The sequence below is a fragment of the Gymnoscopelus microlampas genome (assembly GCF_963454915.1).
Source record: "Gymnoscopelus microlampas genome assembly, chromosome: 4".
Lineage (NCBI taxonomy): Eukaryota > Metazoa > Chordata > Actinopteri > Myctophiformes > Myctophidae > Gymnoscopelus > Gymnoscopelus microlampas.
Window position 1 is genome coordinate 49,951,127 of NC_139941.1, and position 72,089 is coordinate 50,023,215.

The 72,089-nt window shown below is 41.1% G+C and overlaps 1 protein-coding gene and 1 long non-coding RNA gene across 2 annotated transcripts; both read right to left on the reverse strand.

Annotated features, from left to right (window-relative positions):
- Window positions 1-3,913: 3,913 nt before the first annotated feature.
- ela3l (elastase 3 like) lies at window positions 3,914-50,840 on the reverse strand (the record flags this gene model as incomplete). Its single annotated transcript, XM_084055544.1, has 8 exons — window positions 3,914-3,931; window positions 4,527-4,679; window positions 6,029-6,174; window positions 41,266-41,402; window positions 44,796-44,924; window positions 46,977-47,074; window positions 48,733-48,821; window positions 50,801-50,840. 8 exons carry the CDS (start codon window positions 50,838-50,840, stop codon window positions 3,914-3,916), a joined length of 810 nt encoding a protein of 269 aa, XP_083911670.1.
- LOC311042961 lies at window positions 10,330-28,147 on the reverse strand. Its single transcript, XR_014600565.1, has 6 exons — window positions 28,012-28,147; window positions 26,870-26,934; window positions 24,935-24,999; window positions 22,624-22,709; window positions 19,667-19,708; window positions 10,330-10,562 (listed from the first exon to the last, which is right to left on the reverse strand). It is a non-coding gene; the product is annotated as an uncharacterized lncRNA (long non-coding RNA).
- Window positions 50,841-72,089: the final 21,249 nt, after the last annotated feature.

Below are 72,089 nucleotides of genomic sequence, written 5' to 3' on the forward strand. Positions count from 1 at the left end.
AATAAAGCCCAGGCATTATTTAACTGAAATATGCAAGTTGTCCAGAGCTATAAAAAAAGGTTGAGAACCTGATCTATTCCTATCCCACGGTCACCCTTATTCTCCCTCTTACTTTATCCAACCGTCCATTAAACTCATGTTAACTCATATACTGATTTGTATGAGTGAGTGAGCGGACAAGATTAAATGAGCACATTTCCTATATGATGACTCAACATATATTTCCCCTTCTGGAGATTCTTAAGTCCCTTTTCTGTGGAATTTCTAGACCTCAGACTTCCCAGTATTCTGTCAACATTGACGCATCATCATAGGTCACCAGCTGGTCATTTAGTGCACCGTTCTGTTCCGGAAAAACAGTGCATGGACAGGGACCACAAGCAATACCTTCACGGACCACCTGTCGAAAACCCTATAGCAATGATTTCTATCCGAATATATAGTTATTTAAACGCTGTTACTGAACAAACACTCTATCTATAGCAATGATTATATTTCCAATTTTCAAATTTGATGAATGTCTGACTTTTACTTGTAACAGAGTATTTCTACATTGCAGTATTGATACTTTTACTTAAGTCAAATATTTAGAGTACTTTTTCCACCACTGAGGCCATTAGGTTCATATACTGCACTTCATATGAAGAGCTTCTCTCTTCAACAGACAGTTCTCCTCTCATAGCTTCAGGACCCTTTGACCCACACTTTACTAAAATTGCCTAATTGCAATCAATTTGACTGCCATTTTTGCAATGGTAATTGCTACTTATACATTATGCTGCACGTGTGTGTGTGTGTGTGTGTGTGTGTGTGCGTGTGCGTGTGTGCATGTGTGCGTGCGTGCGTGCGTGCGTGCGTGTGTGCGCGCGCGTGTGTGTGTGTGCATGTGTGTGTGCGTGCGTGTGCATGTGCGCGTGTGTGTGTGTGTGTGTGTGTGTGTGTGTGTTAATAATGTACCATGTGAATATGGATGAGTGTTTTTTAACCCACTAAGACCAGAGGCTGATTCTACAAATGCCTTCTAAATCATTTTCTGAAAAACGTATGTTTCTATACTGTATATCAGTGGCGCACAAAACCTTTTCATGTAAAGGACCCCCAAATATTATATGTATTTGGCCACGAACCCCCATCTCAAAATATGTTGTTCCAGGAACCCCCTAGTAGCAAAGATCTGAGTAAAAAAATTTCCTTTAAAAAAAAAAAGATTTGCACACATTTTCACAATTTTACAAAAATAGAAGATCTACAAGCTCATAGCGCGGCACTCTGTGCCGCGCTATGAGCTTGTAGATCTGCTATTTTTGAATGGCTAAAATCTAAAATGACTAAGCAATGATGCTTTCCCGGTTTTAACGGGTTAAATACTTTCTGTATGTGTGAGTGGGTTGGAGGTTATAAGGCGGTCAATGTTTTTTATTTATTTATTATGTTTTGATACTGTGTTTCACTGCCGTCGTTATATTTTAATGTGGATTTCATTCAGTTTGCATCCCGCATGATGCGTTCTATGCTCTATAGAATACACTTCCTCATTTACATACATGTTATATATCGTCTCTGTCGGGGGGGGGGGGGGGGGGGGGGACCTCACATGTTCAAAACTGTACATTTTCAGGATTCAGATTTAAAAGCATCACACGTGGCAGATCTACAAGCTCGAAGCTCTGCAAAGACGCGTTTTAAGCCGCGCTTCGAGCTTGTAGATCTGCTACTTGTGTGACGCTGTAGTATATGATCAAGTAATAAGGTACTGATTTACGGGGAAAAAAACACAACATTTAGAATATGGAGATAAGAGTTTTCTGCCCCCCAACAATATCATTGATATCGTCGTAGGCAGAAACCTTGTATCTCCATTATTTAAACTTTCATATATTAATGCCCTTCGTCGTTCTACTAATACATGGGCAACTGGCGGCCCGGGGGCCACATGCGGCCCCCACCTTCACTTAATGCGGCCCCCAGGTTAATATCGGAATATTGATATATTATTGATTTCAGCTGTTACAATTCCAAACATGCAAACCAGGGATTCCGTTAGCCGGTATTTACCGGCCATTGACCGGTAAAATGTTTAATTGGCCAGTAATTATAAACACCACCGGCCACTGTGGCCGGTTGGGAAAATGCTGTTATTAGGCTATTTTATCATTTAAGCCTATTATTAATATCATTATTTGGATAAAGTAGTTGGCTACAACCATTAAAATCATAATAATTTAAAGTTTTTATCATGATCTGACTGTGTGGTTTAATTCCGACAGCCTGCTCTGCTGCAAGTTGACATAAGTATAAATAAATGCATTTGGAATTAAATAAAAATGTTACTTTTCAGGATTCCAATTCAAAAGTAGCAAAAATAGCCGATCTACAAGCTCAAAACGCATCGCACCGCGATGCGTTTTGAGCTTGTAGATCGGCTATGTTTGCTACAGTACTTTTGTGTGACATAGAATGGCAAAGTACGGCATTCATTTTCAAAGTTAAAAGTTAAATTTAAGTTAAAAAAGTTAAAATACAGAGATAAGAGGTGTCTGCCCGACAGTAGTATGCACCGTGGCCCTCTGGAGTGAGTGTGGAAATATAGTGGCCCTCTACATCATCAAAGTTGCATCACCAAAAATAAAAACAAAGTGTTAAAAAAAAGAAAAGAAAAAAAAAATTGCATCATCAGGAAAGTGGTTACGGGTGTCTGTGGGTTTCATAAATATAAAACTGAAGAAAAGTATTAATAAGAGATTGTGACTAAATAATATATATTTCTTTTACATTTCCTGAAAAGTAGCGGTTTCGGACAGCGTCACACGCACGCACGCACGCACGCACGCACGCACGCACGCACGCACGCACGCACGCACACACACACACACACACACACACACACACACACACACACACACACACACACACACACACACACACACACACACACACACACACACACACACACACACACACACACACAAATAATAGTGTACCTATTTGAAACCTTTGACAACAACCAGTCTAATGCTCACAACCTAATCATGAGTGTATGAGGACACCTAGTGGACATTCAGTGAAATTGCTCTATTACATTTGTTTTACCCTGGTGGCTCTGAAACTGATGTCAAGGACCCACGGAAATTATAATGTATATATAGCACTGACGAAGGTCCCAGGACCAAAACGTTCCTAATTTTATGCCCTCACTATGAGCACGGAGCACTTTATGAGCATATACACATAAAATAAATACGATTTTCTTAGTCTCTGTCTCTAAGGAGTCTTCCTTAATATTTTATGCAGCGAGCGAGTCAGTTTTCCTCTATGGCTGCGGACCCCCCCATCATCTAAAAAATATTTTGTGCCAGGCACCCCCAGAAGTAAAATAAAAATAGCAGATCTATACAAGCTCATAGCGCTATGAGTTGGTAGATCTGCTGTTTTTTGAATAGTCAAAGTGTAAAATATGGTAAAGGTGGTTAAAATGATTGACATTTTTCTGGGGACCCCCATACTTAGTACTGCCTGCACCTACTGTAGTACCTAGTGCTGCCTTTCAAAAATACTTGAACCTTCCGGTTCCCAAGCGGCCGCTCTACCTCCTGAGCCACTAACCCCCCCGCCCCCCCCCAAGGACCCCTGGGGGTCCCTGGACTCCACTTTGAGAAGCAGAGATGTTTTATACCCAACCTTGAGAGGGCATGATGGCAGAGTTGTGGGGGAAATGCAATTGAACAGCAGCTTCCATAATTCATCACAGTTTCAACCGAACGATGACAAGTTCAGATCAATGTCTGCAGCGTTTCCTTGATGGCTTTGCCGATACGACGTGTTTTTTCATGTTTGGAAGAACAAAGTGAACACACAGACAACGAGACAAATGTGTTTTTCAGGGCCTTGTTTTATTGACCGTCCTCAGAACTATTTAGTTGTTCATCATCGTCTGGAAGAGAGAGAAACAGACAGAACGACGATAAATCTGTTAGTTACACAACAACAACGACCAACAGAAAACAGCGTTGCAGTTCACTGACATTGCAGGTTGCGCTTCACACAGTCAATGTTATAGTGGCATTTGATCTGAAAACTTGATATTTCAAACAATACAATGCTCGGTAGGCAGTGGTGTAAAGTAACTAAGTACATTTACTTAGTACTGTACTTAAATACAATTTTGAGTTTTGTTTTTTACTTTACTGGAGTATTTCCAATTTTCAGTACTTGTACTTCTACTCCACTACATCTCAGAGGCAAACATTGCACTTTTACTCCACCACGATGTTTTGAAAACTTTAGTTACTAGTTAATTTGCAGATATAAATTATTATTATTATAAAACATACATTAACCACTTCAGCTCTATTTTATACCTAGGCTAATTGAGAATAGCCGATCTACAAGCTCACAATTGCGACGCGTTGTGAGCTTCTGGATTGGCAAATTTTGCTACTTTTGTGTGACACTGTGACAGATAAACTGTCACAAAAATAAACATAAAAACCTGTGCGTGGGCGTGCGTGCGTGCGTGCGTGCTTTACCTGGTCGATCCAGTCGTTGAAGGCGGACACGCGGGTGAAGACGGTGGGCTTCTTCACGAAGTTGCAGCCCAGGCCGGAGACGAAGCTGGCGATGCCGTGGACCTCCCACGTCCCCTCAGCGTTCTGACAGTTCAGAGGACCACCGGAGTCTCCCTGCAGGGTCACAGGAGGTCACAGGCTGATGATACCTCTCACATCTTAATGTCTAAGCTCATGCACAGCAGTGTTGATTTCGTCGACTAAAACCATGACGAAAAATGTTGGTCGACTACCCTTTTTCACTGACGAAAACAAAAAAAAAACGGAATAAAAACTAAGCTACGATGACTAATACTAAGACTAAATTATGTTGACAATTTCAACAAATAAAAACTAGACTAAAATGTTAGTGAGGGACTAGTGGAGAAGAGATCCAGTAGAACTAAAAGACAAGTCATTTAATGTTTGGTTGCGCTCGGGTGTTGCGCTCTCAAAATAGCAGATCTACAAGCTCACAACGAGTCGCAGCGCAGCTAGTAGATCGGCTATTTTCAGCATGCAACCAAGTGTAAAATCAGGCATTACGACACCATCAAGGCACCGCCAGGATACACTTTAGTCGACTAAATCAACTGTAGATTTAGTCGACTATAATCTTATGATATTTAGTCGACTAAAACTAGACTAAAACTAGAACATTACAGATGACTAAAATATGACTAAAAATGAATAGAACTTTCTTCAAAAGACTATGACTAAAAATAAATAAACATCATTAGGGATGGGCATGTGGACCTTTTTTGTGCACGTGTAACCTTTGGAATTATGGACGGTTAACCGTCTATAGAGACAGAACGTGGACATTCAAATGACGTGGAAATTGATATATACCCTATTGCTACTATAACTACTACTACTGTGACTGTGTTTTATAGAGGAGTGTCTTTATAACTGTTAAGACCAAAGACACATCCTGGAAACACTCAATCTCACACACCACTGATTGCATTGTGACACTGTTCTGTGTGTGTGTGTGTGTGTGTGTGTGTGTGTGTGTGTGTGTGTGTGTGTGTGTGTGTGTGTGTGTGTGTGTGTGTGTGTGTGTGTGTGTGTGTGTGTGTGTGTGTGTGTGTGTGTGCCTGTGTCTGTCTGTCTGCCTGTGTCTGTCTGTCTGTCCGTCTATCTGTCTGTCTACAGTATGTGCCTCTATCTGTCTGTCTGACTGCCCGTCTATCTGCCTCTATCTGTCTGTCTGTCTATCTGCCTGTGTCTGTCTGTGTCTGTCTGTCTATCTGTCTGTGTCTGTCTGTCCGTCTGTCTATCTGTCTGTCTATCTGCCTCTGTCTGTCTGCCTGCCTGTCTGTCTGCCAGCCATTCTGTCACACTCATGGGAAGGTAACATGTAATTATTTCACTCAACTGAGATGTGTAATGATTTACTCAATTTACACACACACACACACACACACACACACACACACACACACACACACACAAACACGCACGTACACACACACACTTACGTTGCATCCTCCCACGACGCCATCCCCTCCGGCGCAGACCATGGAGGTACGGACCGCCACCCCCCACCAGTCGGGCTTGGAGCAGGTGGCATGGTCCGCCACGGGCATGAGAGCCTGCTGCAGAGCGTCAGCGATGGGGCCTCCGGCTGGAACACACACACGCACACACACACACACACACGCACACGCACGCACGCACACACACACACACACACACACACACACACACACACACACACACACACACACACACAAATTTTAAATATTTGCATTTAAAATAATTGTGCATGTGTACAGTGAGACAGCTGTCAGACATGCATTACAGCACATCCCCAGGCAATGATTAGCTATACAGCGCTGGAAGAAGTTTTTTAAAAATGTTTTTACTGTAAGTAAAAGTAGCAATAACAAAATGTAGAAATACTCTGTTAAGTAAAGAGCTTGTTTTCTAAAATTACTCGACGCACAAAAGTACTGGTGACAAGATGTAGTTACATACAGAACCAAAATGCAGTCCATTTTCTTTCTAATTTTGTGAAAAGCACATTTTTACACAGACATTTTATCCCCTGAGCAAGCAGGCTCAGGCTCTATTAGCTCAATGGTTTAACAAATTCAGACACGTATGCGCAGTAAACCGGGTTCAAATCCGGGCTAGAACAGGAACGTTTCATAGCGCAGCTTTAAGTAACAAATGGAACGCTTCTAGCACCGCGGGAGACAGCTGTCAGACATGCATTACAGCGTGTCCGCGGGCCATGAAATACATCATCACCGGCAGGAGGAAAACTTGTATGTCCAATAAGACGTTTCTTTTTTCAGGAAATGGAACGGAAATGTTCACGAAACGGTGAAAATAGCAGATCCACAAGCTCACAACGGGTTGCATCGTCATTGGCTCTCAAAGTGGGGTTCCAGGTGACCCCCGGGGGTCCTTGGGTGGGGGGGTTCCATGCAAAAGTAGTTTACATAGCATCATTTTAACCACTTTATCCATTTATATTATATGTTGGCTCTTCAAAGATAGCAGATCTACAAGCTCACAGCGCGACACTTCCTGCCAGAAGATTCATGTAAAAAATAATCTAAACTAGACGCGTCGCAATTCCGGGGAAATTGCAGAGTGTGGTTGCGCCGACGCGGTCGGGACTCCAGTAATACGCCGGGAGGAATACCGTCGGAGACTGCGCCAATTACATCGTCACGTCACTCCTGAGATCGCCTGCGTTTCATTTTGAGAGGATTGATCCCCCAAAAATCATGTTTTTGCATCAAACGGTTACGTTTCGAGCATTCGTGGCGCCCCCTATGGATCAAAGTAGAAATGCTTTTGGGGATTGGTTTAGTAATACCACCCTCGACATGTGATTCAAATTTGGGATTGACCGGACGTTTTGTTCGTGATTTATGGCATTTTTGGTCAAACGGGCCCCTCCCGCTAACTTTGGAAGCCATTTACGGACGGACGGTACGGACTATCAAAATTCCGCTTGGATAGGTTTATCGCCTGGGTCCATAGATCACGTGTACCGATTTGTGTGAGATTTGGAAAAACATTTAAGGAAAAGGAGCAAAAAGTGTGTTTTGAAGAAAATTCAAAATGGCGGAAAATCTATCCTGACGCAAATGGGCGTGGCCTATATGGGGAGATGCTTAATGACCCAAGGAATCCAGGGAAAAAGAAATTTTGATTTTACGACCTACGGTTCAAGAGTTATAGGCCAAAAGGTAAAGTGGGCTGTTATAGCGCCACCATGTGGCCGACTGGTGTGATTATTTTCATAATAATTTCGCAAAAAACTATTAACCTCCCCTCCAAATCTTGTAACTGTAGCCCGTACGGTTTCCGAGAAAAAAATACTTGAATGGGAGTTTTTGCAATTACCATTAAAGTGGATGGGGAAATTTAATGCACAAATAAATCAATATCAAAAAATCTATCCTGACGCAAATGGGCGTGGCCTATATGGGGAGATGCGTAGTGACCCAAGGAATCCAGGTGAAAAGAAATTTTGATTTTCGGACCTACGGTTCAAGAGTTATAGGCCAAAACGTAAAGGGGGCTGTTATAGCGCCACCATGAGGCCGAATGGTGTGATATTTTGTTAAATAATTTGGGACTTAATTATGAATTATCCCTCCAAATCTGATAACTCTAGCTGTTAAGGTTTCGGAGAAAAAAATACTTGAATTTGAGTTTTTGCACTTTTCCATTAAAGTGGATGGGGACATTTAATGGCACTAATAAATTAATATCAATTAAAGTATTGAACCAATCTCTTAGCAAAATACAAGCACACGATTCCCGATTTAGACGGTCATTTTGACATATGGCACAACATTGGGGGATGAAAACTGTGGGAGGAGATGCGGTTTGAAAAAAGTTTATCTATAAAGATGGAAACTAGACGCGTCGCAATTCCGGGGAAATTGCAGAGTGTGGTTGCGCCCATGCAGAGTTCTGGGTTGTGGCCATGGGGGTCCAAGGAATCCATCGTCACATGGTAGTTCACAGTCAAGTCCCAAGTGGAACAGATGGTGTTGTAGATCTCAAAATAAATTGTTGTTAAAGCAAACTTGCTATTTGTTTTTACCTTATTGTTCTGATCTGAGATATTATGAGGAGACATACCCTGTGTATATAGAGTAAATGGCATATCTGCTATTTGCAAACAAGTTGTAAATACTCAGAAGACATTTCACATTTTCCCCACACTTATATTATGATGTCATGTTTTGTGAGTATAAGATTCAGCACCTATTTTCCCCCAGCCTGATAATAGATATTAAATACCTTGTAATGTACTTGGGAATGTCTCACCATTTAATACATGTGGAACCATTACGATAGTTGTTGACCTGGCAAGTAGCTGGGTTGAAGCCATACCATTTTGTATATTGTACAATAGATACTCCCCAGCATATCAGGCATATCAATGTTACTGAATGGCGTCAATACCACAATTAAAAACTATTGTTTAGCCTACATTGTGACAGACTTGTCATCACCAGGCAGGCACCAATTGCTTCACAATTTTACACACAGTAGAGGGATTGAAATCCATTTTGTCCAGCAGGCAGAGATTATAGTCTGACAACACTTTAAATTACAAGCTTTGACTCTTGCATGGATCAAACCGTTAAGTGGATAAGTTGGTCAAATAAATAAATTAAAACACCAGATAGTAGAGGGCAAAAATTATTGTCAGTTAAACAAACAACTTTTGTATTTTATGTTCATATGTGTATGGGCTTAGGTATTTAATGAGATGTTACATTCCAAAGTTTCTCTTTTTGTTCAGCTTTAGTAGTCAAGAACCCTTCTGATTGTGAATGGTAATTCCAGAACAACTCAAACACACATGTATATTCATTGTAAATGTTAAATACATGCAAACATATAGATTCACTTTTCAAACACATGGTAAAAAGAATAATAAGTAGAGACAAAGCAGAGCAGATATAGTTTAAAGTATTTATTGACACAATTGTATTATTGGTACCTTTACTGTAAGCAACACCATCAATATATTTGGTATAATGTCCTATCAATTATTGTTATTATAGTTGTTATTATGATTCTATATGTAATAATAGTATGGTTATATTTTATGATTCTATATATAGGTTAATTATAGTTATTAGTGATAATTATACAATTTTATATTATAGTAACTATTACAATGCCTGTAAACAGTTTATTATTGACAGATATATTATTGATGCTAGAATGATTATTATAACTACTATTATTGTTGTTATCCAAAATTATATTCTAACTTTTAAGTAAATTTAATATTTTCCAGGGTGAAGCAAAAAACCTGCCTCCTATTTCAGCCAATTTAGGAGTGCACAGGGAAAAATTCTTGCACCGACCCCTTTGTTAAAAAAGGCGATCAAGCAAGCTCCTGGTAAATATATTAATATATTATTAAACAACATTTAACATGCTGAAAAATAGGTAAAATTGTAGGGCTGCAACTATATTGATTAAGTGAATTATCTCAAAGTGTATTTTGTAGATGTCTAATTTTGTATTTATCAATGAATCAATGTGTAACATTTTCCATAATTATTTTGGGATTACATTTACTAGTTTAATTAAGAAATTAAGTCCTATTTTAATGCGTGTATATTGGCTGTTTGACTAAAATTATATTTTTTTGTCAAAATGAATTATAAAATAATTTAGTCCTAATAAGTGTTACAGTCTTACAGCCCTAAAAACAAATGGTGAGTTAAACATTTACAACATGCACATGTAAATATAAGGTAGTGGGTCATGAAAAGGCAGTATACAATCCAAAATAGTTTGTTATGCATTTGTTCGAATTGTTTAATTTATGTGTGAGTTTGTTATTAATTTCAGGGATGGCCAATATTGTGTTTATAGAAATTGGGTACTACCGGTTCACGAGCCACAACATAAATGGAATGCAATTATCTTAGAAATATGACAATCATTCACAAAGAACATTCCTGAAAAGTAGAAAAAGGTTAAAGGCAAAACAAATCTGTCAGTGCTGGACGGCTTCTGAAAAACAGGGAAACAAGTGTTAGTGTTCTTTTCAAACAAATGCTTCACAATCAATAGTTATGAAAAAAGACAAAACAATGTTACAATATGAATAAGACAAAACAATGCTATAATATGAATAAGACAAAAGAATCCTACAATATGAATAATACTCAACAAGACAAAAAAGGTGAGATTTGCAGTGATGTTGCTAGGTTTTCAATGTAATGGGTCCCGGGACCCACAGGTGGTCATTTAAATGGGTCCCAGAAACATTTTATGGGTCCCCAATTACACGCCCCCCCCCCCCTCTATTGTTTTCTTTGATCTCCAATCTCCATATCTTCTATGTGTGTGTGTGACTGTGTACATTATATCCTAATGCAGTATCCCTAAAGAACAACAACGCTTTGTGGAAGGGGGAAGAGAATGTTAACGGAACAGAGATATTTGTTTAAAAAAAGCAGATGTTTGCGGCAGTATTTATTGCTCTGGTGTTTTCTTCTTAAAAAGTGTGATTTCCTTCAAATGATGTATGCTTGTGTCGCACTGAAAATAACGATCTGAAAACAACGTGTTGCGCGTCGGTGTTTTGGCTCGCGGCTCGGTTTGGTGCGCAGGTCGCGGCTCAGTTTGGTGGGCGGGTCGCGGCTCGGTGCGCGGGTCGCGGCTTGGTTTGGTGCGTGTTTTTTGAACAGTGTATCTTCTGGACTCGAGCAGCATTGCTATTTGAGTACCTACACTGGAGTGGCACCAGAGCATGAGGTAGCGTGTGGCTATGAATAGTTCCTGCCGTCTCGACAACATCTCTGGTGACCACTATTTGCCATCCTTCCATTGTTTATGTCCAATCCAAGCATCAGTAGATCTGAAAACAACGTGTCACGCGTCGGTATTTTGGCTCGCGGCTCGGTTTGGTGCGCGTGTCGCGGCTCGGTTTGGTGCGCAGGTCGCGGCTCAGTTTGGTGGGCGGGTCGCGGCTCGGTTTGGTGCGCGCGTCGCGGCTCGGTTTGGTGCGCGGGTCGCGGCTTGGTTTGGTGCGTGTTTTTTGAACAGTGTATCTTCTGGACTCGAGCAGCATTGCTATCTGAGTACCTACACTGGAGTGGCACCAGAGCATGAGGTAGCGTGTGGCTATGAATAGTTCCTGCCGTCTCGACAACATCTCTGGTGACCACTATTTGCCATCCTTCCATTGTTTATGTCCAATCCAAGCATCAGTAGATCTGAAAACAACGTGTCACGCGTCGGTATTTTGGCTCGCGGCTCGGTTTGGTGCGCAGGTCGCGGCTCAGTTTGGTGCGCGGGTTGCGGCTCGGTTTGGTGCGCGCGTCGCGGCTTGGTCTAGTGCGCGGGTCGCGGCTCGGTTTGGTGCGCGTGTCGCGGCTCGGTTTGGTGCGCAGGTCGCGGCTCAGTTTGGTGCGCGGGTTGCGGCTCGGTTTGGTGCGCGCGTCGCAGCTTGGTCTGGTGCGCGGGTTGCGGCTCGGTTTGGCATTACAGGAGTTCATGAAAATGTCCCTGCGGAAGATGGCCCTACGGCTTGGTTTGGTGCGTGTTTTTTGAACAGTGTATCTTCTGGACTCGAGCAGTATTGCTATCTGAGTACCTACACTGGAGTGGCACCAGAGCATGAGGTAGCGTGTGGCTATGAATAGTTCCTGCCGTCTCGACAACATCTCTGGTGACCACTATTAATAACAATTGTTTATGTCCAATCCAAGCATCAGTAGGTTCCATTGTTCGCAATCCGTTTGTTATTGAGTGCGGCAGATGGGATATATTATATATTAGAATATAGCAGGTCAGAATGCGTTTGGTGGGAAAGAGCACGATGTTCTACAACTAACTAAGGTCTACATGGTTCCAGTGTTTGCAAGCTTGTCTTGCAGGCTATGCACTAGTCCTGATCGGAGGATAATACGCAATACACAGGATCATGGTAGCTGTAGTATGTACGTAATACTCCAGACTGTAGACATTGCTGTGGTCTTGAGATGTAAATGTGATCCAACAGCGTGTTTTTGTCAGTAGTCTTCTCCTTGATCAGTTGTGTGTATCCTCTGGACTCGAGCAGCATTGCTATCGGAGTACCTACACTGGCCAGTAGATTTTCATTGAAATCACCACAGACTACGATGGGATGGTGGTCCATCACTTCTAAGGCGTCCAGAAGGGCCTTAAGATTGTCCATGAACGGGTCATCGTAACGTGGTGGTCTGTACACTGCAGCTATCAGAAGCTTGACAGGGGACTCTATCTTGACGACCACAAACTCGAGGTTGGTCACATTGTGTATGTAACGCTTTTCACGTGCCTGGAAATGGTCTTTCACATACACAGCGACGCCTCCGCCATCCTGTTCTGCACGTTCAGGAAGGTTGGAGTACGAGATGTGCTTGTTGCGGCTGAACATGGTGTATCCATCTAATTGGAGACTGTCAGCCACATTGCAGCCGGTGAGATGAGTCTCGGTCAAGCACAGGACATCTGCATGGGTTAGTTCGTGATGTTGCCTGATGTCTCGAATGTGTGCCGGTAAACTTTGCGTGTTGTGATGTATAATCGCGAGTGTTTGCGCCTGGCCTGTCGTCTCTCGATACTTTAACAGTGGCATAAAACTGTCCAGTGAGGCGGTCTTCATGGATTCTAGGGCAGCTGTGATTGCAGGATCAGCATAGATTTTCTTCGCATCGAAGTCAATTATATGCAAACCTTGCAATGACGTTGTCCTACTGAGGGCAACGTAGGCCATGCCTGGTTGGAAGATCCGTTTCAAGGAAACCACTGCAGACTGTGTAGTCATGCCTTGGACTTTGTGAGCTGTGCAAGCATATGCCAACTTGATGGGAAATTGCCTACGAAGCGTTTTATCTTTCAGGTGGTCCTCGTATCTCTCGACGTACACTTGTGCAGAGCCAGGTGTAGTTTTCCGGTATTTCTGTCCTGCTCCAGGCTTGTCTACTACAAGCCAAAGCTTGGCTACTCTACTCTCGTCCTTGTTTACCTGTATCTCTACACTATCAATCTTGCCAAATGTCCCGTTCACAAGGCCATCCTCCACATCTATGTTCTTAATGATCATGATTGGGGCGCCTACTGCAACCTGCAAGTTGTCAAGAAGATCCTGATGATCTCCTGTACGGGGACTGGCAAGTCGAGTCCTGTGGTTATCAACTTGCCTATAGTCTTCCGCGGGTATGTTGACAATCTGGCTGTGGAGCGCAGACAAAGATTTGGCGTTGTGTTGAGACACCTCTTTGTTGGTTGCAAAGATGTGCACAACATCCTTAGGACAAAGGTGAGGCAATGTCACTCGTTGAGCAAGGAGTGCTTTGTCTGTGTCACTCAGCGGATCTTTCTTCGCTTTGACCCTCAACCTATTCAGAAGCTGTGCGTAGGGCACATCATCTTTCTGTCGCATGATCTCGGTCAACGTGATCATCTGAAAGTGTTGGTGCAGAAGGTCCGGTGTGCCTTCTTCGAGCACGCAGAGCGGTTTCCCACTGGATGTTGGAGGGAGCTGGTAAAAGTCGCCTACTACAAGTACCGACATGCCACCGAATGGCCTCTTACTGCCTTTGATCTCTTGCAGTCTCCAGTGGATGTAAAGAAACATGGCCTTTGAAACCATCGAGACCTCATCTATGATGATAATCTCCGCATTTCCCAGCTTTGCCCTCACGTCATCTAATTTGTTTCCCAGCCCTATGTAGGGTGGATTCAGTTTTCTGGGCAACTTCAACAGGGAATGCAATGTGTTTCCCGCGATGTTGTATGCTGCAGTTCCTGTAAACGCAGACAGCAGCACCGTGGGCATGGATGCATCCGTCTCTTCAGATAGTCTGGAGAGTCGACGGAGAATCCTTGTTGCCTCACCGTAGATGCACTTAATCAGATGGGATTTGCCAGTTCCAGCACCCCCAGTGACAAAGAAAAAGAAGGGTTCGGGTTTGTCAATTTTCTCAAGTACGCTCTTCAAACACCAGTCACGTACCGAGTGAAAGATGGAGGCTTGAGTCCGGTTGAGGTTTCGACACAATGAGCGCAGGTAATCGAGGCTCATTTGCGGAGCCGACACCCTGTGCGCAACAATTGTACCCACCTCTTGACAACTGAACTCTGGGACGTCGTCTTGTTCGTCGTCCGCAAGTGGATGTTGATCTTGTTCGGCAAGACATTCCATCCGCTCGAGCTCATTTTCGGGGGCAATGTTGGCCCACGCATCTTCCGCGGGGCCATTTTTCATGAACTCCTGTAATGCTTCTTCCATCGAAGAAGCATGTCTTTCATATTTCATCCTGTTTTCCGCAACGATGGCATTCGCGCGCCAAGTCCCTTTTTGCCCAGGTATTTTCACCGACGCAGACTCGTAGAAGTCCTTGTAGGTGGGGAAGTCTACGGTTTTCAGTGTGGTCTGATAGCGATGCGGAAGGTAAGCCTTCAGCAAGGTGCCGAAGTATTTCTCGGGGTCTTTCTGTTCCGAAAATTTCGCGTATCTGATTACCGCGTGTTTTTTCATGCGCTTTTTAATGGTTCCCATGTTGTCAGACAGCTTAAGGCAATCTGGCTTTTTTGCTTCGCTACCGTACACGATTCTGTACTCGGATGCAAATTCTGCGAGACACATGTTGTGAAACACCGACGTTTTGGGTCTGGCATTGTATTTGTCCAGAAGACTCGACATCCACACTTGGTTCGAATCTCCTGGTCTTTTCTGCAGCAAGCTGAGCGGGAGGCTCATTTTCATTGCATTGTCATCCGTTGGGAGGAAGACAACTGGGCGCGAGCATTTCTTCAATGACAAGCTACAAGTCCGGGCCACTGCCTCCTGAGAGCTAACCTGTCTGTTTTTAACGTATGCGTGAACAAGTTCGTTCATTGCACCCCTCTCGGTCACTTTCGTGGGGTCTATGCCTACGACTACTTGTTTCAGAATCTCACCCATCTCATGTTCGGCCTTGGATATGTAGGACAACATGTATGAGATGCAAACAAAGTGATCCAGGACAAACTGGATATCCATGTTGGCATTCCAGGCCTCCAGCAAAACTGGGTTGTAGTTGTTCACATAGCAATCCTTGACTCCACGCTTCATCAAGAGCACCTGGACATTTCGCATGTCTTCAAGACAGCTGTCGTACTCTTCGTGAGTCAAATTGCACTTTGCCAGCAACTCTGAGAGGTCGGTCACTTCTGATGGTAAGTCCAGAAGTAGATCATACAGAGGTTTGAGTTTGGCCAAAGAAGCCTGTGCTCTTGCCTTCTGTTGTTTGCCTATGCCCTCGGTACCATTCTTTGCACTTTCGTCTGTCACGGATGAAGACGAAAGGGGTGCAACAGGAGGAAATGAAGGATCATTTCCTCCTGTTGCGCCACTTTCGTCTTCATCCGTGACTTCTTCCGTTGGATCAACTGGCACTGGGTTAGTTAACCAGGTTGAGTCCACTGGTGCCTTGGGGAAACCAAACCTGCATGTCCTGTTACCTTTCTTACAGGACTTTGTGTGGTTTCTGCTGTGCATCTGAACTTCTTGGACAATTCGGTGAAGCACAGGATTTTCGTTTGGATCAGGCAGCTGGCACGAAATGTAGCGGTCCGCAAATTCGCATATTTTCTCGTCCGAGTCTTCCCCAAGTTTGGGGGCGTCGGCTACCCACAATAAGGCGTGAACATGTGGGGAACCTCTGGCCTGATACTCTATTCTATGGAACCAATCTATGACGTGACCGAGCGGGCGAGCATCAGATTGCAGCAGTTTTGTATACGCATGAGCAACTCGCTTGTCAAACATGCGCATTGTAGTCACTGCATTGCTTCTGAGGATGTCGCATTTCTCGTTCCAGTCAAGCTTGTCAAAATCCACTATTTGGCCTTGCTGTGCTTTTATTGCCGTTATGACCTCTGGCCATCTGAATTCGGCAGCACTTAAGGTCAAAAAGAAGGTAGGTGGGCCTAACTGACGGACCATGGCAAACAAATCAAACATGGTCTTCTGCCAGTAGGCTGGCGTCCCCCTCAGGGGTTGCATGAACCTTGTTGCATCGCGGTTTCGGACCAGTCTCTCGACTTCATGCTTGTCCTGCAACATCTTGTTAGTGATCCTGCGACCATCCTTGCTAAAGGGTTTGCCCTTCCTCAATTGAATTGAGATGGTGCTTTTGGCCGTGTGGGTCTCTGTAACAAACTGGGCAAAAAAGAGATAGCTTTGGTCTCTCGCAAAACGATCATCGGCACTGAAAAGCCTTGCGTTAAAGTACCTGCTTGGGCTCAGTTTGAGCTTTCTCTTCCGATCTAACGTGTTCTCGCCAGATGGAAACAAGACAGGGAAGGCCTTTGCTTCGAGATTTGGGACTGTGCTGTAGCTGACAGGCCTGTTGCCTTCGGCTGGGGCGAGGCAGAAAATGCCATCGCCGTATGTCATTGTCTCTTGTCCAATGTCATCCGGTTGCAAGCAACCGTCCAAGCCATGTCCAGGTCTCAGCGCATCTTGCTCATCTTGGGCAGTGGGTGGATGTTGATCCACTCCCTGTGATGGGTCGAAAGATTCAGTAGCATCGGCTACTTCAATCATTTCGGCCTCATCACAACTGTCCATGACTTCATCTGTGGCTGTCTGTTCAACAGTGGGTAGCTCTTCAAGCTGGCCCTCCACATTTGCATCGTTGATGCTCTCATCATTTCGGATTATGATGTTTTTGTAGTCGGGGTGTGTCTCGATGAGTTTACTCAAGCCCGATAACACATTGGTCATATTGACAGTGTGAAAAAGATGATAGCCTTTGTACCGCAGACGTCTCTTCAGCTTCACTCTGTACAAACAGGATGCATCGAGCCGTCTGGGTAGCGTGTTTACTGTGGTTGCCACGTCTGCTGGCACGCAAACCACAGCACCATGTATCGCACTCTGTTTGCCTTTAGGAAGTGTGAGAATCTTGGCAAACGGTATGTCTATTGCTAAAATTTGTCTTTCCAGCACATTGAGTTGGCGGAGCTCTGGAGGAATGGGGGCTAGTCCCAGGTTGTTTGCGACAGCCAAGCGTGGCATTCTACCTACTTCTACACTTTTGTGACAGCTTTGACAAATCCACTCTGTTCGCCTTTCTAAGGGTACAGCGCAATCTTTCGGCCCTCCACATTGATCATCACACGAATGAAGGTATTTGCCTGTTAAGCAGGCAGCAACCACTGCGGGTTTGATCGTGTAATTTGACCTTTGACAAACATACACTTGATTAGCGAAAAGAGCCCGATGGCACGTTGTGCACACCTTAGTTGGTCCATCTTTTGTGGCTTTCTGGAAACTCGCTATAGCGCCTTGTACTAGCTCATTCTGTTGGGGTGCGGTAACTAAATCTATCCTCGCAGTATCTAAATCTTTCCTCGCAGTATCTAAATCTTTCCTCGCTTTTAAAGCTTTGCTAAGTTTGCGCAGTTCATCACATAAGTCCTTGTATCTATTTCTTATCCTCATTGAACGTCGCATCACACAGCGCATCTTGAAGAACGGGTCCGTTTTGCATCTGCGGGCCATATAGGACTTCATGCGTTCCCTGAACTTTTCCCTGAACTCCTCATCTCCTTTGAACCTCTTGTTTCTATATCCCTTCTGTTTTTGCTGATGCTTTTCTCTAAACTCCTCATCTTCATTGTACCTTCTTTTGTCATAAGCCTTAATTTTGACCTGTTTTTGCCCTCTGAACTCCTCATCTAATTTGAACCTCTTTTTGCCATATGCCTTTTTTTTGACCTGATGCTGCCCTCTGAACATACAATCTTCATTGTATGTTCTTTTAAAGTATGCGTTCTTAAATTGTTTTTGCCTTGTCCTGAATTTTGTATCCGTTATACATCTCATGGCAATATATTTGTTCATGTATTCCTTCCTCGGAGTCCAAGGTTTTTCCTTGGTATCAGATTTTAGTTGGTCCTTTTGTCTCCTCGCTAATTTTCGTTTTCGTTGGTTACCTATTTTGTTTGCCCCTTCATTTGTAGTGTCTGACATCACTTGTGTTGACAGTGAATGGCCAGCCTGCAGACAATGCTTGGTGATTGGAGGTCCAGTGTTTGTTTCATCCTGACAAGTTAGATCAACAGGCTCTTTGTGATGCAGGTTGTCAGGATGAACTTGCACTGTTGACAGATGGGGTGACCGAGCATTTGTCTGTTCAAATGTCACTGGCATGAAGTCAAACTGCATTTTGTCTATCGTGTTTTCATGTGAGAAGTCAATTAGCTGGTCTATCTTAGCGAACAGATCATCCAACTGAGTGAATGTCATCATTACAGCCTTTCCTCCAGGCAAAGGTAGGCCATCAGCACTTCTCTGATGAGAGTCAAACAGTCCATATCTTCCAGACCTGTCTCTAAAAACAGCAATGGTGAATGGTGATACTGTTAGGAGTGCATATTTGACGTCCTCAGACAGACACTTAAGTCTTTCCTGAAGCTTCAGGAACCAATGCTGTCGGTGGGGCTCTCCCTCAGCTCTCATATATCCCATTTCCACGTTCGATTTTTTCACGGAGTACGTATTGTGTTCCGTTTCGACCTTTAGAGGTACTTCCTCCATTGTCAGCAGGCATGACTGAAACTGATTTTGTCTTTTTAGTTGTTCTATTGTTCTTTTATACAGACTGTCTCCCCTGTCTAGTATCTTGTCAAGATCATCCATCTTCAAGTCAAGACCTTCATGTTGGTGTGCCAAAAATGTCAGAGCCATGCATGTACACTGCCGATTCTTTGACATTTTGGAAAACCTATGATGATTTTGGCTTTTGGATGCCTGCACAGATTTCACAGAGGGTGGCGGGGTGCATGCTTGTTGTACAGGGTCATTGTTGGAAAGGTCCATGGCCTCGCCAATGTTGTCTTCAACATTTGACTGTGCATGTTGTGTTCCTTCATTGACCACTGTGCAACTGTTTGGTGCATCTGCATGGGCTAATTTAGAAGCCCAGAATTTCCTTTTAGCGTTAGATCTCTTCCCACGACCAGGCATGATGTCAGCAAGTTTTTGATCTGAACTTTTATTAAAATGTACAGTCTTTACCAAAAAACAACCTTCAACACTAGTGTAGCATTAGTCAAAAATCACTCCAGGCATCTAGAATCGACTTACTTACCGTTAAAAAGTCACCAGAAGAGCTGTTCCGATCCGATGAACACTAGAAAAAAATATAGAACAATTTCAGACTAGCGCTATAGTTTCACAATATAATTACTTTTTAATATATATTTTTTCTACCGTTATATTCTTGAGTAAAAACCGTGTGTGCCATTTTATGACAGTAGAGTTTCAGGCTGCTGCGCAGCCTTCAAACCTAGTCCTATGTTGCGCTGCTAAGAGCATTGGTCACTGAAGCATGGCCATTTGAAGTGTTTTACACTGCTATATAGCACCTACGAAGTTTGGGGCGTTAAGCATGCTCCGAACTGTAGTTATGGCTGTTTAAAGGGCACATTTTTGATGAAAATCTTTGTTTAGATCTGCTCAAGTATCGGTATATATGAAGTAATTACTTTGACTGTTGAGTTTTTTCATCTTTCCATAATGTGCATTATTGGTATGTTAAGAATATAACAGCTGCATTTGTATGTATGGCACTTGTTTTATTCATATCCATCTATCATTCATGCCATTATGGCTATAACAGACTTGAGTTTTGTAATAGTTGACATTCCCTTGTTTAACTTAGCCATTCAAGATTGTATACAATATTAACCAAAAAAATTAGAAAAGTATAACTAAAGAGAGAAAGTATTACATAAGAATATATGTATACCAAAGATTATGTATATGATGAGTACACCATAGAATCTAAGTACGGCACTTAGGTTAGGTTTAGCAGTATGGGAAAATAAAGGATTAATTCATAAGTTTGCTGTTGCAAACTTTTTTTACTGTTGTTTACTGTTACCATTTATCTGTAGAGTAATAGTGTAACCATTTTGTTTTATTTCATTTGAATTTTTTGAATAAGAATGGCTGACAGCTTTGACTAAATTGGATCCTACATAGTCATTACCTTTTTAAAATGTGTGGAAACAGTATGTAACTAGAATTAAAGCTGCACGCAGCGATGACCGGGTCGTCGACGTTCTGTATACATCTACGATACAAGCCTGTATAGCAATCAGCTGAAAAGTTAGGCTAAATTAGCTAACAAATTCAGCCTGTCCCTATTGGACGTCAAAGTGTACCTAGGACGTTTTGTGGGTTTTTGATGCTGGGAACCGGAGTTATGGCTTTTTAAAACCCAGCCAATAGGAACACAGAGGGGGCGGGGCTTAAGCAATTTCAGCCTGCCCCTATTGGCCGTCTAAGTGTACCTAGCAAATGTTGTAGATATTCGATGCTGGGAACTGGAGTTATGGCTGTATAAAGCCCAGCTAATAGGAAGACAGAGGGTGCGGGGCTTCAGAAATTACAGATCGTCCCTATTGGTGGTCTAAGTCCACATACCAAACTTCTACTGGGTAGTATGCTGCGAACTCGAGTTATGGCTGTTTAAAGGCCAGCCAATAGGAAGACAGAGGGGGTGGGGCTTCAGAAATGACAGCTCGTCCCTATTGGTGGTCTTAGTCCACATACCAAAATTGTACTCTGTAGTTTGTTGCAAACCGAAGTTATGGCTGTTTAAAGGCCAGCCAGTAGGAATTGTAGATCGTCTATTTTCACTTCCTGTTTGGCGTTGAAGTTGGACGCTTTGCCGTGGTCACGCCGTTTTACACAAGCTTTTGATAACTTTTCATTGTTAACGTCTTTTGTGTGTGAGCAAATTTGAGGGGGATCCGATAATCCGCGTAGGAGGAGTCAGTGAAAGTACAACCTGTGAAAACGGCATGAAATGCACAACAACGCCACTACCAATAAAAAATGGCCAACTTCCGGTTTGGTTTTGGTCATGGCTCCAAGAGACTTTTTCATAAGTTGGGACATGATACAAGTTTGTAACAATTTTCATGCATGTAGGTGAAGTTGTATTGTTGGGCTTGAAGCATGAACTTTTGTAGGGGGCGCTATTGAGCGATTAGGCCATGCCCCTTTTTGAGAAGATTAAAATACGTAATTTTTCTTCACTTGATGTGTGTGCAAAGTTGCACAACTTTTTGAGTACGTTTCGGCCCTCATTTTCCAGATTCATTTGGGGGAAATATAATCATTGCAGTTTCAATAGGGAAAAATAATAGTTTTACACAAGTCAGCTACCTGATTGCACTTAAGGCAGATGTTAAAAATGCAGGGCAAAGGCTTTTTCTTGGCCACTAGGGAGTGTGCATACAAGGTTTTACACAGATCAGTGCAGTTATAGGTAAAAACATGTATCGACCTGCTATAGTGCCACCATGAGGCTGACTTGACATTTTTCAAGTGGCATTTCTTCCTCTTCCTAGTGGGAATGTGTGTGCAAAATGTCACCGAAATTGCACGCTGTGTTCATGATTTGAGGCATTTTGTTCAAAACAGAGCCCGTTTCGTTGAATGACAATAGAGATACTGTGTACCGATTATTGTGATGTTTGAACAACATGTGTAGTGCAGTCAAAAGTGTGTTTGCAAAAATTGGCCTCCTGGTGGCATAACCAGGAGCCCCATGTGACTAATTTGGGACAGAATTCTGCTATAGCATACAGGGAGCGTGTGTGCACAGTTTCACTACCATCAAGTCAACGGTACCAAAGATTGGCTGTCCACAGACAGAATGACACACACACAGACGGACAGAGTGCAAAACATAGTCTCAGCCATGCCTTCCGGCCTGGTGGAGACAATAAAGTGTGCACTAATAATCTGGGGAACAACAAAATAATTTTGGGACCCCTCTGGGAATATTGATAACCCTGTGCATGTAATGCGCGGATCTCCTTGAGGACTGCAGTCACAGAGATGATTCCGTGATTTTTCAAAAGGTACAGTAAAATCACTGTTTTTTGCTGGCAGCAGTGGCACACTATTACACTATTGATATGGCAGTCAAAGAGTTAAGCTACAGAGTATATATATTGGCAATGCCTCCTTAAAAAGGGACAATGGACTGATCCCAAGACAATCACATGTGTCATGTTATGTTAAACAAACCTTGCAGTAGTGCAGTCTGGGATGGTCCCCTCAGTCCACAGCTGTGTTGGCCAAGATATCAGGTCTGGTGTACAGCCACGCCACAGCTGAAAATTTTAAGCAAAAATATTGTATTTTAGACAGAAATACATATCTGTCAAAGGCAGATCTACAAGCTCACAAGTTATCTACAAGCTGACAAGTGAGCTTGTAGATCGGCTATTTAAAATAAGGCAACAAGCTTACAGTGAACTTGTAGATCTGCTATTTTCCAAACATTAAACTCACAGTGAGCTTGTAGATATGCCATTTTCAAATATATATGTATAATGCCTTGTTATGTCATGGCTACAGATGTCTGCCAATTTAGGAGAGAATTGGAAAACAGCAGATCTACAAGCTCACAACGCGTTGCATTGTGAGCTTGTAGATCTGCCATTTTCAAATAGTGAGTCACATGGGGGTGCGGCTGCACACAGACAGTGCACACAGAGAGACACACAGACACACAACCCGAGCACGGTTTCATAGTAAGCTCACTTTGCACTACTGTGCAGTGCTTGGGCCCTAAAAGAGGAGCACAGGTCTCCACCAGGTCAGGTAGGTTATTGTGGTACAGCAATGAAGGAGGCGCACCTCCTTCCGCTGCGTTCGCAATAACAAAAGCAAGGTGTTATGTTAAGAAAAACAATGATCAGAGCTAGCTCTGAAACATGACTTCAACCTGGTGTTTTCGCTTTATCCATTTACGGCCCGTACATTGACATACAAGTGCTTCAAATCAACAAATTTGAAAACCACTGCCTACTTCATCTTACTGGAGTGGCACACAATAAGAGTAAAAATAGCAGATCTACAAGCTGCCAACGTGTGTTAGTGCTCTACTTTTCCATGTCAAGGACCCCCGAAATGATACGCATCTGGCCGCAGACCCCGATTTGAAAATATGTTGTTCCAGGGCCTCCCAGAAGCACATATCGGAGTTAGAATGTTCGCAAAGGACCCCAAAAATGATATGTATTTTGCTGCAGACCCATATGTCAAAATAAGTTGTTCCAGGGACCCCCAGAAGCACAGATCAGAGTTAAAAATGTTTGCAAACTTTCAAGATTCTTCAAAAATGGCAGATCTACAAACTCACTTGGTGCTGCGCTATGAGCTTGTATATCTGCTATTTTTGAATAGCCAAATGAATCTAAAATGACAGCGATCACGGTCTTAAAGGGTTAATACAAAATTCAGGTATGCCTAGCACTTATCAAAATATAAGTAAATCAAGCCATGGATATTGGCAATGCCTCCTTAAACACTAGCCCTGGATTGACCTCAAGACAATTAGGCACACACAAGTGAGCATGTTTGTTTGTCAGGTACTTATTAAAGCATACTTTGAAACGGTAACGAATATAGTAAATAATACATTGCATCCACAACGTGAAAACACAGCAACTATACCAGTTAACTACACCACAGTACCAGTATGCAAACAGTCTTACAGTCAGTAGGGGTGCTACTGCTACTATACTCCTGAGTGAACACAGTAACTGCTTTCAATACCTTAAGACCGGGGATGCATCTTTGTGTCAATTGTAGATTTGTTTGGCTATTCAAAAATAGAAGTTCTACAAGCTCATAGTGCGGCACCAAGTGTGTGTGTGTGTGTGTGTGTGTGTGTGTGTGTGTGTGTGTGTGTGTACACACACACACACACACACACACACACACCTCATCTCAGTCCTAAATTCTCCTGTTAGAGGCTAGTTGTCCATCTTAATCACAAGTTTTAACAGAATAAATATAACAAGCAAAGTCAATTAAAAGCTGAATCTGTTATATAAGCAAGGTAGTCACATACTGTACATAGAATGCTGAGAGACAGTGTAGTGCCTCATGCTTTAAAAAAAAAAGTATTCAAAGGCATCTACAAATATTTGCCAAACATATAAAATATAGTGAGAAAAGCAGAATTAGCAGATCTACAAGGTCACTTGTAAAAATTATATGCAGCGCCATGAGCTTGTATGTGCCATGCTTTTCAAAATCGTGTGAACAGGAACAACATTTTGAGATGAAGTCCACAGCCAAATACATTTTGGGGGTCCTTGACATGGAAAAGCACCACTGATATAGCAACGTGTTTTTCAAAGTATTTATAGAATATATATTCAAAGATTTGCACAATTTTTCAAAAATACCAGATCTACAAGCTCATAGCGCAGCACCGAGTGCTACGCTATGAGCTTGTAGATCTGCCATTTTGACCCCAAGACCATTTCCATAATGGCAACATTAGATGATTACAAATGTTGTGAGGTTTGTATATTAAACAAACCTGTCTTGCAGTAGTGTCTGGAAGAGTCTGTCTGCTGTCACCAACACACAGGATCTCCACCACACCTGCAAATGAATTAGAAAAATATTTATTTTAGACAAAGTTAACCTGAAGATACATTTATTGATTTACATAGACAGTTGCTCACACCACATCGTCTACATGTGCATTAGAGTGGGCTGCAGATGCATTAGAGTGGGCTACAGATGCATTAGAGTGGTCTACAGATGCATTAGTGGTCTACAGATGCATTAGAGTGGTCTACATGTGCATTAGAGTGGGCTACAGATGCATTAGAGTGGTCTACAGATGCATTATAGAGTGGTCTACAGATGCACTACAGTGGGCTACAGATGCATTAGAGTGGTCTCCAGATGCACTACAGTGGGCTACAGCTGCACTAAAGTGGTCTACAGATGCATTAGAGTGGTCTACATATCACAACAGTGGTCTCCAGATGCAACAGAGTGGTCTACAGATGTACTAGAATGGGCTAGAGAGGCACTACAGTGGTCTACAGATGCAATAGAGTGGTCTACAGATGCAGTAGAGTGGTCCACAGATGCACAACAGTGGTCTACAGGTGCACTAGAGAGGTCTACAGATGCACGACAGTGGTCTACAGATGCAATAGAGTGGTCTACAGATGCACTAGAGTGGTCTACAGATGCACAACAGTGGTCTACAGGTGCACTAGAGAGGTTTACAGATGCACTAGAGTGGTCTATAGATACAGTACAGCATGCTATAGATACAGTGGGTAGTCTATTAGATGTAGTACAGTGGTCTCATACAGCTGTCGATACGGTGCAGTGGTCTAATAGATGCAGTACAGTGGTGAAGATACAGAACATGATCTCATGCAGCTATAGATATGCAGTGGTCTCATATAGCAAGATGCAGTGGTGTAGATACAGCACAGTGTTCTCTAGATGCAGTGCAGTGGTCTCATGCATGCAGCTATAGATACAGTACAGTGATCTCATGCAGCCATTACAGTAAAGTGCTATAGTAAATAATATATTGCATCCAAAAGGTGAAAACACAGCAACTATACCAGTTAACTACACCACAGTACCAGTATGCAAACAGTCTTACAGTCAGTAGGGGTGCTACTGCTACTATACTCCTTCTGGGTGAACACAGTAACTGCTTTCAACACCTTAAGACCGGGGATGCATCTGTGTGTCAATTGTAGATTTGTTTGGCTATTCAAAAATAGAAGTTCTACAAGCTCATAGTGCGGCACCAAGTGTGTGTGTGTGTGTGTGTGTGTGTGTGTGTGTGTGTGTGTGTGTGTGTGTGTGTGTGTGTGTGTGTGTGTGTGTGTGTGTGTGTGTGTGTGTGTGTGTGTGTGTGTGTGTGTGTGTGTACACAGACACACACCTCATCTCAGTCCTAAATTCTCCTGTTACAGGCTAGTTGTCCATCTTAATCACAAGTTTTAACAGAATAAATATAACAAGCAAAGTCAATTAAAAGCTGAATCTGTTATATAAGCAAGGTAGTCACATACTGTACATAGAATGCTGAGAGACAGTGTAGTGCCTCATGCTTTAAAAAAAAGTATTCAAAGGCATCTACAAATATTTGCCAAACATATAAAATATAGTGAGAGAAGCAGAAATAGCAGATCTACAAGGTGACTTGTAAAAAATAATATGCAGCGCCATGAGCTCCACAGCCAAATACATTTTGGGGGTCCTTGACATGGAAAAGCACCACTGATATAGCAACGTGTTTTTCAAACTATTTATATTATATATATTCTAAGATTTGCACAATTTTTCCAAAATACCAGATCTACAAGCTCATAGCGCAGCACCGAATGCTACACTATGAGCTTGTAGATCTGCCATTTTGACCCCAAGACCATTTCCATAATGGCAACATTAGATGATTACAAATGTTGTGAGGTTTGTATATTAAACAAACCTGTCTTGCAGTAGTGTCTGGAAGAGTCTGTCTGCTGTCACCAACACACAGGATCTCCACCAAACCTGCAAATGAATTAGAAAAATATTCATTTTAGACAAAGTTAACCTGAAGATACATTTATTGATTTACATAGACAGTTGCTCACACCACATCAGATCTAGATATACAAATGAGCTTGTACATCTGCTATATTCAGTAGTGTAAATGTGCTTTTTCCATTGAGCTCATTTATTGTAAGCACACAAGTGAGCTTGTAGATCTGGTACTTTTCAATAAAAAACGTTTCAATGTAAAAATATTGCAAAACACACGCATGCTCTCTCTCTCTCTCTCTCCCCCTCTCACACACACACACACACACACACACTTAAGTCCTACAGGAGAACTCTTGTTAGTGGCTAGTTTTAATAATCACATGTTTTTTTTTACATAATATATAACAAACAAATGCATAGTCGATTAAAAGCTACATTTTGTGTTATATATAATGAATTGATACAGATATATGGTCGATTGTGTTGTGAGACGATGTCTCACCGACACCGAAAACAAACGTAGTTTCGCCTACAGAACTAGCCATGAAACATGTCAGACATGGCTTAACTTCAACCTGAAGTTTGCACTTTGTCCATTTATGGCCCGTACATCTACATAAACGTTCACATTTCAAATATTAAGTGCTTATGTCATGGCCACGGATGTTACAATTATGTAGGGGCCCACAGAAGTACCAGTATGTTCTCTATTGTTCAATAAAAAGCATTTTAATCCGATCGGTGGCCAGTCTCTCACCATTTCCGCCATGCTTTCAACTATGTGACCCTATCGGTTGGGAAGTGTATTGCACTCTGATACAATCGAACTCTATGAGAAAATGGCCACCGATCGGATTAAAAGTATTTTAATTGAACAATACGGAAAATACGGGTACTTCTGGTGGATCGTACATAACTGTAACATCCGTGGCCATCGGGCAAAACTTTGTTTGAAATGTGAACGTTTAAGTAGACGTACGGAACAAAACGGGGAAAAGTGCAAGCACCATTTGCAGTTCATCCATGATGCAACGTTAGCTTGGAAAGTTAGCATATCAGCTAATGGACGGATATACTATATAATTTAACAATTATATTACTCACCTCACACAAAAGACGACGAAATGAAACTCCTCGGAAGAAAAGATGTAGATCAGTGATATTCTATAAATGTAAATGAAGTTTAATCGTTTACAATTCCTCTCGTCACGATGTGTCCAGCTGGCAAAACAAAGATCTGAGAAGAAGGGGGGAAGGGGGGCGGTTTGTCTCAAAATGTGCTTTCACAGGGTTGCCAGGTTTTGCGAGAGAAACAAGCAACCAGGTCTATGAAGCGAGCCCTTCGCCCTTTAAAAACGAGGCTATATGAAAAAAAGCCAATCAACAAGCTCACAACTCCTTGCGATAAGAAACTGCACTTTAAGAAACAATGGCAAAAAGTCGCAACCACCAATATTGACGAGCAACTTGAGAGAAAAAGTAGCCACAATTCGCTTATAATAAGCGGACATGGCAACAACGTTAAGCGTGTGTCGTTACGTCATCCGGCCTGAAACACAGTATTTGAAGCACATTGTGCGAGAGAAATAAGCAAGCAGGTCTATGAAAACAATCATCATGTTATACCAATATGAATAATAATAATAAGATAAACAGCCGTCTACACTGAATGTCTGCATGATAGAACAGCGGCATAAAAATAAAAGTAAAGTAAAAGTAAAAAAAAAAAAAGAAGTTAGGCTATTTGCTAACCTCTGAAAATGATCCTTACATGAATCTTAAATAAATATTTTTACTGAAATATTTCTATGTAGTTATTTTGTTTTTTATAACCAAAAAGTAAAATAACGAAACAACAACAGCAATAATAATAATAATAATAATAATAATAATAATAATAATAAGGGTAATAATAATAATAATGATAATAATAATAATAAGAAGAAGAAGAAGAAGAAGAAGAAAAAAAACACAGAAGGCAGTTAACATTCCTAATTTCTCCCAACACTGTGTCTGGTAATGAAAATGTACTTGAGTAAAAGTACAGAAGTATCGGCATCAAAATATACTTAAAGTACCAGAAGTAAAAGTAGTAATTATTTTAAGTTTTCAAATGCATAAAATGTATACAAAATGTATCATTAGAAAATAGCAGATCTACAAGCTTACAACGCATCAGGCACTAGGGATAACTGGGCACCAAAACCATCTTGGCACTAGGGACAGGAGGGCACTAGCGACACATGGGCACTAGGGAAATGTGGGCACCTGGTCAACTGGGAACTGGGCACTTGGGACATGTGGGCACCAGGACAACTGGGCACCTGGACGAGTGGGCACCTGAATTAGTCTTTTTTTGTGTTTTACTTTACACAGCATGATGCTTTGTTGCTGCCTGGGCCAAGCCAAAAGGCATGGCCGAGACTATGTTTTGCACCCTGTCTGTCAGTCCGTCCATCCGTCCGTGTGTCCTTCACCCCCTCTGTCTGTGAACAGCTAATGTCCAGCATGCACTGTTAGCTTGATCGTAGCGAAACTGTGCACACACACTCCCTGGATGCCAATTCAGAACCCCAAATCACATAGGCCTGTTATAGCGCCACCAGGAGGCAGCTTTTTGCAAAACCATTTTTTATGGCAGTATCCTACAGATTTGATCCAAACATCACACAGATTGGGACACAGTATCTCTAGTCATTAAACGAAACAGGTCTTTCAGATTGTTCATATTCCATCCTTATTGGCTAAGAATGGCTTCCAAAGTGTCTGTTTTGAACAAAATGCCTCAAATCATGGACACAGCATGCAATTTCCATGTAATTTTGCACGCACATTAAACATAAACACATAAATAGGCCGAGGAAGAAATGACACTTCAAATCTGCCTTGTGGTGGCGCTATAACAGGCCGTTTCATGTTTTTACCTATAACTGCACCGATCTGTGTAAAAAATATAATGTGTAAGGAAAACCCATAGAGGTATAATATAACCCTTTAAACCCTTTAAAATAGAACCCTTTGCCTTGCATTTTTCACATCTGCATTTTTGTCAAACAGGTCCCTCCCACAAATGTAACGGGCCAATCATATTGTCACCTCACTCCTGAGATCACTTGCTTTTGATTTTGAAGGGACTGATCCCCCAAAAATCATGTTTTTGCATCAAACGGTGACATTTTGCGCATTTGTGGCGGCCCCTATGGGTCAAAGTGAAATGCTTTTGGGGATTTGTTGAGTAAACCAACCTTGACATGTGATTCAAATCTGGGATCGATTGGACGTTTCGTTTGTGATTTTTGGCATTCTTTGTAAAACGGGCCCCTCCCGCTAACTTTGGAAGCCGATTACGGACGAACGGTAAGGACTATCAAAATGCCGTTTGGCTATCTTTATCGCATGGGTCCATAGGTCATGTGTACCGATTTGTGTGAGATTTGGACCAAATTTGAAGGAAAAGGAGCAAAAAGTGTGTTTTGAAGAAAATTCAAAATGGCGGAAAATCTATCCTGACGCAAATGGGCGAGGCCTATATGGGGAGATGCGTCGGGACCCAAGGAATCCAGGTGAAAAGAAATTTTGATTTTACGACCTACGGTTCAAGAGTTATAGGCCAAAAGGTAAAGTGGGCTGTTATAGCGCCACCATGTGGCCGACTGGTGTGATTATTTTCATAATAATTTCGCAAAAAACTATTAACCTCCCCTCCAAATCTTGTAACTGTAGCCCGTACGGTTTCCGAGAAAAAAATACTTGAATGGGAGTTTTTGCAATTACCATTAAAGTGGATGGGGAAATTTAATGCACAAATAAATCAATATCAAAAAATCTATCCTGACGCAAATGGGCGTGGCCTATATGGGGAGATGCGTAGTGACCCAAGGAATCCAGGTGAAAAGAAATTTTGATTTTCGGACCTACGGTTCAAGAGTTATAGGCCAAAACGTAAAGGGGGCTGTTATAGCGCCACCATGAGGCCGAATGGTGTGATATTTTGTTAAATAATTTGGGACTTAATTATGAATTATCCCTCCAAATCTGATAACTCTAGCTGTTAAGGTTTCTGAGAAAAAAATACTTGAATTTGAGTTTTTGCACTTTTCCATTAAAGTGGATGGGGACATTTAATGGCACTAATAAATTAATATCAATTAAAGTATTGAACCAATCTCTTAGCAAAATACAAGCACACGATTCCCGATTTAGACGGTCATTTTGACATATGGCGCAACATTGGGGGATGAAAACTGTGGGAGGAGATGCGGTTTGAAATATTGTTTATCTCAGTTTATCAATAACAATAGTCTGGTTGCCCTGTTGGGCAACCACACTAACTAGACGCGTCGCAATTCCGGGGAAATTGCAGAGTGTGGTTGCGCCGACGCGGGTCGCGGCCGCCGGGACTCGAGGAATAGGCCGGGAGGAATAACGTCGGAGGCTGCGCCAATTACATTGTCACGTCTCTCATGAGATCGCTTGCGTTTCATTTTGAAAGGATCGATCCACCCCGAAATAATGTTTTTGCATCAAACGGTTACATTTTGCGCATTTGTGGCGCCCCCTATGGGTCAAAGTGGAAATGCTTTTGGGAATTTGTTGAGTAAACCACCCTCGACATGTGATTTGAATTTGGGATTGACCGGACGTTTCGTTCGTGATTTCTGGCATTTTTGGTCAAACGGGCCCCTCCCGCTAACTTTTGGAAGCCATTTACGGACGAACGGTAAGGACTATGAAAATGCCGTTTGGATATGTTTACCGCATGGGCTCAGAGATCATGTGTACCGATTTGTGTGAGATTTGGAAAAAAAATGTAGGAAAAGGAGCAAAAAGTGTGTTTTGAAGAAAATTCAAAATGGCGGAAAATCTATCCTGACAAATTTTGATTTTACGACCTACGGTTCAAAAGTTATAGGCCAAAAGGTAAAGTGGGCTGTTATAGCGCCACCATGTGGCCGACTGGTGTGATTATTTTCATAATAATTTTGCAAAAAACTATTAACCTCCCCTCCAAATCTTGTAACTGTAGCCCTTACGGTTTCCGAGAAAAAAATACTTGAATGGGATTTTTTGCAATTCCCATTAAAGTGGATGGGGAAATTTAATGCACAAATAAATCAATATCAAAAAATCTATCCTGACGCAAATGGGCGTGGCCTATATGGGGAGATGCGTCGTGACCCAAGGAATCCAGGTGAAAAGAAATTTTGATTTTAGGACCTACGGTTCAAGAGTTACGGGCCAAAACGTAAAGGGGGCTGTTATAGCGCCACCATGAGGCTGAATGGTGTGATATTTTTTGAAATAATTTGGGACTTAATTATGAATTTTCCCTCCAAATCTGAGAACTCTAGCTCTTAAGGTTTCTGAGAAAAAAATACTTGAATTTGAGTTTTTTCACTTTTACATTAAAGTGGATGGGGGACATTTAATGCACTAATAAATCAATATCAATTAAACTATTCAAACAATCTCTTAGCAAAATACAAGCGCACGATTCCCGATTTAGACGGTCATTTTGACATATGGCACAACATTGGGGGATAAAAACTGTGGGAGGAGATGCGGTTTGAAAAAAGTTTATCTATAAAGAAAGAATAAAGTGTATAGAGTACTATAGTCTGGTTGCCCTGTTGGGCAACCACACTAACTAGACGCGTCGCAATTCCGGGGAAATTGCAGAGTGTGGTTGCGCCGACGCGGTCGGGACTCCAGTAATACGCCGGGAGGAATACCGTCGGAGACTGCGCCAATTACATCGTCACGTCACTCCTGAGATCGCCTGCGTTTCATTTTGAGAGGATTGATCCCCCAAAAATCATGTTTTTGCATCAAACGGTTACATTTCGAGCATTCGTGGCGCCCCCTATGGATCAAAGTAGAAATGCTTTTGGGGATTGGTTTAGTATACCACCCTCGACATGTGATTCAAATTTGGGATTGACCGGACGTTTTGTTCGTGATTTATGGCATTTTTGGTCAAACGGGCCCCTCCCGCTAACTTTGGAAGCCATTTACGGACGGACGGTACGGACTATCAAAATTCCGCTTGGATAGGTTTATCGCATGGGTCCATAGATCACGTGTACCGATTTGTGTGAGATTTGGAAAAAAATTGAAGGAAAAGGAGCAAAAAGTGTGTTTTGAAGAAAATTCAAAATGGCGGAAAATCTATCCTGACGCAAATGGGCGTGGCCTATATGGGAAGATGCGTCGTGACCCAAGGAATCCAGGGAAAAAGAAATTTTGATTTTACGACCTACGGTTCAAGAGTTATAGGCCAAAAGGTAAAGGGGGCTGTTATAGCGCCACCATGTGGCCGACTGGTGTGATTATTTTTTTAATAATTTTTCAAAAAACTATTAACCTCCCCTCCAAGTTTTGTAACTGTAGCCCTTACGGTTTCCGAGAAAAAAATACTTGAATGGGAGTTTTTGCAATTCCCATTAAAGTGGATGGGGAAATTTAATGCACAAATAAATCAATATCAAAAAATCTATCCTGACGCAAATGGGCGTGGCCTATATGGGGAGATGCGTAGTGACCCAAGGAATCCAGGTGAAAAGAAATTTTGATTTTCGGACCTACGGTTCAAGAGTTATAGGCCAAAACGTAAAGGGGGCTGTTATAGCGCCACCATGAGGCCGAATGGTGTGATATTTTGTTAAATAATTTGGGACTTAATTATGAATTATCCCTCCAAATCTGATAACTCTAGCTGTTAAGGTTTCTGAGAAAAAAATACTTGAATGTGATTTTTTTCACTTTTACATTAAAGTGGATGGGGAAATTTAATGCACTAATAAATCAATATCAATTAAACTATTTAACCAATCTCTTAGCAAAATACAAGCGCACGATTCCCGATTTAGACGGTCATTTTGATATATGGCACAACATTAGGGGATAAAAACTGTGGGAGAACGCATCAGGCACTAGGGATAAGTGGGCACCAAAACCATCTTGGCACTAGGGACAGGAGGGCACTAGCGACACATGGTTACTAGGGAAATGTGGGCACCTTGTCAACTGGGAACTGGGCACTTGGGACATGTGGGCACCAGGACAACTGGGCACAACTGGACAGCAACAACATGCTTTGTTGCTGACTGGGCCAGGCCAAAAGGCATGGCCGAGACTATGTTTTGCACCCTGTCTGTCAGTCCATCCGTCCGTCCGTGTGTCCTTCGCCCCCTCTGTCTGTGGACAGCTAATGTCCAGCATGCACTGTTAGCTTGATCGTAGCGAAACTGTGCACACACACTCCCTGGATGCCAATTCAGAACCCCAAATCACATAGGCCTGTTATAGCGCCACCAGGAGGCAGCTTTTTGCAAAACCATTTTTTATGACATTACTCCTACAAATTTGATCCAAACATCACACAGATTAGGACACAGTATCTCTAGTCATTAAACGAAACAGGTCTTTCAGATTTTTCATATTCCATCGTGATTGGCTAAGAATGGCTTCCAAAGTGTCTGTTTTGAACAAAATGCCTGAATTCATGGACACAGCATGCAATTTCCATGTAATTTTGCACGCACATTCTCACTAGGCCGATGAAGAAATGACACTTCAATTCTGCCTCGTGGTGGCGCTATAACAGGCCAATTCATGTTTTTACCTATAACTGCACCGATCTGTGTAAAAAATATAATATGTAAGGAAAACCCATAGAGGTATAATATAACCCTTTAAAGCCTTTAAAATAAAACCCTTTGCCGTGCATTATTCACATCTGCGTTTTTGTCAAACAGGTCCCTCCCACAAATGTAACGGGCCAATCATATTGTCACCTCACTCCTGAGATCACTTGCTTTTCATGTTGAAGGGACTGATCCCCCAAAAATCATGTTTTTGCATGAAACGGTGACATTTTGCGCATTTGTGGCGCCCCCTATGGGTGAAAGTGAAATGCTTTTAGGGATTTGTTGAGTAAACCAACCTTGACATGTGATTCAAATTTGGGTTTGACTGGACCTTTCGTTCGTGAATTTTGGCATTTTTTGTAAAACAGGCCCCTCCCACTAAATTTGGAAGCCAATTACGGACGAACGGTAAGGACTATTACAATGCCGTTTGGATATGTTTATCGCATGGGTCCAGAGATCATGTGTACCATATTTTTGTGAAATTTGGAGAAAATATGAGGGAGGAGAAGCTAAAAGTGTGTTTTTTAGAAAATTCAAAATGGCGGAAAATCTATCCAGACGCAAATGGGCGTGGCCTATATGGGAAGATGCGTCGTGACCCAAGGAATCCAGGGAAAAAGAAATTTTGATTTTACGACCTACGGTTCAAGAGTTATAGGCCAAAAGGTGAAGGGGGCTGTTATAGCGCCACCATGTGGCCGACTGGTGTGATTCTTTTTTTAATAATTTTGCAAAAAACTATTAACCTCCCCTCCAAGTCTTGTAACTGTAGCCCTTACGGTTTCCGAGAAAAAAATACTTGAATGGGAGTTTTTGCAATTCCCATTAAAGTGGATGGGGAAATTTAATGCACAAATAAATCAATATCAAAAAATCTATCCTGACGCAAATGGGCGTGGCCTATATGGGGAGATGCGTAGTGACCCAAGGAATCCAGGTGAAAAGAAATTTTGATTTTCGGACCTACGGTTCAAGAGTTACAGGCCAAAACGTAAAGGGGGCTGTTATAGCGCCACCATGAGGCCGAATGGTGTGATATTTTTTTCATTAATTTCGGACAATATTAAGAATTTTCCCTCCAAATCTGGTAACTCTAGCTCTTACGGTTTCTGAGAAAAAAATACTTGAATTTGAGTTTTTTCACTTTTCCATTAAAGTGGATGGGTGAATTTAATGCACTAATAAATCAATATCAATTAAACTATTTAACCAATCTCTTAGCAAAATACAAGCGCACGATTCCCGATTTAGATGGTCATTTTGATATATGGCACAACATTAGGGGATAAAAACTGTGGGAGGAGATGCGGTTCGAAATATTGTTTATCTTGAAGTGGAAGAAAGTGTATAGAGTACTATAGTCTGGTTGCCCTGTTAGGGCAACCACACTAACTAGACGCGTCGCAATTCCGGGGAAATTGCAGAGTGTGGTTGCGCCGACGCGGTCGGGACTCCAGTAATACGCCGGGAGGAATACCGTCGGAGACTGCGCCAATTACATCGTCACGTCACTCCTGAGATCGCCTGCGTTTCATTTTTAGAGGATTGATCCCCCAAAAATCATGTTTTTGCATCAAACGGTTACATTTCGAGCATTCGTGGCGCCCCCTATGGATCAAAGTAGAAATGCTTTTGGGGATTGGTTTAGTATACCACCCTCGACATGTGATTCAAATTTGGGATTGACCGGACGTTTCGTTCGTGATTTATGGCATTTTTGGTCAAACGGGCCCCTCCCGCTAACTTTGGAAGCCATTTACGGACGGACGGTACGGACTATCAAAATTCCGCTTGGATAGGTTTATCGCATGGGTCCATAGATCACGTGTACCGATTTGTGTGAGATTTGGAAAAAAATTGAAGGAAAAGGAGCAAAAAGTGTGTTTTGAAGAAAATTCAAAATGGCGGAAAATCTATCCTGACGCAAATGGGCGTGGCCTATATGGGAAGATGCGTCGTGACCCAAGGAATCCAGGGAAAAAGAAATTTTGATTTTACGACCTACGGTTCAAGAGTTATAGGCCAAAAGGTAAAGGGGGCTGTTATAGCGCCACCATGTGGCCGACTGGTGTGATTATTTTCATAATAATTTCGCAAAAAACTATTAACCTCCCCTCCAAATCTTGTAACTGTAGCCCGTACGGTTTCCGAGAAAAAAATACTTGAATGGGAGTTTTTGCAATTACCATTAAAGTGGATGGGGAAATTTAATGCACAAATAAATCAATATCAAAAAATCTATCCTGACGCAAATGGGCGTGGCCTATATGGGGAGATGCGTAGTGACCCAAGGAATCCAGGTGAAAAGAAATTTTGATTTTCGGACCTACGGTTCAAGAGTTATAGGCCAAAACGTAAAGGGGGCTGTTATAGCGCCACCATGAGGCCGAATGGTGTGATATTTTGTTAAATAATTTGGGACTTAATTATGAATTATCCCTCCAAATCTGATAACTCTAGCTGTTAAGGTTTCTGAGAAAAAAATACTTGAATTTGAGTTTTTGCACTTTTCCATTAAAGTGGATGGGGACATTTAATGGCACTAATAAATTAATATCAATTAAAGTATTGAACCAATCTCTTAGCAAAATACAAGCACACGATTCCCGATTTAGACGGTCATTTTGACATATGGCACAACATTGGGGGATGAAAACTGTGGGAGGAGATGCGGTTTGAAAAAAGTTTATCTATAAAGATGGAAATAAAGTGTATAGAGTACTATAGTCTGGTTGCCCTGTTGGGCAACCACACTAATTATTCACATTTTTTCCCCTAAAAAAAACATATTTAAAAAACATTTAAAAAAACATTTAAAAAAACAAAAAGCAGATCTACAAGCTTGCAGCGTGGCACGAAGAGGTCCCTCCCTAGCACAAAACCTTTTAACCTTTTAACTTTTTTAGCTCGACACTCTCGTATTATACGACGGAATGGGGCTTTAATTTACGGGGGGAGAAAAAAAGGCGTAAAAAAATAGTCAAATGGTGGAGATACGAGGTATTCTACCCGGCGACAGCCACGATGTCAGCGTTCAATCTGGGAGATTATATGGAGGCATTTATTGAACGGTGATGTGATGCCGCTAGACTGTGTGTGTGTGTGTGTGTGTGTGTGTGTGTGTGTGTGTGTGTGTGTCGGGGTGTGTGTGTGTGCGTGCATGTGTGTGTGCGTGTGTGCGTACGAATGCATGTGAGCGTGTGTGTGTGTGTGTGTGTGTGTGTTTGCGTGTGCGTGCGTGTCTGTGTGTGTGTGTGTGTGTGTGTGTGTGTGTGTGTGTGTGTGTGTGTGTGTGTGTGTGTGTGTGTGTGTGTGTGTGTGTGTGTGTGTGTGTGTGTGTGTGTGTGTGTGTTGGATGAAATGGTGTGTGTCATTCTCAACACCGGCGGCACAGAGATTGTTTTCCTCCTGCTTGACTTGTGTAATAATACATGATATATATATATATATATATATATATATATATATATATATATATATATATATATATATAATACATGATGCAACACGCCTGATGCGTTATAGATTCATAAACACAATCACACATGCATCTGTGGGGAAAGTAATCAACTGCACGTTTACTCAAGTAAAACAATACTTAAAGGTCCACTTCAAATCAAATGGTCAAATGGTATCATCTTATAAAGAGCATTAGTGAGGACTAATTATATGAAGATAGATAATGGGTGAAGTGTTCCTTCAAGTACAACTTTGAGATCATTTTTGTAGTTTTTTTTACATTTTCTTATACTTTATACTCGATACAACATCAGGACATATTGCACTCCACTTATTAGATCGTTGTAATTAGTTACTTTGCAGATTTAGATTACAAATACAAAGCAAACATGAATTGATTAAAGGATGATGTATTATCATAGGTTAATAGCCAGCAGCACAGATAGTACTGTAATTAAAACCAGTCCCACCTTTAACCAGATGCAACATTAAAGAGATTAATACATTAATGCATTACATTAATGTATTACAACCCACTAATGCAGTGATTATCCAACTTTTTAATGTCATGGAACCCTAAATAAATTTAAATTTGGGCCACGGACCACCATCTGATAATGTTTTGGGCCAGGGACCCCCAGAAGAGAAGATTAATGTTTAAAAATATATATCAAAATGGACAAGGTGGTTGAAATGATTGTGACGCAATTTGAACTACTTTTGCTGCAGGGACCCCCTTTGCATTACATTTATTATGTACGGTTTTACCATTTTACGACTTTGTCTGCCCAACGCTCCAGCTGACACCGCGTGTGTTCAGGCAACGGATCGAAAGTACCATAGCGTTGGACCAGAGCTATAAATACTGTACAGTAAACAGCGGTTTTGATTTTGTCGACTAAAACTATGAGGAAAAATGTTGGTCGACTACCTTTTTTCACTGACGAAACCTAAATAAATACTAAATAAAAACTAAGCTATGATGACTAAAACTAAGACTGAATATATTGACAATCTTGTCAAGACTAAAATGTTAGTGAGGGACTAGTGGAGAAGAGATCCAGTAGAACTAAAAGAACTTTGGTTGAGCTCGGGTGTTGCGCTCTGAAAATAGCCGATCTACAAGCTCACAACGCGTCGCACTGCGACGCGTTGTGAGCTTTACTTGTAGATCGGCTATTTTCAGCATGCAACCAAGTGTAAAATCAGCCATTACGACTCCATCAAGGCACCACCCAAAATACATTTTAGTCGACTAAATCAACTGTAGATTTAGTCGACTAAAACTAGACAAAAACTAAAACATTTCAGATGACTAAAATATGACTAAAAATATATGGAATTTTATTCAAATGACTAAAACGAAATCAAAATTTGCTGTCAAAATCAAAACTGGTAAATACACGTGCACACGTATTAATACTGTACAGTAAACACACATGCACACGTATAAATACTGTACAGTAAACACACGTGCACACGTATTAATACTGTACAGTAAACACACATGCACACGTATAAATACTGTACAGTAAACACACGTGCACACGTATTAATACTGTACAGTAAACACACATGCACACGTATTAATACTGTACAGTAAACACACATGCACACGTATAAATACTGTACAGTAAACACACGTGCACACGTATTAATACTGTACAGTAAACACACATGCACACGTATAAATACTGTACAGTAAACACACGTGCACACGTATTAATACTGTACAGTAAACACACGTGCACACGTATTAATACTGTACAGTAAACACACATGCACACGTATTAATACTGTACAGTAAACACACATGCACACGTATAAATACTGTACAGTAAACACACGTGCACACGTATTAATACTGTACAGTAAACACACGTGCACACGTATTAATACTGTACAGTAAACACACGTGCACACGTATTAATACTGTACAGTAAACACACATGCACACGTATAAATACTGTACAGTAAACACACATGCACACGTATAAATACTGTACAGTAAACACACGTGCACACGTATTAATACTGCACAGTAAACACACGTGCACACGCCCACAGTGCGGTCATTGAGCAGTGAAAAGTGATTATGATTCATAAGGACACGATGCTGCTCCATATGTGTGTACATGCATAGTGGTAATGATTCATAAGAATAATGATTCATAAGGACCTGAGGCTGTTTCTGTATGTGTGTACATACATACACTGTGTGAATTATAATCATCTGTAGATGTTTTAATGAGCCTGGTATCATGTCGTCTGACGCTGTAGTGTGATCAAGTAGGGCATTCGTTTATGAAAAAAAAAACACAAAGAGTTAGAATATGGAGATAAGGGGTTTCTGTCCAACAGTGACGATATCACTTCAACAGGTACACACACACACACACACACACACACACACACACGCGCATAGTGACCCTCTCAGAGTAAAACATAGGAGGGTAAGAGATATTCTGGGGTTAAAACAAGAAATGTCGAAGCTCTATTTCTTGATACTATAGCACCGAAGTCTGACGTAAATTTACACATCCTACCTGGGTTGCGTTTTTTTCCCACCCGTTCTGAATTCCCATAGACGTTTTTAATATCGCGTCAAATAATAACTGTGTTCCAAAAATAAACAAATGACCCCGGCGGATTGACTCTTATGGATATGAAGTATCAACTGACGGTGAGAAAACGATAATGTTACTTACACCGAATTAGTTACATTTTCGCCAGAAACTGTTTCAAATGTGACTGTTTCAAATATGAGTGACAGACTATCATAAACGATACAGAACCTCCTCCCTGACAATATCGCAGAGACAATTTGTTTATTTTTGGACCACAATTCTTGAGACGATTCTAAGATGACCTAATGTTATTCTCCATAGAGAAATTACTTTACGAACCAGGGGACGAGTGACGTCAGGACTTCTGTACTCTATAACCATTGCTATAAATAGCCTAGTGTTTATTCAGTAACATGGGTCTCCCTGTCTCTCCAGTTCTTTAGTAGAATATGTGGTTTGCCACATTTCAGCCAATCAGGAGAGAGTACCCACTGGCCACTTATCAGCTTCAATTCTATAGTGTTCCAGTTCTAATTTGGTCTGCTACATTTCTTTGTGTCAATTTCACTTAGTTTTCACTTGAAATTCCCCACCTGAAAATGCATTTTCTGTTTAATACAGTGGTTGTCAAAGTGAGGGGGGGGGGGGGTCCGGGGACCCCCACTTTGCGGTGGACTTACTGTAGAGGCGTCCCCAGCCGGTGATGTAACAGGGGTACAGGTTGGACAGGAGGGTACCGGCGGCCGGGATGCAACCCAACTGCACCTGGTCACTGAGAGTCACCGGCTCTGACAGCTTGATGAGAGCGATGTCATTACTGAGAGAGAGACATACAGGGAGAGAGAGAGAGAGAGAGAGAGAGAGAGAGAGAGAGGTTATCTTGCGAGGACACATTTATTTTTGCACCCTCCATTCTGTAATGAAAAACAGGTTTAAATCATTCACTGCCAAGGACGACTTTTACGTATTTTTTTCCAAAGGCCCACACTGCCAAGATGTTTTTTTTTTGTGGTGTTTCCACTAGATGGCGCTCTTCTCTAACACATGAGTGACCATTTCATCCCCAGATGCACACATAATCAGGAGATCACGCGATCCCAAGATTTACTGCTCCATTCACTTCCTGGTTGACGTATTTGGGAAATCGCATGTATCTCGCCTCCTGTGTTTTACTATGTACGTTTGACGAAACATGCTATTTTCAACGGCCTACAACACGCGAACAGAGCATCGCACATTTGTTTTCATGGAAGCACAGTGAAACCCCCTGTGATTACCAACCATCAGGGGATTGATCATACTGGAGATAAATATTCTGCGACTGTACTTGGAAAGTTAAGAAAAGACAGCGCTACCGACTGCGGTGGCACAGTCGGTAGCGCTGTCGCCTCACAGCTAGAAGGTCCTGGTTCAATTCCCGCCGGGGACGCTGTGGGCACTGGGGGGCGTGTCTTCTCCTCCGGGTCATCAGCGACCATACCCGAGGTGGGGTTGGCGAAAGAGCCTGCTCTGTGTGGAGTTTGCATGTTCTCCCCGTGTCTCCTAGGGTAGTTAATACCCTCACAAAAAACATGCAGTAATCCTGGTCGCTATACCGCCTCCCCCATGACAGCCAGGGCGCCTGATGGAGGGTTGGAATAACGTGTTCCTTCCACGCGCTACGTCCTACCGGGGAAACTCCCCCGTGTCAGGTGACAAGAAGGTCAGTTGGCTCTCATGCATTGAAGGAGGCATGAGCTTGGCTCTGGGCTCCCTAGGCTGGCGGGGGGAGTGTAGCGCCCAGGATCACTTCACCGGGTGAAAAAGGGTTACAAAATCGTGGGATAAATACAATTATAATAAGAAAAATCAAAAACTCACTGGCAGTGGGTGATTAATTTATTAATTTATTCTCGCAGTGAAAGAGTTAAAAAGCCTCGCTAGCAGCCCCTAAAAGCTTCTCCTTTACAACAAACCACAATGTGCCGTTATCTAAGAAGAAAGGTCACAAAAACAGTCAGCACGGTTCAGCCGGCGAGAACTGCCTTATTATGAGATATCTGGTGTGGTTGTGGAGTTGATATCTTTGGCCCTGATGAAGGACGGGCGGTGCTGCCTGCTAAAAGGCAAAAGGCCAAACTGGTCACCGAAATCAGCTCAGCTAAGGCCCCGTTGTCTCCAGGACTGGAGGCGTGAACAACAAGAGGCTGCTTCATGGCAATCTGCCCATCATTACACAGGGCACTTTAAACCGCTCAGCGCTCCGCCTACGCACCGGAGGACAGTACTGCATCATCGTGCACTCACACTAACGTGAGCTGCAAAATGTCAGCCTGACACGTGCGTCTTACCCTTCGTCTGGCGTCAAACCGCTAAGTGTTTTAATGTTAGGTTGTCTGATGGCTCTGCTAGCTGCTTCTAATATGCCAAAACAATTTCCTTCATATTGTCGGGTTGTCGGGCAGAAACCTTGTATCTCCGCTATTTCAACTTCTTATGTTATTTATTTATTTCATAAAATACATTTTCTACTTCTAACTCTACAGTGAAAAGCTTGGTCTTAAGCATGTTTTTAAAGGTCCTTATAGGGTGGGAGAACAGCTTTGATCCAAACTTTGGTGCCAACACAGAAAAGGCACGGTCACCCTGCTGTGTTGGACCGATGGAGTCCTCAAAAGCTAGAAGATCGGCAATTTTTGCTACTTTTAAAATGATTTTGAAATAATAATAACAAAGGAACGGTTTTGGACATAAGAGGTTTCCACCCGACCGAGACGTTATGTAACTCTGTCACTGTAACTTGCTGATGATGAACCAGCCAGGTGAATATTTTCCAGTGAAGGGACCCCCAAATTGATATATATTTGGCCTGCAGACCCCCATCCCCCCTCCAGTGATTTCACCGATTTTTTTATAATAGTTCTGCCATGGCCTTCTCTTCACTTCAAATAATTAAATATTATAATCAGGAATGCCTGCGACAAAAAAACTTCATGGGGAAAAAATCATGGGGGAAAAAATAGCATTTTGGGGTTTGTTGATTTTGACAGCAAAATTGTATTCAGTTTTAGTCATAGTCTTTTCAATAAGATTCCATTTAGTTTTAGTCATATTTTAGTCATCTGAAATGTTTTAGTTTTTGTCTAGTTTTAGTCGACTAAAATATATTTTGTCGGTGCCTTGATGGCATCGTAATGGCTGATTTTACACTTGGTTGCATGCTGAAAATAGCTGATCTACAAGCTCACAACGCCTCGCAGTGTGACACGTTGTGAGTTTGTAGATGCTATTTTCAGAACACCCGAGCGCCGAGAACAAGCATAACATGACTTGTCCTTTAGTTCTACTGGATCTCTTCTCCACTAGTCCCTCACTAACATTTTAGTCTAGTTTTTAGTTGATGAAATTGTCAATATATTTAGTCTTAGCTTTAGTCATCATAGCTTAGTTTTTATTTCAATTTCGTAAGTGAAAAAAGGTAGTCAACAGACATTTTTCATCATAGTTTTAGTCGACAAAATCAACACTGGTTAGAACTAAGTATTCCGTTAAAGGCTTTGGCCCCCAGTTACAAATGTCACTGTTTGTTGAGTTGTAGTCTGGGGTCTTCTGACAGGCCCTTTAAGGGGCTGAGGGGCCCCTTTAAGCTCTGGATCACAACAAGGCCTTTGGTGAAATGCCCAAATGAGCAGCATATCACAGACCCCTCGTTCAGAACCAGTGGTGTACAGACTACAGCAGGGTTCCCCAATTACTTTTCGCCAAGGGCCAAATTATGTCTCGGGTACCAAGCAGAAATAGTTTTTTATTCATTTTTTTTTCTCTAATCGAGCTAATTTGACACTGTGTTATTTTAGGCCTGGGATTCTTAAATCATGTGTTGAGGGACACACAAGGAAAAAATGCACTCTGGAAACAAAATAAGTCTGCTTGAAAAGTAATACAGATTAACAGCAGCCAGTTGTACATACTGAAAATCAAAATAAGTCCAGAATCAACAATTTACTTACAGATGTGTTTGTTAGTCTGCTTGAACAGTAATACAGATGTTATTTAAAAAAAAAACATATATATATATTATTATATATATTTTTTTAAAATACATATTTTTTTATGACAGGAGTCGTCGCGGGCCGGACAGTTGCCTCTCGCGGGCCGCAAATGGCCCACGGGCCGCCTATTGGTAAATCCTGGACTACAGTATACCACAATGGCTTTGTGCCTTCCTTACCCGAAGGCCACGAAGATCTGGTTCCACTTCTCATGGACGATGAGCTTCTCAGGAAGGATGGCCTTGGAGCCGGCCTCCTCCTCCACCAGGTTGTGTTTCCCTACGAACACCCTGTAGGACAGCTTGGAGCTGGAAGAGAAGAGAGACCATTAGAACACCCTGTAGGACAGCTTGGAGCTGGAAGAGAAGAGAGACCATTAAAACACCCTGTAGGACAGCTTGGAGCTGGAAGAGAAGAGAGACCATTAAAACACCCTGTAGGACAGCTTGGAGCTGGAAGAGAAGAGAGACCATTAAAACACCCTGTAGGACAGCTTGGAGCTGGAAGAGAAGAGAGACCATTAAAACACCCTGTAGGACAGCTTGGAGCTGGAAGAGAAGAGAGACCATTAGAACACCCTGTAGGACAGCTTGGAGCTGGAAGAGAAGAGAGACCATTAGAACACCCTGTAGGACAGCTTGGAGCTGGAAGAGAAGAGAGACCATTAGAACACCCTGTAGGACAGCTTGGAGCTGGAAGAGAAGAGAGACCATTAGAACACCCTGTAGGACAGTTTGGAGCTGGAAGAGAAGAGAGACCATTAAAACACCCTGTAGGACAGCTTGGAGCTGGAAGAGAAGAGAGACCATTAAAACACCCTGTAGGACAGCTTGGAGCTGGAAGAGAAGAGAGAAGACTGTTAGACCCACTCCATCATCTAAGTTGCCCACCCCTGCAGTAGATGGTATTACTTTACACCAAGATAATGCATTGGAGCCATGCGTCAATGTAGCATCAAATGTCAGTCATGTACTGATGTTATGATAGCAGTTTTCGTTCCCTACCTATGTTGAATGCACTTATTGTAAGTCGCTTTGGATAAAAGCGTCTGCTAAATGACTGTAATGTAATGTAATGTAATGATCAGAGGAGTCATTTTAAAAAAGAACTAGAGGGCGGTAAAAAAAAAAGGTCTCACTCTTAACCCATTGAGACCTGAAGCCGATTCTACATGTCTCCTAAATCCCAACAGTATTCTGAAAAACGTATGTTTCTGTATCAGTGGTGCTCAATCTTTTTCATGTCAAGGACCCCCAAAATGATATATATTTGGCCGCGGTCCCCCATCAAAATATTTTGTTCCAGGGACCCCCCAGAAGCAAATATTTGAGTTACAAATGTTCGCTTTAAAAATATATATATTCAAAAATTTGCACACATCTTCACAAATTTTCAAAAATAGCAGATCTACAAGCTCGTAGCGCGGCACTCGGTGCCGCGCTATGAACTTGTATATCTGCTATTTTTGAATAGCCCAAAGTGTAAAATAATGCTTTTTAGCTCAAATCAAAAAATGACTCAGTTCCAGGTCTTAATGGGTTAAGCCATATTTCAAAATAGCGAAAATAGACGATAGAGCACAGAAGTACTGACGTCACTCGTTCATCCCCTGGGGTCGTAGAAGTCATTTCTCTATGGAGAATAACATTGGGTCATCTTAGAATCGTCTCAGGGATGTGCCTCTGTATCGTTTATGATAGTCAGTCACTCATATTTGATACAGTCTGTTTCTGGCGGAAATTTAACTAATTCGGTGGAAGTAACACATAGCGTTTTCTCACCGTCAGCTGATGCTTTATATCCATAGTCAAACTTTTGTTTATTTTTGGAACACAGTTCTTATTTGACGCGATATTAAACACGTCTATGGGAAGTCAGAATGGGGGGAAAACAAACGCGAGCCAGGTAGGACGTGTAAATTACGCCAGACTTCGGTGCTCTATTCTATTGTCTGCATTGTGAGCTGAAGCATGTAGGTGGACGGGCATTTTTTGTTCAAATCTAACACTAGGGGGGGGGTGGCCATCCCCTGGGACCCTACACACAGGATACCTGGTTAAATTAAGAATGTGGATTATCATGCCAGATCACCTCATCTTTCGTAGATAGACAATATTTATAATAGAGGGAAAAAAAGGAAAAAAATATATATTACTCATATCGTCTCTGTCCAAATCGGTTACTTTTCAGGATTCAAATTCAAAAGTGTCAAAAGTAGCAGATCCACAAGCTCAAAACGTGTCGAGCTTGTAGATCTGCAACTTTTGATGCTTTTGTGTGACGCTGTAAGTAAGGTGTTAATTTACGAAAAATGTGTGTGTGTGTGTGTGTGTGTGTGTACGTGCGTGGGGGGTTCTTACTTGATGCAGTGGGCGGCGGTCATGACCCAGTTGGCAGCAATCAGAGATCCTCCACAGGTGTGTCTCCACTCACCATCCCTCTCATACTGCAGAGAGACCTAGAGAGAGAGAGAGAGAGAGAGAGAGAGAGAGAGAGAGAGAGAGGTGGTACATTTGTTCCCAGGTTAGTTTTTTTCATTTTAAATTAGTTTAGAACTTTTATATCGCTTTGTTTGTTTTATTCTTGTATTTATTCTTGTCTTTTAAACAGCTCTTAAAGTGCGTTTGACAGTTTATTTATTTTTTATTTGATAATAAGGCTTGGGTTTAAGGTTTAGCATTCATTGGTTTTAGCGTTAAGTATTTTATTATTGAGGTTATTTCTCAGGCGTGACATTTAACAAAAAGGTCAGAAAGATTAGGGTAATAAACACAAGACTTCATACCATTTAAAAACATTATTCATTTTCAAAACTGGCACAGCTAAAATAACTTTTATGAGAGATTTGTAATTCAGATTTGTTTTAAATTGTAATATTCTCAAACATGAAAATCTAACATATCAGACAGTCTATATTTCCCCAAAGGAAATATACATACGTACTTAATTCAGTTTGACCAGAAGCAAGGGATAAAACTACATATCCCCACCAAGCCATAAAAAAAACATAAAAGAGTTTATTTTTGCTTCACAAGTTTATAGGTGTAAAAAGAGAAAAACTATTTTCCGAACACATTATGCCCAAAGCCTCATTATTATTCATAAAGACAGAGAACAGCAAACAACATGGTATATAGTCCAATTTAACCCATTCAGTCCGGGAACGCATCTGTGTTGTTTTAAGATTTCTTTGGCCATTCAAAAAATAGCAGATATACAAGCTTGTAGATCTGCTATTTCTGAAAAAGCATGTACATTTTTTACAAATCTTTGAATATATGTTTTAAAGCGAACATTTTTTACTCCTATCTGTGGTTCTGGGGGGTCCCTGGAACAAAATATTTTGAGATGGGGGGTCCGTGGACAAATACATATAATTTTGGGTGGTCCTTGACATAAAAAAAGTTTGAGAACCACTGATATATATAGCAACATCATTTTGTTTTCCTTTTTTTAACGGTTAGGATTCAGAAGATTTGTAGAATCCCCAGAAGCAAAAAATATTTAAGTTAAAAATGTTTGCTTTAGAAAAACATTTATATTCAAAGATTTAAGCAAATGTTCATGATTAAAACAATTTAAAAAAAGGAGATCTACAAGCTCGTAGCGCTATGAGCGTGTAGATCTGCTATTTTTGAAAAGCCAAAGAAATCTTAAAATGACACAGATGCGTTCCCGGTCTTAATGGCTTAAGTCCCGCTAGGATCTGCCAACAGTTGGTGCAGTTGGCTCAGAATAACGGAACGTTGTTGCTGCTGGCAGGTCTTGTGTGAACCGTTGAAGGTCACAGACAGTGTTTTACACTGTGTGTGTGTGCGCGTGTGTGTGTGTGTGTGCGCGCGTGCGTGGGCGTGTGTGGTGGTTCCTTTGCGGCCCAGATAAACTCCTCCTCAGCTGTGAATTCTACCAAGCCATCTGCAACCACCACCACCGTGCTGCTCATCTGTTTTCTGTACTTAAAAAAGATTATAATATAATGTTGTTGGCTCTGTTTTTAATTAACCATAAATATCGTTGCTGTCAGGTGGGAAAACCTCTTAAAAAGGAGCGGACCACGTACAAGAGACCCAGGGGGACTGTGTGCATGTGTGTGTGCGTGTGTGTGTGAGCACATACCTGCCAGGGCCAGCTATGGGGCGTGGCGTCCACTCCGTTGACCACACGGCTGGTCAGGGGCTCAATGGGAGGGGTGCCGCACCCGAGGGCTGGAGAAAGACGGACAGACAGACAATTACAATTTAGGCATTTAGTAGACTCTCTTAATCCAGAGCCATTTACAGTAAGCAAGTTAAACACATTACATTACAGTCATTTAGCAGACGCTTTTATCCAAAGTGACTTTTACAGTAAGTGCATTTAACATAGGTAGGGAACTAAACTACTAATCACCAGGAGCCAGTTGCACCACCTCACACTAAGTTCAAACTTAGCCTAGTTATACCTTAAATGGCTTTCAAAAAGCCATTTAGACCGGGAAAGTATCCGTGTCATTTTTAGATTTATTTAGCTATTTTTAGAAAAATCGTGAAAATATGTGCAAATCTTTAAAAATATATCTTTTTTCAGCAAACATTTGTCAAATATTTTTGTTCCAGGGACCCCCCAGAAGCAAAGATTTGACTTACAAATGCTCGCTTTAAAAATATATATTCAAACATTTGCACACATTTTCACGATTTTTCAAAAATAGCAGATCTACAAGCTCATAGCGCGGCACTCGGTGCCGCGCTATGAGCTTGTATAGCTGCTATTTTTGAATAGCCAAAGAAATCTAAAATGACAGAGATGCTATAAGTAGGCTGAGTTTGAACTTAAGTGCATACCTAGCGCTAAGGTAAAAGTGCAATATATCAGCTACCTACTTTCATAAACATATGAGACAAATAGGAAAATCAAATGAGCAGGAGCTATACCAAATGAGTGTATCGAATACACAAGATCCAATAAAACGAGCTCTTACAAATAATTGACAACAAGTAGGCAAGTGGAAGGGTCAGGGTAGTGTTTCCAGTTTCCACGAGGTAATACATCAAATGCATAGAAATAGTAATCTATAGGATCATAGGTAAACCCAGAACCTATAATCAGTCTAAACAGTATGATATCAATAAATCAATAATATGTACATTGAAACTATACACACAATATAGGATGTCAGGTCAACAAATTAACCTGTCTAACATAACATGCCTTCTAATTCATTGGTTCTCAAAGTGGGGTCCGGGGACCCCCAGGGGTTCTTGGGGAGATACAATGGGGTCCCCAGCAAAATGTGTTAATATAGTGTTACAATCATTTTAACAACTTTAACCATATTTTGTACTTTGGCTATTCAAAAAATAGCAGACATATAAGCTCATGAGTTTGTAGATCTGCTATTTTTGAAAAAATCCCTGGCACCAAATACTTTTTGAGATGGGGGGTCCGCAGCCAAATACATATCATTTTGGGGGTCCTTGACATGAAAAGGTTTGAGAACCCACTGTTCTAAATTACATTTAATTAATCCTTGCATAAGATTGCATGATCATCAAGGCTAATAGGTCAAGTGTTATGGGCTAAGGTGGAGTCTGAAGAGGTACAAGTCTTCAGATTAAGACAGACAGACAGACATACAGTAGGTGGAAAAAGTACTCAAATACAGGGAGCAGTGGTTTTCAAAGTGTTGTCCGTAGAAATTACCAAAATAATGTGTTTAACCACTATAAACCTATTTTACAATTAGGCTATTCGTAAAGAGACGATCTACAAGCTCACAATGAGTCACGTGAGCTGGTAGATTGATATCTTTTTAAATAAATCAAAGAAAATAAAGATAGTAAATTGGAATCATTTTGAAAAGTTTGAACAACAAAAGTTTTTATCTTTTTAGGGGTTTCGTTGGCACAAAATCTTGTGCCATCTTGTTGACTATTCAAAAACAGCAGCTCTACAAGCTCACAGCGCGTCACGGGGAGGATGAGGATCCACGTGCAGAATATACTGTAAATCAATCTGGGGGTCCTTGACACGAAAACGTTGGAGAACCACTGCACTGACATACAGACAGAACGGAGGGAGGTAGAGAGAGACAGACATACAGACAGACAGACAGAGAGCCAGAGAGACAGACAGACAGACACAGACACAGAGAGCCAGATAGACAGAAAGACAGACAGACAAACACCATGCCAGATGTTCTTACCAGCAGCTATGAACAAAGAGGCCAGCACAATGGGGATCATGTTGATTGATGCTTGAGCTGGAGGGACATCACCACTCCAACGCGCCTTTTAAACCTCCACACCGCGGGCTACACCCCCCTTCCACACGCAGCTGTACGCGCCCCCTACCCCCCTACCCCGCATATCCCTACAGGAGTGGTGCTGGACAAAGTACTCAAACCCATGCAGTAGTACTTGCGTCAACGTATAGATACTGTGAAAGTTGCCCTGTCCAAATTTGGACTCATTTAAACTTAAAAGTGCATGATTTTAAAGAATACTTGTGTATTCAAAACTACACATTACAAATTACATCTCCTTTTTAATATCAATGCATTGCTGTATCGAAATATAGATTTTGCAGAATAAAACAATTATAACAATAATTGATATATATATCATATATATAATTCATAGATTTTTATATGTCTATGAATTGAATACCAAGGCCCTCATTGGAAACAAGTCCGCAAGGACTTTTATGAACGGACCTGTTAGACAAAGTATTTTAAATGTAAATGTGTTGTTTTACATTCTTTTGCCTAACAAAATATTCAATCAATCAATCAATCAATCAATAATACTGAAAATAGCAGATCTACAAGCTCACAATGCGACGCCATGCGACGCATTGTGAGTGTAAAGTAATGTAAAAGTACAGGTACTCAAGTACAAAATGTACTTAAGTACAGTATTAAAGTAAATGCACTTTGTTACTGTCCACCACTGAGCAATGGAGAGCAGCCAATGACAGTCGGACAGACGGACGGACCGGGGCAGACCTGACCTGGCTGACCCGGCCCAGGCAGGTGTGTTTCCTGGAACAATTCACACGACCTTCACTTGAAATACACTCTATAATCTATGACCTGTATAGCCTGTGGATAACTGTGGGTTTGCTGGTGAGAGCATTCTACCACACAGTGGAATGATATGTCTGCCAGCAGCCCTGAAATCTTTACATTCCCCAGTAAAGTTTACAGTTTAAAGCTAAATATGAACTCAAGGCAAACTGTTGCACAATTGTAAAAAACTCATATTGAGTACATACAGTAACTTGCATCAGTGGAACACATGTATTGACTGAAATTGTAAATATTAATTCGAGTTCAATACATTTTCCTCATTGTGGTTTTCTTTTCCTTTGAGGAAGTACTCAGGCCGGATTGAGATGCTCCAGGGACCGGGTCTGGCCCCCCGGGCCATAGTTGATCACGTGTGGCCTAATTGTATGAGATTGGTGTCCCTCCTGTTAAAGAGTTAAAGAGCTGGAGAGACATGGTGTCAGGATGTGACACCAGAGTGTTGGAGCCAGGGCCGTAGGAACGGGGGGGATTCGTCCCCCGTGGGCCGCGGAGCGGCCTCGCGTGGGCTGCGAACCGGTATTTGGGCCGCGAGGCCACGGGGAAAAAGAGGAGGGAAAAAAAGCCTCACGATCAGCTGTGTGAGGTGCTTGAAGGTGTAAGAGCGGCCCCACCCCCCCTCTACATTTTTTGGTACCGAATTAACCGAATTAAAGTAATAAAAAACGGAAATAAAAATCGCGCGCGCGCACTGGCCACACATGCACGCAGGCTGCGCACGCATGTGTGGCGCTCGTGCATGTGGGCCGGTACAAATATATCCCCCCCAACTTGGTTGGAGCCTAATTGCAGAACCACCACACAAAGCAGGCTGGACTGCTCAAGTACAATGATGATTTAATGAACAAAACACAACATGACAACAGGGCATACAAAGAACATGTAAAAAGGAGGAAAGACTATAGGTATGGGTATCGGGTTTGATCCGATACCGGTGCTAAACCGGTTTTATTTTTAACGGTGCCTAAAGGTTTTCTGTTTTTGAACAATGTTGTACTACAGGGGGGACACTTGGTTTCATTCTGAGAGCCTGCTGCCAGTGCTGCCGTAAGGTGGCCTTACACTACGAGATAATCGGGGCCTGAAACAACCGTCCCGAGTATGGGAGGGGGGGGGGGGTGAATCTCGGGAGTGAGTGAATCTCGGGTAAGCATATCGTCTAGTGTGACACATTTACAAACATGTTTGATGTTTATCTGGATCACTACTGTATGGAACAGCACAGCGGGGGAGGGCCCCGAGAGAAGGACGGCCTCTAGTCCTACGCAAGGGACGGGGGGCGCTGTGCCGACAGCCCACACACACACACACACACGCACGCACGCGCCAGGTTGTTTATGTAGGATGGACAATCAGGTGCAACTGTGGTGGATCAAATTGACTGACTGGTGATGACATAATTCACCTGTCATTCCTTCATTTAGGCTATTTATTTTATGTTTACCAACATGCTCACAAAGTCTCGCAATGCGAGGCTTTGTGATCTTGTAGATCGGCTATTTTCACAATATTTCAAAAGAACCAAGTCAAACTAAATGTAATGCCTACAATTCCAAGTGCTTGTCAGGGTGTGGGGGTTCCCCAGTTCAAATATGATTATTTATTTGAAGGGGTCACGGCCTGAAAAGTTTGATAACCACAGAGTTAGAGTTAGTTAGACTCTCGTATAGAAACCACATGGAGGGTCAACTATATGCACAGCATTACACCAAACCCCGGTGGGCCCTCCATGAATACTCAACTCACTCTATAAAAGACTGTTAATCATCTTCTGAAAAACCAAACTAATGAATATGCGTACAATGAGAGAAACATGAATATGTATAACTGTATGACAAACAGAGATATCACTGCAGCAGCATGCGGCATGCGGCGTAGCGGCGGCGGCGGCTTGGGATGCAGTCTGTCTTTCTACTTGTTATGGAGAGCACAACATCTCTCTCTCTCTCTCGCTCGCTCACTGCTTACCAGACTGACTTGAACCATCTGCTTGTTCTCTTTAATTAATTAAGACCGGGAATGAGTCTGCGTCATTTCAGATTTTAGCTATAAGCATTATTTTTTATACTTTGGCTATTTTTGAAAAATCTTGAACATTTGTGCAAATCTTTGAATACAACATTTGAACAACTTAAACCCCAGCATCCGTATTGTTGGAAAGCTTTCTTAGAAAATAGCCGATCGACAAGCTCGCGACACGTCGTGAGCTTGTCGATCGGCTATTTTCTAAGAAAGCTTTGCCCACAATAACAGAAAAGACACTAGTAGAGCCCTGATGGATTCCACTCAACCATATGGGGTTTAAGTGGTTAACTAAAATCTCTGCTTCTGGGGGGTTCCTGGAACAACATATTTTGATGGGGTCGGCGGCCAAACACATCATTTTGGGGGTCCTTGACAAGAAAAAGTTTGAGCACCACTGACATAGCAACAATATTTTTTTTCTGAAAAATTAAGACATGTGTTTGCTTTAAAATATATCTATTCAATTTTTCTAAAAAATAGCAGATCTACAAGCTCATGAGCTTGTATGTATATCTGCTATTTTTGAATAGCCAAAGAAATCAAAAATGATACAGATGATTGAACCCGGATTGAATGGGTTAAGATAAATAAATAAACATTTCATCTTGTCTCTGAGGGGAATTAAACCAAACATAATGCCTGTATGAACATCTAAATCTACCAACATGTATTTAACATATTTTAGTTTCACGCTACATCAATTACAATGATAACTGTTAATCCAATGACCTTCGTATCGTCACTGTGGAAAGCTTGTATACGGTACAAAAGCGATACTTTTTCAGCGAATGTAAAACAGAACCTGTGTTCCACGTTGGATCTGATGTAGTTATTATTTATAGTCACAAACTCTTGGAAATACAGATACGAGGTTTCTCATCCCAACAGCAATATTATATATTTTTTTACAGATAGAGTGCAGAGGAGAGGTCGGCATGTCATTTAATAGTTTTTTTTTTAGGAATATCTGAATATCAATATGTCTGTAACTGTACTGCAAATCATTGCTGTCGGGTAGAAACCTCATATGTCCCAAACTGTTACCTTTCAGGATTCAAATTCAAAAACGGCAAAAGTAGCAGATCTACAAGCTCGAAACGTGTCGCTTGTAGATCTGCTACTTTTGATGCTTTTGTGTGACGCTGTAGCATGATCAAGAAGGCGTTGATTTATGAAAAAACACAAAAGGTTACAATATGTAGATAGCAGGTTTCTGCCCCGAGAGCAATGATATACATGATGTGAGAGATCATCATAGTCAGTATAGTCATACTAGCAGGCAGGCTACTAGGGATCAAATAAAAAATGCAGATCTGTAATTTATGTTACAATATCGATGCTGTGGGGTGGGTATCCCCACACTCAGAAACTGTGACTTTTGCAGGAAATGTTAAAAAAAAAAAAGTCTCCAACTTATCCAATGTAGTTATTTTTTTAGGTTAAATTGTAAATTATTTGTGCTATTATTTTTTTATTCAGGCTGTCTACAGTTTGATTCTGTCATGTTATCCTGAGGGGAGGTTCTTTCTTTTGGGCTTCCTCTAACTTCTCCTGCACTGTGTGTGTGTGTGTGTGTGTGTGTGTGTGTGTGTTTTCTGTCATTAATATTCTTGTGTGCTAATAAACTAAATGAAAGTGCTTCATCATGTTTGTTCATCACAATACCATCACACACGTGTTGGAGTGTTATTGTCTCAGTTATGTGCCTAACAGTGCTTTCTGCACGTGCACACACACGCATGCACGTGCGCACGTGCACACACCACACACGGATGCACGCACACACAGACACACACTCACGCACAGATACCAATAGGCCAGACTTTACACTTGGATTTATTACCATAGTAGTAAACATTTTGCCTACCGGTCCAGCAAAAAGGAGACTCTTTGTGTCTCCTACCAGAACCACTGCCGGTCATCAAATTATTGGCTTATGAATGAGACAAAAACAAAGACATATCCATGAATTCAAGTCTCCATAGGGTGACTAATCCATAGAAAAAAGGTATTTTTGGGGGTGAACTATTAACCTGACTCTGTCAAATGGAAGAAGCTTGCGACACACATTTTGTTTCAAATGCAAATGAGATTTCCGGAGGGAGGGGGGTTTACCAGGCTAGTGAACTATCCCTTTAATGTGCAACTTTGTTTTCTCACTCATCAGTAAACAAACCAACATACAGTATGATGTACACTACCAGAGATGCTCGTAGGCCTGCGTCCTGCGTCGCTGACGCACCATATTGCGAAAGGACGCATTCATGACAACTCTAGTGCGTCCATGGGACGCAGCTCCGATTAGCTCCGATAATATATAATATTTGTCAGCTGTGATCTACATGGACTCTCTCGGTTAGGCACCGTTGGTGGAGAAGTATAACTCTCCGGTTAGACACCGTTGTACTGGAGAAGTATAACTCGGTTAAACGGCGTTGTGTGTCAGAAGCAGCAGCACCATAGATATAGAAACCTAGATACCTCATTGGCCTCTGCAGTTCATTGCAGCGACTGGTATCTCAATACAAGGCTCTTCCGCAGGGCTGTTTGACTACTGATCAATCACATCGCTTTAACTACTGGCCAATCACAGCGCGTCTAACTGACTAGTTGCTGCGCGACTGCCTCTTAAGAAAAGACCGGCCCCACCTGCCTCTGATTGGCCTACCGAACGCCCCCTTCTGTGACGCACACGGAAGTTTCCAGCTTGCCCAAGCCTTATATGGGATAGCCCTGCGGAACAAGGAAGCGCGCCCGAGATACGAACGCTTCAGAGCCGAAGGAGGCGTCTACCTTTATATGTCTATGAGCAGCACAGCCCCTCGCTGTTAGTCTACGCTACTCACACAGAGAGAGAGAGAGAGAGAGACGGCATGAGGACCTGCTCTTAAACGTGTTAAAACGTCTTGGATAGACCACTGTCTGGAATAATAACTGATCATCATACATACAGGTCTACTACTAATCTCTGTTGCTGTTGTCATCTTAAATTGACCAGCCAAAGTAAAATCCCCGATTTTAGAGTGTTCTCCCACTTGCTTGGAGATCAGAGTGATGTATGTGGTGGATTAATGCATGTTGCCAATCAGCTGTGTAACATTAGCAGGTTAACGATGGCTCGTTGATCCTATGCATTTGACCCTGATTTGACCACAAAGGCAAACAAAAGCACTAATTAATGGCAGCTGTAAGTAACCGGTTGTCTATCGTCTGTGTCTTGTGTATGTTTAATAGGCAACTGGATGTTTTCTGTAGCTTAGAGATATCATAACAATTAATTCCCTGAAGAGGGTAGACCCTCTCCCTCATGCTAAACTTAAAGTGACTTATAAGGTTCCACTTCTCCTCAAAAAGACAACTTTATTTTCCTTTCTCAATGACAAGCCTAATAGTATTATTGCATGTTGACTATGTGCAATAACTGCAAGCCAATGTTCATAGGCATTGTCAGTATTTGTCTTCATTATTTCTTGAATTCCTATTTCTTTATTTGCCAATACTTCCACTGTAAGCCAGTGTTTTCAGTCCACACAATAAATAGTAAAAATAAATTCTACATTCATAAATAATACAAAATAAAATAATAATAATGATTAAAAGGTTCTATGATTAAATGTATTCTATTGGTCAAAGGTATGTTAAATCCACCTGTTGCCCACTACTAGTATTTCTTACCATAAGGTGTGCTAATACTACAGAATCATATACATTTGAAAAAATATATTTATGATTTTTTAATATATGTATATATATCGGTATCGGTCTTGAAAAGCAGGAACGGGTCGCACTGATCTAGATCTGCTATTTTCACAATATGTATCTGTGGAACTGAATCAAACTAAATTAAGTGCCTCAACTCCTAATTCCTCAGGGTGGGGGGTCCCCAGTTAAAATATGATTATTTTGGGGGGTCGCTGCCTGAAAAGGTTGAGATCCACTGCATCAGGATATAATGTACACAGTCACACACGCATAGAAGATATGGAGATTGGAGATCAAAGAAAACGATAGGGGGGGGGACGTGTAATTGGGGACCCATAAAATGTCCCTGGGACCCATCTAAAAGACCACCCTTGCATCCCAGGACCCATTACATTGAAAACCTAGCAACATCACTGCACTACAGGATAAAAGCATGTCTGATAATGATGTACCGTGCATGCTCATCATGTATACTCCACATTACATAACATTTTTGACAAAATAGCCAGTGCCCAACTACCCCGTATCCATATCAGTTACATCCATGGAAATAATTGGTCATTGGCTATCAGCCAAAAAGTCAATATCGTGCTTCGCTCAATTTTCCACCTGTACGGCTGTCCAATCATGGGTCACAATGTGATACGCTGTACAGTAGGGCCCGCATAATTAGGTCTCTTTTTTCATGTAGATTAGCTATTTTTTGCCAAAGACATTTGGTGTAGTAGACGGAGAGAAAAAAACAGTCCAAGTACAGGTGCAACTCAGGTCCGTTTTACTATAAGTCTGGAGGGTTTAAGTGGTTAAATACAGTAGTTGTACTGGGTTACTTTCCAGAGGTGTAAAGTAACTAAATACATTTACTCAAATACTGTACTTAAGTACATTTTTTTGGTGTTTTTTTTTTTTTTACTTTACTAAAGTATTTCCAATTTTCAATACTTTTACTTCTACTCCACTACATCTCAAGAGACAAATATTGTACTTTTTACTCCACTACAACTAGTTACTTGAATTTTGAATAAGATTTTGAATATTATTACAAAATACACATTAACCATTTCAACCCTATATATATACTTTGGCTATTTGAAAATAGCAGATCTACAAGCTCACAACGCGTCGCAAAGCGACACGTTGTGAGCTTGTAGATCGGCTATTTTCAAAAGGTTTTTTATACATGACGAACTTGTGAAATGGGACATCCTGCGTAATGATGTGCTTCACTCTATTTTCCACCTGTACAACCATGGGTCACCTATACAGTAGGGCCCGCATTATTAGCTCTCTTTTTCAGCCTCAGAAATGATGTCTGCACTCTTTCTATAACTCTTATAACTTATTCATGCGAGTCAATCTGTTCATTATAACCTCCGCGTACAGCACTGACCGGGCTATTGCACTAATGGACCCACAGTATAATACAGCATGAACATTGATACTGATGGTATATATATATACAGGATATCGTTGTTGTCGGGCAGAAACCTCTTATTCTCCATAGTACCATGTACCGTGCATGGTCACATTATGCGTAGGCCTACTCTACATTACTTAATTACATTTTAAAAAAAATGGAAAAAAATAACAACACAAATCTTCTCTTATGAGGGTCCCCCGGCACTGGGTTAGACATTTCCTGAACGTCTAAGGATGCAGACAGCACACTGCCAGGCTGAAACTGAGACAGTGGCAGAAAACTTTCCAAATATTATTTGGGAAAGTTTCTTGGGTTTTGTTCATTGTTATGCCAGACTGCCAGCAATATTCAGACCACTCATTTATATACAGTACGCACAATCGCACATGGCCCAAGTATGAACTCTACATCGACAGTTTGGAGGTACTTTTACTTAAAACTTGAGTATTTCCATTTACCAATACTTTATATGTCTACTCCACTACATCTCAGAGGCAAATGTTGTACTTTTTACTCCATAACAATTATTTGAACATTTTGAAAACTTTAGTTACTTTAGTAATTTATATTTGAAAACTGTGAAATCTTTCGTCACTAGTTGTAGATTTAGATTATTATGAAAACTGTTTTTTTTTTTTCATTTTTTTTTTTTCCTTCACAGCACCAGGAGATATGATTTTTCGAAGATTTAGACTTTAATTCACTTCCTGGTTAACTTATGGCTTCAAAAGCCTGTATCTCTGCTCCTGTGTACTTTTTTTTTTTACAATGTATTTTTGACTATTTTCAACTGGCTGCAACTATGGAATGGATCACCGTGAGGACGGTGATCACTGAAAATATTTTGTGACTACTTGAAAAAGGTTCAAAAATGGTTAAAAATCCAGGCAATCAACGTACACTTTTTTAATAAAACTCTGGCACCCCAAGTGTTAAGCATATTTTGATGCCAATTCTTTTGTACTTTTAGTCAAGTAAAATGTTGAATACAAGACTTTTTTTTTTCAGATGAGAGAAGATTTGTGTTAAAATCCATCCACTTTAATCCATTTTAATCCTGAACCCCGTGAACCATTATGGCTCAACCCGCTGCAGAGTTTGGCCATCATTACCAAATCATGGAACGCTGGTGTCAACAGAAAAACAACAACATCAGGTGTATTGGAGGGATGCTATGCTAGCAAAGAACTTCAAAAGATGAAAAAGCACACTCACAAGTTGAACGTCTTTTAACCCATTAAGACCTGAGGCAGATTCTACAAAATGTCAGTTGACAGTTTTTTTTGAAAAAAAACACATGTTGCTGTATCAGTGGTGCTCAAACTTTTTCATGTCAAGGACCCCCAAAATTCTATGTATTTGGCCGCGGACCCTCATCTCAAAATATGTTGTTCCAGGGACCCCCCAGACGCAAAGATTTGAGTTACAAATGTTCGCTTAAAAAATATATATATATTGAAAGATTTGCACAAATTGTCACGATTTTTGAAAAATAGCAGATCTACAAGCTCATAGCGCGGCACTCGGTGCCGCGCTATGAGCTTGTATATCTGCTATTTTTGAATAGCCAAAGAAATCTAAAACGACACAGATGCGTTACAGGTCTTAACGGATTAAAACGTCATTTGCAGCAGTCACTCACAGGCCACACAACGGAACACGTTTTCGCCCATAGGCCTTCTTCGTCAGCAGCACACGCTGACGAAAGAGACATTCAACTTTGTGAGATGCGGTTCATCTTTTGAAGTTCTATGTTCCATGGGAATGTTGCACCCAGACAGAGGTCAGAGTCAGTGCATCCCTTTATGGTTCATCCTCTTTAGTCGAGCGCAGCGAGCCTTTGAAGGGATGCTATAGAAAAGACATCACCAAGTCTAATTAAACCTTTCTGGTATATAACGCTCTTCAATGTTTATGCACCGTGGCAGCAGTTGTGTAAGTACATTTACTCAAGTACTGTACTTAAGTACACTTTTGAGGATTTTTTTACTTTACTGGAGTATTTCCCATTTTCAGTACTTTTACTTCTACTCCACTACATCTCAGAGGCAAATATTATACTTTTACTCCACTGATATATATCCATCTGATATCACAGGTGGGCTCCAAATAATTGGCAAAACATATTTGTAATGATAATATTGTCTCTGTCGGGTGGAAACCTCACATGTCGAAAACTGTTACTTTTCTTGATTCAAATTCAAAAATAGCAAAAGTAGCAGATCTACAAGCTCACAATGCGTCGCGCTGCCAGATCAGCAATGTTTCGTTCATTTACGAAAAAACACAGCAATGAGATAGCAACACATGTTTTTCAGAAAACTGTCAGGATTTAGAAGGCATTTGTAGAATCGGCCTCAGGTCTTAATGGGTTAAATTCTTCTTTGAGTTGAACTGCTCTGCCTGCGCTTGCATGGGTCCAGTTCTACGCTCGTCCTGATAAAAAAATAACAGATCTACAAGCAAATCTAGATCTGCTATTTTGCGTCAGGAATGGATGAGTGTAGAACAGAATATCTTGTGACACTGTGTAGCATGATAAAGTAGGGCATTAATTTACGGGAAGAAAGAGAAAAAAAACATTAAAAAGTTAAAATATGCATGATAATAAGAGTTTTTTTCTGCCCGACAGCATCGATATAATAGGATGGGGATATGAACTCTAGTTAAGGTTCACATCATATATATACGGTCCAGTATCAATGCTACATCCTACATTATTCCGTGTCCATTAGCGTAGCAGTGGTCCAGGCCTGTGTGAGACGGTTATAATGAATAGATTGACTGTCATGAATAAGTGATGTGTGAGCCACAGAGTGCAAAACATCATCTGTGTGAGGCTGATGATGAAGACACCTTCCTCCTGTATTCAGGTCCCATAGCACGAGGGTCACAGACAGTGGTGGAAAAAATACTCAAATTCTTTACTAAGTAAAAGTACTGTCAAGTCCACAATTAAAAATGTACTTGAGCAAAAGTATTGGCATCAAAATGTACTTAAAGTACCAAAAGTAAAAGTAGTAAATATTTGAAAATAGCAGATCTACAAGCTCACAATGCGTCGCGATGTGACACGTTGTGAGCTTGTAGAACTGTTGCTGTTTTGGAAGTTGAATCCTGAAAAGTAACAGTTTTTTTAGCTTTTGTTTGGCCCTCTATAGCAAATTTCACAATACAAGTACTACACACACACACACACACACACACACACACACACACACACACACACACACACACACACACACACACACACACACACACACACACACACACACACACACACACACACACACACACACAGTTAATAGTATTGAGCAGGTATGCTGGGTGTAATTACTTTTCCAACTTGCCACCAGCATTTTTATACAATCTTTGGTCCTCAATATTGTGAAGCAAATGTAAGCTTCTATGAAAAGGAGCCATAGACCAATAAAGCTGAAAATTAGATGTAACTGTCTAATACAGTGGTTCTCAAAGTGGGGTCTGGGGACCCCAGGGGTCCCCCAGCGGTCCTTGAGAGGGTTTCATTCAGGGGGTCCCCACCCAGCACAATGACTTACTGTACTATAGCATCAAAATCTGTTTGCCCCTACATTGGTTATTTTAAAACAGATCTACAAGCTCACAACTAGTTATAATGCTACGTGTTGTGCAGCCTGTAGATCTGCAAAAAAGAAAAGAAAGAAGATTCCAGAAGAGAAGATTTGTGTGAAAAAAACACAAGATTTTTCAAAAATGCTCAAAAATAGCAGATGTAGATCTGCCATTTTTTAATAGCCAACAAATAAATGGATAAAGTGGTTAAAAGTGGTAATGGCTGTGATACTAGATCAACTACTTTTCCTGGGGACCCCCTGGTACCCCACTAGCAAGGACCGCTGGGGGCCCCCGGGCCACACTCTGAGAACTATACTGCGCTAGAGAGAGCTTGAAGCAAAAAGCATTATCGTTGCCGTCAGGCAGAAACCTTGTATCTCGATATTTCAACTTTTTTAGGGTTCTTTGTAAATGAATGCCCCACTTTCATCATACAAGAGTAGTTACACAAAAGAGTGTCACACAATAGCAGTGGAAATAGTAGATCTACAAGCTCACAATGCGTCTATTTTCACAATTAAAAACGTTAAAAAAAGTAATAATAATAATAATAAAAAAGGAACAGTGTTGGACTGGTTTCTACCCCACACAGACACAGATTGATCCTACGCCAACAAAAACAGGTCTATATTTAGATAGAGTTTACCCAGTTTAAAAGTGGGTCAGGAAAGCCTTCAGATCAGGAGCTGACTGGCTCTGTCTCCCCTCTCCTCACATCGCCTCACATCGCCTCGGCTCGCATCACAGCAGGTGATGCCTTCCCAGGCTCTTATGTAACCGGGTAAAATTAACCCGTTCAATCCTGGGACGCATCTCTGTCATTTTTAGATTTATTTGGCTATTCAATCATTTTTGAAAAATCGGGAAAATCTTTGCAAATCTTGGAATATATATACATTTTTAACTCAAATATTTACTTATGGGGGTCCCTGGAACAAAATATTTTGAGATGGGGGTCCGCGGACAAATACATATAACTTTGAGGGGTCCTTGACATGAAAAAAATGTGAGAACCCTATTAGAGCAACATAAGAAAGAAAAGAAACACAACTGTTAGTATTTAGGAGACATTTGTAGAATCCCCAGGAGCAAAGATTTGAGTAAAAAAATGTTCGCTTTAAAATATATATATATATATATTCAAAGATGTGCACACATTTTTCACAATTTTTTAAAAGAAAATAACAGATCTACAAGCTGTAGATCTGCTATTTTTGAATAGTCAAAGTATAAAATAATGGTTATAGCTAAAAATGGGAAAATGACACATGATGCGTTCCTGGATTGAAGGGGTTAAGTCAGATCATAATGTACAGTGAGTGATTCTCAACCTTTTTTTCCAATTTCAAGGACCGCCATTTCTGATATGCATTAAAGGCCACGGAGTGTCATCTGATGCCATATATTATCGTCTCTGTAGGGTGGAAACCTCACATGTCCAAAAACACTTTTAAGACCTGAAGCCGATTCTACAAATGTTTTCTAAATCCCAACAGTATTCTGAAAAAAAAACTATATTTCTACATCAGTGGTGCGCAAACTTTTTCATGTCAAGGACCCCCAAAATGATATGTATTTGGCAGCCGACCCCTATCTCAAAATATGTTGTTCCAGGGACCCCCCAGAAGCAAAGAATAGAGTTAAAAATGTTCGCTTTAAAACAATATATATTCCAAGATTTGCACACATTTTCCAAGATTTCTCAAAAATAGCAGATCTACAAGCTCATGCTATTTTTGAAGTGTAAAATAATGCTTTTTAGCTCAAATGAAAAAGTGACACAGACGCGTTCCAGGTCTAAATGGGTTAAATAAAAAATGTTTAAAAAGTAGCAGATCCACTAGGTCAATCCACACTGTCAAATCCTGAGTGTTAATTTAACTCAGAGTGTGTGCAAATGGAACCAAACGGACCCTTATGGGGATCATTTGGTTCAGCTGGGGGCAGAGGAGGGAGAGATGGAAAGTTGCAGAGTGCAGCTTTAAGTATCTTTAGGTTATTTCAATACTCAAAGCTTTCCTTAGTTCAGTTTATTGTTATTTTGTACCACTTTCTTTCATTCCTCAATAGTGAAATTAACATTCAGGTACAAATTGTTAATTATAAGAGTGTCTGTGCTCATTTCACTCTCCGTTTCCTCTGTTAAGCTTCTCATTTCTTTCAACAACAACAAAAATAAACTCCTCATCAAAGAATGAAGAATGGTCTCATCCTGCAAAAACACATGAATCCCCATATTTGTGTTATCTGTTCTCCAATTTTACCTCCATGGGGGGGATTGCTTTTATCTTCCTGGGACAGTTATTTTACATTTCAATCCTTAACCCTGTAAGACCGGGAACGCATCTGTGTCATTTTTAGATTTATCTCTGCTATTCAAAAATAGCAGATATACAAGCTCATAGCGCGGCACCGAGTGCCGCGCTATGAGCTTGTAGATCTGCTATTTTTTGAAAAATCTTGACAATTTGCAAACATTTTAAACTCCGATCTGTGCTTCTGGGCGTCCCTGGTAGGCTACAACATATTTTGAGATAGGGGTCCGCGGCCAAATATATATAATGTTGGGGGTCCTTGACATGAAAAAGCACCTCTGACATAGTGATATAAGTTTTTTTCAAAAAACTGTAGAATATTTTACATTCAAAGATTTGCACAAATTTTCACGATTTTTCCAAAAATAGCAGATCTACAAGCTCATAGCGCGGCACTCGGTGCCGTGCTATGAGCTTGTATATCTGCTATTTTTCGAATAGCCAAAGAAATCTTAAAATGAAACAGATGCGGTCAAAATGACTTAATTTCTGGGGGGAATTGTGAGTTTGTAGTTTGTGTTCAATCATACAGCGTACCGTCCACCACCATTACAATTATGCTTCACAACATGTATCATCCTTTGATCAAATGTAGCCGTTTTTCTTTTTTTTTCTCCCCAAATCAATTTCTGTTCTTTGTAATCGCACCTCAATCATTTATTTCCTGCTGCTCTTAAAGGGATAGTTCACCCAAAAAATAACTTACTTTCTATCGATTAGTCCCCCCATGGAGACTTGAATTCATGGATATTTTTTACATTTTTGCTCCTTGTTCCTTATTGGCTTAGGAATGCGACCCACAACATTTGCCAGTCTTGATTTCAGTCAGTTTACATTGTGTTTTTGAGCCTTTTGGACTATTTCGTCAAGACATTTAGAGAGATGGAGCTTTGCGTGTATGTAAGCCCAGATGGACGTCTGCTGAGGCCTGCTATGGCAGTGTTTCTCCACCAGGGGTCCTTGGAGGAGAATCCCCAGCAAAAGCAGTTAATATAGCATCTAATGTAGACTCCACCGATGATCAAATTATTGGCTCAGGAATGTGACAAAAGACAATAAAAGAAGTCCATGAATTCAAAGCTTCATGGGGTGTGTAATTGATTCGAAAAATAAGGATGAACATTTTTGGGTGAACTACTCTTTTAAAGCCTCAAGACTTAGTCAACTAGATGTGAGTTGGCTCTGTATTTGTATCACTTCTATCCGTCAACAAATCAAATGTCTTCGCCCCAAAAAGTGGCGATCTACAAGCTCAAAACACGTCGGGTTGCACTGCGTTGCAGGCTTAATAGATCAGCTATATTTTTGGCTTACACGTTCCCCCAGAAACATGCTGGCTGGGGATTGAAGTGGTTTAAGGGTGAATGAAATTGAAAAAAGTGTCTTTGCTTTTCATGGCAAACAGAGCCTGAGGGAAAAGTAAAGATCTCCTCATGTTTACATTCATAATGCCTGGTCACATACAGACAGGCTTATAGTCTATTGATCTTATTTCTACACAGTGGTGTTAAGTAACTAAGTGCATTTACTCAAGTACTGTACTTAATACAATTTTGAGGTATTTTTACTTTACTGGAGTATTTCCCATTTTCAATACTTTTACTTCTACTCCACTACATCTCAGAGGCAAATATTGTACTTTTCCTCGACTACAATTATTTGACAGCTTTAGTTACTAGTTACTTTGTAGATTTAGATTTAGATAGATTATCACAAAACATACAGTAACCACTTCAGCCCTATATATATATATATATTTTTTTTTTGTCCACAAAAGATTGTTATAGATTTGAAAACTTGGAATACCAATACTTTTGTACTTTTGTACATTTTGAATTCCTGACTTTTACTTGTAATAGAGTATTTCTATATTGCAGTATTGATACTTTTACTCTATGTACTTTTTTCTCCACCACTGCATACAGACAGGCTTATGTCTTTTGATCTTAACTCTACAACTCTCTTCAAAGGGAAAGGATTAGCTCCTCACCAGCAGTGGGCGATGATGCAATAAAGACGTGCTCAGATGGAGTCCATTGTTTCCCAAACAATGGGTTCGGGAAGTGGGTCGGGGCGAAGTATTCCTTTAATGACTAAATGAATGTAGGTTCAAAATAAATAAATATATGTATATATTTGTCTACAGAGTGGCTTGTGAAGCCAGCCTGTCTACAAACCTCTACCTAGTCGCCACTCCGCAACACTTTTTTCTTCATTGGCTGGCCTCTCAGCCAATGAGGGCTCGTCATCCTCTCAGACTATGGGATCTGGACACATGGCAGAGCACAGCGGTGTCAGATTTCTCACTCGCACGCACGCACGCACGCACGCACGCACGCACGCACGCACGCACGCACGCACGCACGCACGCGCACACACACACACACACGCACACACACGTTTGTATTACTATACTTGTGAGGACATCAACGCTTTAGGACTTTTATGAATTTCATTAAAAAATATATATATATAGCCATTTCTAACCGTAAGCCTAAAGCCGAAAAACAGCCGATCTATAAGCTCACAACGCGTCGCGCTGCGACGCGTTGTGAGCTTATAGATCGGCTGTTTTTCGGTGCATGACACTGGCGCGCAACTAAGTATAAATCATGTTTATCTCTAATTCCAATCCCTAAACCTAACCTCTAAATGTCTAATCCTGACCTGAATGTTTTCCTAATTGTAAACGTATCTCTAAAAAATGTTTTTTTAACTATAAAACAACCATTTGTCTTGTGAGGACCAGGAAAACGGTCCTCACAATGTATATTTCTTAAAATTCTACTACACTTGGTCCTCGCAAGTATAGTAACACACACACACACACACACACACACACACACACACACACACACACACACACACACACACACACACACACACACACACACTACATTGGTATAGCCGTGCACCCTGTAAATGACATGTAAATGTCAGTCTTGCTTTAAATGCAAAAGTTAAAAGACACCAAATATATCTTTCAGGTTATTGAGCTGAAAAGTGTGGGAAACCCCAGGAGGATATGGATGGAGATGAAAGCCTGGGGGTGAGGGTCATGTTCAGAGAGAGAGAGAGAGAGACACAATCTGCTGAAGTGATCAGTAATAGCTCCATCCTGCAACCATTATGACTATCTCCTATTATATAACTGTGGGCGCAATGGTAATATGAATGGTTGGACGAGCTTGGGACCGTGAGCTGTGAGCAAATAATGCTAAATTGCATCGCTGACATTATCCCACTAAAAGTGAAACTCATTTGAAATGCCACCAGGTAACCCGTTCAATCCGGGAACGCATCTGTGTCATTTTAGAATTCTTTGGCTATTAAAAAAAATCTACATGCTCATAGATTTGTTGTAGATCTGCAAAAAAAAATGGAATAATTTCAATCGTTTCATATCTAATTTTTAACTCAAATCTTTGCTTCACGGGATTCTACAAATGTCTTCCAAATCCTGGCACTTTAAAAAACATGCTATACATTGCTATAATCACTGGTTCTCAAACTTTTTCATGTCAAGGATCCCCAAAATGATATGTATTTGGCCGCGGACCCCCATCTCAAAATATCTTATTCCAGGGACCCCCAGAAGCAAAGATTTCAGTTACAAACGTTCGCTTTAAAAAAAAGATATATATTAACATTTTTGCACAAATGTTAACGATTTTTCAAAACTGGCAGATCTACAAGCTCATAGCGCGGCACTCGGTGCCACGCTATGAGCTTGTATATCTGCTATTTTTGAATAGCCAAATAAATCTTAAAATGACACAGATGCATTCCCGGTCTTAAAGCGTTAATAGAACTCAAAAGTGTACAATTGAAAAACACTTGGTAGAGAAATAACCGAGAAAACCCTGCACATGAGGACCTGTGGAAAGGATCTCTGGGGGAGTTAGTTATTTTAGCCCCTTAAGACCGGGAACGCATCTGTGTCATTTGAGATTTGAGCTTTGACCATTATTTTATGCTTTGGGCTATTCAAAAATAGCAGATCTACAAGCTCATACACGAGTGCCACGCTACGAGCTTGTAGATCTGCTATTTTTTGAAAAATCTTGAACATTTGTGCAAATCTTTGAATACATATATATTTTTGAATACATAATAACCTTTTTTAACTCAAATCTTTGCTTCTTAGGGATTCTACTAATGTCTTCTAAATCCTATAACAGTTTAACAAAAAAATGAAACTTATGTTGCTATAATATCAGTGGTTCTCAAACTATATGCATTTGGCAGCGGACCCCCATGTCAAAATATTGTTCCAGGGACCCCCAGTAGTAGCAAAGATTTGAGTTAAAATGTAAATATGTGTGTATGTATGTATATATTAGGGCCGGGACTTTATCGCGTTAATTTCGATCAATTAATTACAAAAAAATTATCGCGTTAAAAAAATTAACGCATTTTAATCGCGCCTATTTTTTCACCGCGGAACGTTTCTCACTGGACGAGTTTCACACGGACCTATTATCCAGCGCACCAGGATGGTGCGCTGGTATTATCGGTCCGCCTGAGAAGCTGTCTGAGAAGTGAGAACGACGTGGTTCTCACAACAACAGAGCAGCCACTGAATGAAGATGTGCCGCATAGCCTGCTTGATAATGTTGGCTGGGCAAATCAGAATCTGTAATGGATGCCGCCCCCCACGCGCGCGTTTGTCCCGTTTGGGGGGGGGGGGGGGGGGGGGGGGGGGGCGGCGGTGCGCTGGGGGGAAGGGGGGGGGCACGATGCGGTGCGGGTCACATGCGCGCGATTTTTTTAAATAATTAATTAAACGACTATAAAACAACTAACAACACACTCTACCAGCCTCCAATGGTGGAAAATAGCAGATCTACAAGCTCACAATGCCTTGTGCTTGTAGATCTGCTATTTTCACATGGTTACTGTATGTTTTATAATATTAATCGAAATCTACAAAGTAACTTGTAACTAAAGTTTTAAAATAAGTTTAAAAGTAAAATATTTGCCTCTGAGATATAGTGGAGTTACTGGAGTAGAAGTAAAAGTATAAAAAAATTGGAAATAGGCGTATTCGAGAGTCAAGTGCAAATACCTCAAAATTGTACTTAAGTACAGTTCTTGAGTACATGTACTTAAAGACGTTTACCAAAATCCATTTGAAAACATTTTTTTTCATTGATCTCAGGTCAAATATTGATGTGCGATTAAAATGCGATTAATTTAGATTAATTAATTACAAAGCCTCTAATTAATTAGATTAATTTTTTTAATCGAGTCCCAGCCCTAGTATATATATATATATATATATATATATATATATATATATATATATATATATATATATATATATATATATATATATATATATATATATTTATTATGTTGAAAGATTTGCACACATTTTCACGATTTGTTTCCCAAAAAATTGCAGATCTACAAACTCATAGCGCTGTGCTATGAGTTTGTAGATCTGATATTTTCGTTCCCGGTCTTAATGGGTTAGATGAGAACTCAATGTTCGAAAGTTATAAAGTTTAGTGCAATTGATAAAAAAAAAACAGCGTAGGGAATATTGGTGCAGTTTGAGAATAGGTGTTCTGGGAACGCTTTTGTTATTATCGCTTTTTTTCCCTCCTTCTGCCTCCAGACGGATCCTCTAGGAGATTAGAACAACTCAACTGCTTCTCATGTATTCTTTAGCCCTGTGTTGGCTCAGATGTAATAGCCTCTGATGTAGAGGTTGTTTATTTATATTGGCAATCCGGATGTTTTCTAAGTTAGATGTACCCACCAGAAAATAAAAATAAAAACATAGACTCCTCTGTTGATACAGTGAATATGGAGCCAGTGATGGAAAAAGTACTCAAATGTTTTACTTAAGTAAAAGTATCAATACTACAATTCAGAAATACTCGGTGACAAGTAAAAGTTCGGTAATCAAAATTGACTTGAATAAAAGTACAAAAGTATTGGCATCGAAACGATACTTAAAGTACCAAAACTAAAAGTACTAGTTATAAAGAATGTCCTGTTTCACAAGTTATCATTATGTCTAAAATGTTTTAAAAATAGCAGATCTGCAAGCTCACAACGTGTCGCATCGCGACGCGTTGTGAGCTTGTAGATCGGCTGTTTTCAAAAGCCAAAGTATATAAATACATGTCTGAAGTGGTAAATGCATGTTTTGTAATAATAATCAAAATGTACAAAGCAACTAGTAACTAAAGTTGTCAAATACAGTACAGTACTAAGTAAATGTAAATGTACTTAGTTGCTTTCAACCACTGTATGGAGCCAATACTTGAATTCTTGACTGATTCAAAATGCTAACGTCCAAGCTTTACTATTGCATCTCCCACCTTATTGGCCTCCTGTCATGCTCACTGAGGCGTCTCCAAATGTAAAGGTTTCATGACCTCAAATTCCATTTTTTCCCCCCCCAGGTGTTTTTTTCTGACCTCAATCACACCCCAAAAAAAACTGAACTTTGAACATTCAGTGGATTTTCTGTGGTCTGTGTTTTTTCTGAATAATTAGGCTCAGAAAAGTGCTGTGATTAGCCTGTGGACTCTGACGTCACAGTCCATTAATCCCGCCCCCTCAGACAGTGTATATCTGTCTGTCATTTAAGGCCTCTATGAATTGAGTACAAATGACCCCAATGGAGACTAGCCATAGGCTTTCTTGGGTTTAAAATGCTATTAGCTGACCTTGTATTGAACTGTACTGTCATGTGCCTTGTTCTGCAAACTTCTAAAGTATTTGGTCAATCAAACCTTAAAGGTCATCTCACTGTTTCCTTGTTTGTTGATATTTCAGACCAGAGTACTTCATGGAGGCCAGTCTGGAGCTATGTGGAACTCCATATTTGTATAAACCTGACGTCATATTTGATGAGGTAAGATTCGACACAGCTCGACGGCTTAAAAGCTGATTCCACACAGTGTGAGGAGCAGTAGCTTGAGAGAGAGACACACCAAAGACAGTGAAGAGATGGAGAAACTGTGTGATTCTGACCTGAGGAGGATCCAGGATTACGCTGTGGATGTAACTCTGGACCCTGATACAGCAAGTCCCTGGCTCTGCCTGTCTGATGATGGAAAACAAGTGAGTCATGGAAACGTGCAGAAGAATCTCCCAGACAACAAAGAGAGATTCAGTACTTATGTCTCTGTCTTAGGGAAACAAAGCTTCTCCTCAGGGACGTTTTACTATGAGGTTCAGGTTGGAGGGAAGACAAGCTGGATTTTAGGAGTGGCCAGAGAGTCCATCAACAGGAAGGGATCGTACGATCTGAGACCCAACGATGGTTACTGGACTATAGGGTTGGTGAATGGAAATGAGTACAGGTACTGGGCTTTTTTTTATCCTG